A 72,089-nucleotide genomic window follows, 5' to 3' on the forward strand; every position below is an offset into this window, starting at 1 on the left:
TCACCTGGCCAAAAGGTGGTGCCTGGGAACTGCTGTTTGGCCGCAACCCTGTTGTTGCTGTTTCACATCTATATACCACCAAGATGCAGATCGTACTGAACTCCATCATCTTTATCAGTATATCTATTTCTCAGACCAGACAAATCTGAGGATACCAGAGACTGAAGCCATAGACGGACAAGATAGATTATTTTACAAACCTGAAAAATGCCCCAGGTTTGCAGAAAAATCTGAAATCTTAAAAAAATACATTAGGGGGAGGGTTAAAGAACCCCAAATGATAAAAGGTGTGCTTGGATTTTTAAGAAACGGATGCCTTCAGTGGCCATTGCTAAGCTCAATAGTTTTGCCAGTATTCCAGGCTGGTTTCTGGGGGTTGTTTGGCCTTTGAGGGAGAATTAGGGGCCAGACATGGGTGATTTGATTCCATGCAACTTGAATGATTCACCCAGGCCTAGCAGCCACCGCACAAAAGCCAATGTGGTGTAGTGGTTAGAGTTTCAGACTAGGATCTCGAATCCCCATTCTGCTGTGGAAACTCACTGGGAGAACTTGGCCCACTCGCACATTTTCAGTCTAACTTATTTCATAGGCGGGGCGAATTGGCCATTGGCCATTAAGAGCACTGGGACACTTCACAAGGGGTGATGGCCTCCCTCCCTCCAGGCCATGCCAGGCCTGTGACAGAAGGGCTGAGCCTGCCCTGCCCGAGGCCCACGTGAGGTGGATCTGGGGGAAGTGTTGCTTGGCCTGCACTAGGGATCCCAAACACCTGGGGGGATCCCCCGCCCCCGCTCTCTCACCCCGGCCCCACTTACCTAACTGGCAGGGGGGCACGCACCTTCCCTGCAGGCTCCCCCGTGGCACTGCACACTCCCATACACAGCAGCCACTGGGATTGGGCCCATTTTGGCCTGGATTGGGGCTGCTGCGGAGCACGGGAGTGCTCCTGTGCTCTGCAGCACCTGAAAACAGGCCCAATTCGTGGCAAAACAGGCTCATTTTCAGGCACTGCAGAGCGCAGAAGAGCTCCTGTGCTCCACAGAGCCCCCAAATGGGCCCGTTTTGGCACGAATCAGGCCCGTTTTGAGCCCCTGTGGAGCACATCGCTCCTGTGCTCTACAGCACCCGAAAACGGGCCCATTCCACTGTGGATCGGGCTCATTTTCAGGCGCTGTGGAGCATAGAAGTGCTCCTGCTCTCCACAGCGCCTCAAAAACAGGTCCGATCCCCACTGAAATGGGCCCGTTTTGAGGCACTGCAAGAGCGCAGGAGCGATGATTGGTCAGTCTTGTTGCTACCCCCGATGGCGGCAGGCAATCTGTGCATTTGTGTACATTTTGCGCAGAGAGTGCAAAGAGTTTGTCTATACTGAAACTCTTTGGTTGTGCGTACATGTCACTATAGAGGGGATCGGTTGGCAATATTGATACCCATAATTCTCATCACCGACAGTCTTCTAACGTCATTTCCTTTCACGGTGTTTCCTGAGTCTCAGATGGAAGCGAGTGTTTAATCTGTGAAGTAGTGTGGTGTTTTACTGATGAAAGTTTGGCCTATAACCTCATTGAGTGGCAGTATTTCAATATGAGTAGGAAAATTACTATTTTACATCATCACAGCCAGCAAAGTGTAAAATGAATGATGACTCTGTAAAAACAAATGCAACAACGGTGTTGTGTGATACAGTGTCTGCTGTAGACCACGTGGAGAGTAAGCATGTTCTTGGTAATTTTGTCCATTGACTGTATTTATTTTTTTCCGATTTGAACTATAAAATGGTGATTTTCTTGAGTCAAACTTTGAGTATCCCTACACATTTTTTTAGAAAAAAAGCACTGGGCACCATCAACATTCAGCTGCTGAGGCAAGTGGCAGCACTAAAGGCAAGTGGGAAATGAGGAACAAAAGCCCCCAGTGCCCCCTTCTATTGCTGATGTTACAGAGCTGCAGGTAGGTAAGGGAGTAGCATCTACCCCCCCCCCCCGGTGCCTGTGGCATGTGCTGGGGAAGCCACTATGGGAAGCAGATAGCTGGCAGTGCTTAAGTGAGTAAGTATGGGATCACCCCTCCCAATGAGTATCACAGGTCCCCATGTTTCTCCATACCATATTCTCCAGACACGGCCCCAGACAATCTGGCCAGAGCTTTGGAGGCTGTGACGGCATGGTTGAAACAGAGCAGGCTGAAATTGAACCCAGTGAAGACGGAGGTCCTGCAGCTGGGACCGAGGCTGCCAGATGTTGGGATCCAGCTCCCTGCCCTGGATGGGACACCACTGGCAACTTTGCCAGTGGTAAAGAGTCTGGGTGTGCTCCTGGATGCTTCCCTATCGATGGAGTCCCAGGTCACGGTGGTTGCCAAGTCTGCATTTTTCCATCTTCGTCAGATCAGGCAACTTGCCCCCTACCTGACGCCCCAGGACCTGGCTACAGTGATCCATGCAACGGTCACCTCCAGGCTAGATTACTGTAACTCACTCTATGCTGGGCTACCCCTGGGCCTGATCTGGAAACTACAACTGGTTCAGAATGCGGCGGCACGGGTCCTGACTGGTATACCTTACCAGTCACACATCACACCTGTCCTGCGCCAGCTGCACTGGCTTCCGGTTGAATTCCGAATCAGGTTCAAAGTGTTGGTTCTTACCTTTAAAGCCCTGAGCGGGTTGGAACCGGCATATCTTCAGGACCGCCTCTCCCTGTACGTTCCCCGGAGATCGCTTCGATCAGCGAATAAATATTTACTTGTGGTCCCCAGCCCTAAGGAAGCCCGCCTCGCTTCAACCAGGGCCAGGGCCTTTTCAGTCCTGGCCCCAGCCTGGTGGAACGCTCTGTCAATGGAAACCCGGGCCCAGCGGGACATATTATCATTCCGCCGGGCCTGTAAGACAGAGCTGTTCCGCCAGGCGTTCGGTGATTGAAGGGGGCGGTGCCATGTCGGCCTCCCACCTTTGGGGTGGGGGAGGGTTCTCCCCACCACTGAACCTTGTTAATTTGTTTTATTATTTGTATATTGATTTTAGTTTTTGTTTTTATCGATTTTAACTGTTCACCGCCCAGAGCCCCTGGGGATGGGCGGTATATAAATTGAAAAAATAAATAAATAAAATAAATAAATCATCTGGGTTTTTGGAGATCCTGAGCAGATGCCTGGACAAGGGCGTAAGATGGATGAGGACCAGTAAACTGAAGCTCAGGAAAGACTGAGTTGTTATTGATCAATGAAGAAACTGCTCAGGGACCATGGAGTCAACCTGTCCTGGAGGGCACTACAAGTGTTTCTTGGGGATGCTTCTGGATTCCTGGCCTGTGGTTTGAGGCTCAGGTCTTCCACAGTATGTAGCACCTTTTATCAGTTTTGGTTGATACTTCAGCTATTCCCATTCTTTGAAAAGCAAGATCTGGCTATGGTGATCCAGGCTCTGATCCATGTTAGACTACTGTAATGTACTTTATGCGGGGCTGCCTTTGGAACTGTTTGGAAACTTCAGTCAGTTAAAAATTTAGTGGCCAGACTACTGTTTTGAGCTGGATACATATCAAGACTTTGCATCCTGTTGTGGTGTAGTCTCTGAGTCAGAGTAAGTATGTCTTTCCTTAAAATACAGCATATGGGTATTTTTACTCTATTCCCAGTTTGTCTATGACATGTTCCCCCTTCCACAGAGATTTCTAATGCTCACCCCCAATAGTCCTTCTCATTTATCCTCTGGGCTTGTCCCTCTTCCTGTTAGGAATTCCAAGCATGAAACCTCCAATTGCCATGAAAGACTATGCCACTGTTAAGTGAATAACATTGCCATAAAAAGTCAACTTCTTAATACATGAGCCTAAGGCAGGCAAGAGCAAAGTAAGCTGGGAAGCCTCTCTCCACATCTATGGAAAGATGACAGGAATCTTCACTTCTGGATGTCAGTTTAAAGCAATTTCGTCCTAATCCGATTATTGGCTAATTCAGTGGCCGTCTGCATTACAGTGGGGCTGGCTTAATGGGGGCTAAAGCAGGAGGGTTAACCCTCTCAATGTTGTCTAATTATCCTCCTGGGGAGACAGCCTGAATGCTAAGGCAAACAGCCCTTTCCAAGCTGAACTAATACCAGTTCAAAGAGTTTGATCAATGAGACAGGGGGCTTTAGGCTGATCTGCCCCATGGCCCTGGCCACCGAGACTTGTATTCATCAAGACCTTCATATGAGCTGTCATGCCTTTGTCGTCATCTTCATCTTATAAGAAGAAGCTTAGAAGGACTCCCTCAGATTAGGGAACAACTCAAAGAAGAAACATAGGCGCAGACAAGTGACTTTTTTATCCCTGCATTTTTATGTTTTTTTTGGGGGGGGGGGGGAAGTAATATTTATATAACTTATCTCACCACAGTTACAGATCCCACTCTCTACCTTTCTTTGTTAAAACAAGCAATAATTCAGCTTTTCAGAATAAGACCTGAAAATGGAATGTCTGCTCTCCCCCTTAAATTATGCTCCCTATACAATCATACTGATGATTTGTTTGTAATTTAAAATGAGTGGTTTTGCAACTGTGTAGTTGGACAACTTTTAGTCTTATTTCTGACACAGCAGCCGTTGTAGACAGACTCTCATAGTTTACTGCATTGCTGGGCTTTCGTATGTCCCACAGTCTGCATGGGCAAGCAATGCAACATTTAAAATTAATTACATTTCAAGTGTACTTCTTTTATTTTATTTATTTATTTATTTATTTATTTATTTCGAATTTGTATTCCGCCCTCCCTGCGAACAGGCTCAGTGCAGATAACAACATATTAAAAATACAATTAAAATACAATTAAAATTCATGTTAATTAAAAACAACACATTCACAGGGAGGGTTTTATACACCCCTTTTTTCCAGGCCGGTGGAGGCCCAGCCTCAGCCATATGCCTGGCGGAACAATTCTGTCTTGCAGGCCTGGCAAAAAGATAGTAGGTCCTGCCGGGCCCTGATTTCAGCAGACAGAGTGTTCCACCAGGTGGGAGCCAGGACCGAAAAGGCCCTGGCTCTAGTCGAGGCTAGGTGGGCCTCTTTGGGGCCAGGGACCACCAACAGCTGTTTGTCCCCTGATTGGAGTATCTTCTGAGGAATATATGGGGAGAGACGGTCCCGTAGATACGCTGGTCCCAGTCCGCACAGGGCCTTATAGGTAAATACCAGAACTTTGAATCTGCTCCGGTACTCCACTGCGCTTTTGTGCTTATGGAATCAGTGGCTTTCCTCTTATGGTTGCATTCATTTGTTTGTTCATTCGTTCATTTATAGGCCCCCTTTCTCACTGAGATCCAATGTGGATTACACAGTGCAAGTAAAATAAAATATAATCGAGAGCTAGGATATTAATTGAGTGAAGGACAATAATGAACAACAGGACATTCTGTGAAACAGATACAATAAAGTATGGTAGCAGAAAATTTGAAAATAAGCAGAAAGCTGAGCACATGGTGGTGCATGCTCAAAACCTCTGGACTGAAATACAATTCCCAGGTGACATGCTGAGAAAGTACAAAATATTTATGATCCTAATTTTGAGCACCAAGTCAGGACAACTAAGGAAAGTACCTCTTTTGTAAGTTAATACTATTTTCTGTCAAATAGGTTAGGCAAAAGGCGGATAGCAGAAGGGTAAAGGGACATATGTGATGCAGATATGCAAAACATTTGCAATTTAGAATATTTTCAAGTGTTTATTTAAAAGCCACTTTTTCAATTGTTACAGGGAGGTTGTGATCAAATTGTAATCGGAACAGATTGGATAAAATGTACATCTCCTCTAAGTGGAGGGTTTATTATTTTTAATTTCAGGTTAGTAGCCCTGTTGGCCTGCAGTAGAAGAGCAAAATTTGAATCCAACAGCACTCTTCAGATCAACAAGATTTCCAGGGTATATTATTAGTATTAGTGTTGTTATTATTATTGCTCTTAGTATTCCATTGTCAAATTTCAAGATTACTGCAGGGACTAATACCCACATTTAGTAGCACTGCTGCTTGGATCAACGCTTCTATATCCAAATCTCAGATTAAATTTGGTACCTTGCAAATTTCAACTTCCAATTAAAAACACACACAATTTTCTATCATTCATTGGAAATATTTGAACATATATCGGCAGCATCTGATCAATGAATACATGAAATCACCTTATACTGAGTCAGATCGTTGGTCTATCAAGATTAGTATTGTCCACTCTGCCGGTAGTGGCTTTCTGGGGTCTCAAGCAGAGGTCTTTCATATCACACAGTACCTCCTTTGAACTGAAGATGAGATTAAACCTGGGACCTGGGATGCTCTGCCTTGGAGCCATGGCCTTTCCCCTTAGAGTTTTGTTGAACCCTCCAGTGTTCAAATAGGATGAGGAGAAGCGTGTGCTGTATCTGCATGGATCTTTGTACATCCCTTCTTCTCCACAGAGTTCGCAATTCCAGACCTCCACAGGTGCTGTGCAGCAATATAGTCTGCCTCAATATTTTTTTGGAGAATTAGATTTGAAATACCACCACTTGTTTTCTTTCCCTCTGTCACAGTCTATCCCTCACACCAGTGTAACTATTGAGCAGATTACAAAATCATTCCAACTCTCTCAAAGAGGAATTTTTCACACTTTGATGCTGCTGCTATTGCTGCTCAAGGACAGGAAATTACATCACTGCCGAGGGATATCTGTTTTTATCAAGGTTTAAGGTTAAGTGAAGAGAAGCATTTCTGGGACATCGAGCTTCCTGCCTAATCCAAAGCATCTTTAGGAAGCACAGATATAAACATGAGAGGATTTTGTAAGATAAAGATAATTTCCAAGGAAATGGGAATAGCCCTCCCTTTGGCGACACATCTCTGATGAACTAAACAGGTATACGGTGTAGCACAAAGACTATGTGAAGCTGTTTCTAGTAAGAGGGTGTTCAGGTTTTTTTGTTCTAATTATATTTGCTTTTTTTAAAAACATTTTCATTCAATTCATTCTCATATTCATGTTTTTTGGTTTTGTTCCATTAGTTTCAATGGGGAAAAGGTTTAATGCCGCAATATCAGGATTAACTTGTTTGTTTTCAGTGTAATTGGGATGGACTTTTTCAGAGACTGCATCCCTCATCTAAAGGACTCCCATCAAATTTCAGGATATCAGTTTTGCAGGCAATTAAAATTCTTGCTTGCATAGGCAGAAGCAGACATTTGGTATCCCCATAAAGTCCCAGACAAAGAATGTGACAGAATGAGCACAAGGATGTATTTGGCATCCCAAGAAAGGGAAGCTGGATTATTCAGCAAAAAGAGGGAAGAATTTGACTCCATCAAAAGGCTGTCAGTGTGGCTACCAGTATGCATTTGGCACTCCAAGTAAAGCAGGCAGCATGGAATAATGAGCAGATAGGCATGTATTTTGCAAGTATAGGAAGGTGTTTGGTGCCTCATAAAAGGCAGGTAGCACTGTAGAACCACTACTCCTAGCTTGGTCTTAGGCAAAACTTCCTGTATTGTGTTCATTGGCCAAATAATAAGTGTGTTTAGTGTGTTTAGTATGAGTGTTTAGTGGAAACAGTGGGAAAAGAGCACTTTGAGGAAAGCACATTCTTATGATAAACCCACTTTCACTCCTCCACTGTGAGACTGATTTTCCCGCCAAAATTAAAGTTTGCTTGCTGTGGCTGAGCAGCCTCAAATACTGTGTCTCTGTTTATAGCTTAAAGTTCTTTTTGTTCCACCTGGATAAGCAGTTATATTTTTGGCTTTTTAGCCCAGCCAAGGTCTTGATAGGGGGAAGAGCACAAGCCCTCTTCCTTCTGTATATGGAATGGCAATGGAGGCTGAGTAACTGTTTAAAGAAACAAAAACTTAAACAAACAAACAGAGAAAGAATATAGGCAGTCAAGGAATGAAAGGGCTGAGGTAAAATTTGCTGGTAGAACAGAATTCTTTAAAGGTAAACGGCATAACAGTTTGCTTGCAGCTTAGTTTTAGTGTTCTTAGTTTTTATTAATGAGAAGTGTTTTGCTTACTCCTTGGGTTACAGTAACAAAGTTTCTCCACAGAGTTCCCCTTTTAAACTTAGGTTGCCAGATGGTAGTTCAACACAGTTTTCCTTTTACACCAATCCTCTGTGGAGCTCCTCCCGAGAGCCAAACCCCATTTTCTAGACACTGGGCAGGAGTTATTCTTCCTTTCCTAAGAAGAAATAACCCTTTCCTTTGGCTGGAATGGGAGTGTACACTACTAGGGCTGTGCGCTTTGGGTTTCCGATTTAGGTTTTTAACCCGAATCAGACCTGATTTGGAAAGATTCAGGATTCTGAAATTGGCCCCAGCATAGCTGAGCTGATTTGGGAATCTCGAAGCAAAGCTTCCTGAAGCAGCGGGCGTTTGAAAGCAACACGAACTTGCCACTTGCAAGTGGTAAGAAAAGTGTTGCTTTAAACTAGCTTCCTGCCCTGTGGCATTTTTCAGCTGATGGGCTAAAAAAGGTAGCGGAGTGGGAAGCTTGAAAGCAGTGCTTTGAGCTTTGGTGTGCTCTATTAAGATTCTTGAATCTTTATGGAGCATACCAAAGTGTTTAAACACCCGAATTCAGATTATCCCAAACTGTTTTCTGCTTCAGGTAAAGCCAAAGCAGGAAACCCAAATATTTTGGGGGTGCGCACCCCTATCCACTACTACCCAATTCCCTCTGAGCTAAAAACACCCCTCCCCCCAGTTCTATTGTGGCTGTGTAAATAGGTTTTATACTGGGAATTCTTCTCCCTCAAACCAAGTCAGTTACAGTACAGCAACTGATATCCTTTCCCTCACTTCAGAGTGGTAACTAACCTTCTTCATCAGACACTCACACATGTCCTATTCAAATCCCAACTTCCAACTGAACTGTAAAATCCTGTGAGCAACCCTTGCCTTCTGAAGGTGGGGTTTTGACCAGCAATCAGAGGGAAGGGGGAAGCTGGCCAATCCAGTTCTTATTTTAGGCTACTGTCAGCGCCTTCCCCTCCAGCCTTCTGAGAGCTGCATGGTGGAAACCTCTCTGTAAATTTGTTCCATCACAGTTGTCTGCAGGTGTTCTGTATCATTCACAAAAACCAGGAGCTCAACTGCCATGTATATCAGGGTATGATATGTGCAGTCACCATCTCATGTAAATAGGGCAGTGTGTGGATTTCCTGTAGAGGTATAGCTTCCATTCCTGCAAACCAGAATCTCACTCCCAATATGTTTGGCTGGCAGGTTTGTGTGAATGAAATATTTGCAGAGGGCTTAAGTCAAACAAAATGAAATTAACAAACAGCTATACACTAGCACTAACCCAAAAGGAAATGGGAATAGAAGAAAAGAAAAACTTACATAGCAGCTGAACAGCCAGATCATCTCACACAGGAGTACAAGAAGAAAAAAAGCTCAAGGAACAGCTCCTCTCTTAATTTTTTGAGGGACGGGGTTTCCCCCTTTTGGGGGAAAACACTTTGAACACTTGAGGAAGAGAGAAACTTTGAGTGGAAGGAAAAATTGGGGAGAAAAACTTGGTGGGGCATTTTGGTGGGAGGTGGAAAGGTATAGAGAAAGGGAGTACACTGGGAATGGTAATCTTTCATGTTTCATTGGCCCAAGGACTCTGTATGGGGACTCAGTATGTGGACTCAGTCCATAGATTGGAGGTCCAAGAGGAAGGAAGGCATTTTCCCTGAAAACTCTGAATTTACATAACTGTTTTCTCTGGTGTATAGAAACTTGGTCATTTTAGCTCTCCCAGTAATCCATGGGAATCTAGGGAAAGATCTCTAAGAGACCATTCCCAGGACAGCAGAAGCTGTGAGCAGGTCGCTGCTGGTTCAGTGTGCTTATTTTTGACTCAGTAAATCTCACGCGTTCTGGACACCCAAGAGATAGAGGGATATAGGTTTGCATAAATATATCCCAAAACACTATCTTCTACTATTTAGGCTCAATTTCCCTTCATGGTAATGGGCTTACAGCAGCCAAGTTCCTGGCCCACAGCAACATGGTTAAGTGTATCAATTTCTCATCTTCTATGTCTTGGGCCCTGCCAAATGCCCTCCTTCTCAGGCTGTTCTGGCTCTGTTTTTCCTCCCTCCCTAAGAAGGGCAACAAGATCAGCACAGCAGTCTACCAGACATCCATTTTCTCCCCATACTAGAGTCCTTCTAGCTGTTATGGACTGGGACTGGTATGGGAAAGAAGGAGTTTGTTTAACGTTGGGTGGGGAAGGCATGGGTGTGGAGAATGAGGCTAGAGGAGAGGGTGGCAGGAAGGAAGGCAGGGTGAGTGATCACTGAAGAGCTTTCTAGATTATATGATGGAAATAAGAGATGGCAGGGATGCAAAAAAAAAATGAAGTGGTGGGTTGATTCTGGGAACTCATCATGTATAATCTGTCATGGAAAAATGTAGAAATAATGATATAATTTACCAGGCTACAAGTTTATTCAATTTATTAAAACATATTTTGAAGGAATAACAAAATCAGATTCATTAAGGTGGTTTACAGTAGGTGGGAAGTTGTATTTTTGGACTGCTTGTTAAAAAACCCTCTTGAAAATGTCAACATATAAGTAATAAAATGCTATTATTTCTTTTGCTGCAAGATCTGTTTCACTGGGCTGATTGGAAAGATTCCCTGGCAGCTGCATCATTTCTGTCCCTCTCTTTGAGTCTGAACTTTGCTTGAACTCACTAAGCCAGCCAGGCACCAAAATAAAGAACATTAATGAATAATAATGAATGTTGTTATTTTTTCCTATTGTTATATTTATTTGTCATAATGATATATTTTTTTAAATCTTTAATAAGAAAATACACCTCCTTATTTTCTAGACAATATTCTAGTAGGTAAGGTGCCTGAATTTGTGTGGATGGATTCCAAAGCTATAATAATAATAATAATAATAATAATAATAATAATAATAATAATAATAATAATAATAATAATAATAATAATAATAATAATAGCAGCAACCAATATCTGTATCAGAGATAGAGAAATGTCTGTAGGTGGTGGATAGTGGAAGTGGAAGTTCTTCCTTACATGTGATCATAGCTTTCTGAAAGCGTGATCAGGAATTTGCCTATAGGTTGCATGAAATTTTTATGAAGAACTTTCCCTGTAGGAATTCTGTTAACTTGTTTTTTTCATGTTACACAGCTCTCTGTTTAGGATTTGTTCAAAGGATGTTTCAAGCTAAGTTATAATGAACAAACTGTAAGGGGATTCCTCACATTTTGGAGTAGCTTCAGCTGGTCAGCAGCATATTAATTTTGAATCCAGGGTACTGCATGCTTGAGCCACATTAAAGACCATGGTAAGGTTGTATATTGTGGGGGAAACAGTTTCCCAGATGAGCTGGTTGTCTTTGAGATTTTCCTGTAATCCCTGGGTTATTGGCTCAATGATGAGTTACCTCCTAGGGTCTGATTATACTGTGAAAAATCTGAAACATGAGTTGCCAATGTACAGCAGAGGTTTTTCAAGATGCAGTTTACCTCAAGGGCATTTAATTAATATTGTTCTTATTCAGGTTCTGACAAGGCTCAAAAGAATCTTGGATACATTAGATACAGTGCTCAGTATTTATTGAGAGTGCACCTTGTAAAATACATTATAATCAATGCCAGCTCAAATTTCTAATTTTACCTCTGGTAAAATTTTCTCTCCAAGTCTATAAGAAGAACTATATGAGTAATTTTATAAGCAATGTTTTTCATGTATTTAAATATTCACAGAAGGGGGCTTTTTCTGTTCAGAAACTGAAGAGAACAAGGACATGGCAAAAAAACATTCCCAGTTATCTCCCCTTTTGGGTAGTAATAGTTCTGAGTGAAAAGGATGTTCAGCGTAACTGAAGGTGCTGTTACTTTATGCCTCTGGAGGAATCACCTTCCTTTATAAAGGCATGTAGCAATGCTAATGAATAACAGTGATTTCTTTTGGAAGCTTAACCTGATAAATGTGAATTAACACATTCTAACATTTTTAGAGTGCTGAGTAATTTGAAACAAGAAACATGTACCTCTGACAAGCAGAACTAGCCACTTTGGGATGAAAATTAAGAAGTTTTGCTATGGGTGCAATGCAGCTCTTGTAAAGTCATTTTCCTGTGTCTCATTGGGATTAATGAAGTTGCTCTTGAAAAAGGTTCCAATAGAAATGGAAAATGCCAAAACCTCTGCAGAGACTTGAGACTTTAAGAAGTAGAGAGTCCCCCCCACACACACACACTTTTTAAAAAGAGTTTGGCTGCATACAAATTTTTCAACTTTTTTTGTCTTTGTAAATAAATACGTTTTGGACTAATAATAACACATAGGTATTATGGTATCATGGATATGATTTTTTTCCTTTGTGCTGAGGCTGTCATTCACATTCTTCTGAGGTCATAGCTAAAGCCCAGTTTAAATATTACTGTTCTAAGTGCTGAAGGACAACTATCCAATGGATTTCAAAGTACTGGAAGTCTGACTTTTGCATGGAAATTTTGTTCAGCTGGACTAATCATAGCAAAACAAGCTGGACAACCTGAAAGCAGTTTGGTGTTCACTCAAGGAACAAGTGGTGAAGTGGTTGGACTGCAAATTAGCACTCTGCTGGTTCGAATCCCACTACTACCAAAAGAGCTTAGCAGGTGGTCTTGGGTAAGCCACTCCTCTCAGCCTCAGCTCGCCAGCTGTATTGTGAGGATAACTGTAACACTGACTTTGTTCACCGCTCTGAGTGAGGCACTAATTTGTCTAGAAGAGTGGTTTATATTATAAGCACAGTTATCATCGTCATCATTATAGCATGTAATCGTGTGAGGTCAGAAGCAATTTCCAAAGAAATTCATAGTCACCCAGCAGTTTTATTTTACTGAACTGAGAATCAAACAGGAAACAAACTACAAAGTAGGTCATGGTCTCCTCTAATTCTGGGAGCACCCAATGACATTGATGAGAGGTAGGTTCAGGACAGACTAAAGGAAATACTTCACTCAATGAGTAATTATGTGGCATTCATCAGGTATCAGGTGGAGGGAGGTTTGGCTCTCCTGAAAAGCTTGTTGGTCTTTAAGATGCCACTGGATTCAAATCCTACTGCCATGGAAGATAGATCCATCGACAGCTACTAGCCATGGTGAGGTAAGGGAATCTCCATATACAGAGGCAGCAAACCTCTGAATTCCAGTTCTGGTAGGCAGCACCAGGGGAATGCCTGTTTTGTTGGCCCTCCAAGGCAACTGGTTGGCCACTGTGAAACATTATGTTGGAGTACAGGGACCATTAATTGGATCCAGCAGATCTTTGGTTATGTTCTTATGCTCTTACTATATCATATCTCTTCCTCCTAATATATGAACACCTCTAGAGGAACTAGAGCCCTGTGGGAATAGATTGGTAAGCTGCAGTACTGCAGCCCAAGCTCTGCTCACACAACCTGGATTCGATCCTGGTGGAAGCTGGGTTCCGGTAGCCGGCTTAAGGTTGACTCGGCCTTCCATCCTTCCGAGGTCGGTAAAATGAGTACCCAGTTTCCTGGGGGTAAAGTGTAGATGACTGGGGAAGGCAATGGCAAACTGCCCCATAACAAAAAGTCTGCCAAAAAAACATCATGATGCAACGTCCCCCATGGGTCAGTAATGAATCGGTGCTTGCACCTTTACCAACCTAGAGGGACTACAATAAGAAAAAGACAGACAACATGTAATATAGGGGCTAGTGTCAGTTGGAATTAACCATAATAGTTAAGCAGAGCTTAACAATTAAGCAGAACTAAGGAGCATTGCGGTGAGACATTTTCTGCTTGACAGACTGTAGTCAATAATATACCTAGAGTTCTGAATTGAAGGTTTAACTGTCTCTTAAACACATTTAGTACCTCAACAACAATAGGAGGCAGTGGGCTTTTGAAACAAATGGGGGATGAATGGTAATTGCAGTAACAAAATGAACCCTCCTGTGTACTGAGTGTACATTATTTGCAAGTCTCCATTTGGAGGTATGTGTAACATAAAATCGAACTTACTGAAATAATAAGAACAGAAAAAAGGCACATGGGCATTGAGGCCACTGGGGAAAGGTTTCCCCTGCCTGAGCCACCCTGCATGAGATGCAAGATTCCTCATCTTGCCTTGCACGTGGCCACCAGGCACAAAGTGAGAGGGGCTTCACCCAGAACCACCCCTGAACAGACCAGACTCATGCAGAGTGGCCCTGGGCATGTTCACCCGTAGCGCTCACTACCAGCCAGTCCTTCTTCCATTGGGGCAGTGAAGTGAGGGTACTGGGAATGGGTGCAGCACTTTTCTCAGGCTGTTTTGCCTTCCCAGTCCACCCCTGGCAGCCACAAAGTTTGGGGGAGTAGGTACTGAGCATAACACAAACCTGTATATAAAGTCACATATACATGCTGCTTGTCTGTGTCATGCTTTATGAATTTATGAGCACGTGCAAAACAGATACCCTATAAACACTAAACATTCCAAATCAGCTTCCACAAAATATAAAATCCCGCTCATAGTTTGCAATAGTTAGATCGTCACTGTAGTTTCGAATAAACCATCACTGACATATAGTTCATATGCTCAAGTTAATCTCCAAAAAGTTTAGAGTGCTTATACAGAGTTGGAAGTGCTGAAGGGAAGCAAAGTTACATCCAAGCCCTTCAATGATTATAGAAGGGTATAACTTTGCTTAGGATTTGTAATACATGAAAAAAATTAAAAAGGGATTGCACTACAGGGCAGTCTCTTCAGCAATTCAATCTCTGCAAGGAATCCCAAACAGGCACTCAAATATTTCTAGAGATGAACTTGTCCTATTAACTGGATTCCAATTTACCTAAAGCTACTAAAACTATATTAAAGCTATATAAAGGTGGATATCTCTTCTCAACCACATAGTATGTTTACAAAAGGCCCTGACCTTCTAGTTCTATGGTCATAAGAGGGTACCCCTTTTAGAATCAACTTTTCACCCATCAAAGTCATCAGAAGAGTTTCATACTTCTGTCTTGAGGGACAGGTGTAAGAATTGCTCTATGAATCTTAAACAACTTTAACTTCAGGTAGAATGTCAGGCAAGCCCACAGTTCACATGGAAAGATCAGGAAAGTGGAGAATAACAAGATTTTCAGGCCATTCTGCTAGAGTACCACATCCTTGTAAGTAAGCAATGAGTTTTACAAATGAAGACTCGCTAATCTTATGCAGGTGTTGCAGGTTTCATTTTACTGGGCAGCAACTGAAATTTAGTTTTGCCAATCTGCTTTTTCTCCTATTCTAGAGCTTGATTTAAAATGCATAAGAAATGAGAGGGCAAACAGCCTTCAGCAAAAATGCCTTCTAACCCTAATATTCATGAGCTCTCAGCTTTTGATTTAGGATAAGAATTTTTTTTTAAAAAAAACCCTCTCTAAACTGAGACCAGGTGCACAAATCACATAAGCCACATTGCGCTCCCAATTGTTATCAGCAAATGAACCCATCGAGGGTGGGTTCCAGCCATGCTGCTTCCTCACTTCTAGTGTAGAGTGCAGCTGAATCAACAAAGGGGGAATTGGCTAGGAAATCGCTTAAAGGCCCATATGATACCTCTGACATGCAGGGATTGTGTCTGGCATTTATGCATTAAACCATTCTTAATTGCTGAACTGAAGCAATTCCGATTAAAATAAAAGGAGAGATGGTGAAGAGCATGTGGTTTGTCTAACCACTGTCCAACCTCATCAAAGACTATGGGTAGGCAAGAAAAGTATCAGGCTTCTGAACAGGGAAGCAACAGGGGCTTTACATCATGTTTAAAGCAACCAAATGGCACAGTGGTGCATATCATAAAGAAAGATCAATGGGCCCAAGATTCTTGGAGCATGTTTCAGGAAAACCAGTCAGCCTAATAAACGCTTCCCCATGAGCATTGCTGTCTCTCATATTCATCCTCCCTATGATTTCCTCCACTCTAGACTCACATGGCTCTCAGTTTTAATAAGAATCAAACCGGCTGATGCCAAAAGGCACAGAAAGAAATTGTAGAAACTACTTCAAAATGCACTAACTTTCATCCCAGTGGTAAATGAAAGGTAAAAGAGGACAATAGAGTCCCAATCCTATGCAGTTGAACCTCTGTAATATATTTACTGTTAATCATATAACAGTAAATGTAATATATGTAATAATATAATTTACTGTTAATCATGTAAGTCACTCAGCAAAATTTGCCAAAGCTGGATTCGCCTCGAAGTATATTCTCTTCAGTAACAAACACAGTAAGTAAAACTAGTAGATACAACAAACATCAGATTCATTCAACATAACTTGCTACTACTTTGTGAAACAACTGCAGATTCACTTAGACGCATTCGAATATATAACGGTGTTTAAAATTAATGACAATACAGCAAACAAGCGGGGGACACACAAAGACTTGTGGAGGGCATCTCATTTTCCTCTCTCCAACTATTTCCTCTTTCCGTTTCGTGAAAAACCTCATAGTCTTTCCTCTTTCCCCGCTTCCTTCTTTCCTTTCTACCCACAAGACAACCTACCTTCATTTATTACTTTGTCTTTCATTTTCCCTCCTTTCCTCCTCCTGAGAGCTTCTCCCCAGGAAAGTTCTGGCTGAGTTGTGTGGTGCCAGCTAAGCTGGACCATTGAGCGGTGGGGAACCTCTCACTTCCCCCTGTATCCTGCTCCCCACACGATTTCCTATTTCCCTCTTCTTAACAGCCCCCATATCCTCACCTTCCCCTCCTTCCTTGTTTGCTTCCTGTTCACCAACCAATGTACCATTTATTTGTGTCCCCCCACCCCATCTTCAGCTACCTTTATACTAGGGGGTCTGCCCCTGCTAGTTCTGCTTACCATCCCATAGCTCACTACACTTGCAATATTTAACAGTAGTTTGAATACTGAATGAATATTTCTGCCTCATGATAAAAAAGTTGCAGCAGGATCAAGAAGCAGCAGCACCAAGATTAATTATTTTTTGTTGGCAAGCTGTAGGCAAAATTAGATTTATAACAAATGTCATACTGCACCATTCTCCCCAGTGGGGCTCCAAAGCAGCACACATCATTTCCCTCTCCTCCATTCCATTTTCACAGCAATAATCCAGTGAAGGATATGGTTGCCAGGTCTCTATACCCTCCCGACAAGAGGGGGGTGGGGCTGGCACTCTGTGCCAGGCCGATTCGGTCCATTTGGCTCCAAATGAAGCATGGAAGCACTCCTGTGGCCTGCTCGACAACGTCACTTCTGGGAGTGACATTGTCATGCCCCCTGGAAGGGTGTGCACCACTTGAGTTTCTGGGGTGCCTGCCAGTGGTGGGTGACCTCCAGGGGCTTGCCATCTCCCACCAATCACTGGCAGATTGGTGGGCAAGGGAGCACTGGGGATGGGAATTTGCCCACCCCCAGTGGGCACCTGGGAACCCTATAAATAAGAGTGAGATGATGTGGCTAGCATTCACCCAGCTCCAGTGGCACTTGAATCTGGGTCTCTTAAATCCTAGTTAGAGACTCTATACCACACTGGCTGTGATAGCTTAGGGAGGTTATTAATCCTCCTTTGGTTTTTAAAGGAGGGGATATGTTTCATCCTCTTGTGTGTGCTGGCTTTCTCCTCAGTGGGGACCCAGAGAGGCTTCCATCATTCTCCTCTCCTATCTTCACAACAACCTCATGAGGTAGGTCTGGGTGTGATGGACCCAAAGTCAGCCAGCAAATGTCTGTTGCAGAGTGGGGATTCTAACCTAGACCTTCTTGATCCTAATCTGACATTGTAACCACTACAACACATACACTCTAATAGGTTAAGATCTGCGCAGCCTACCTTTGCTGTCTTCTTGTGAATAAATCTTCCATTGCAAATATCAGAGGGGTGTTTGGAAGCTAAACTGTGCCAAGATCATCCAATTCTCTTCATTTTTGGCGCTGCAAGTACCACCATCATGTTGAATCTAGGGGCCAATTTTAATACTCCAATCTTAATTTTCTGCTGAATTATGGCTGCCAAAATCAGAGTACCTTAGAATCCATTGGAAATAACAAGGGTGGTGGTAGTTTGTCCAAATAACTTGAACAAGGATGTTCTGATCCCCTTCAGTTTTGGCACTACAACTTCCCTCATCACCCTGAAGCCAGTGGCCAATTGTTAAATACCTAGATTCATTTTCTGAAGAACTGCTTCTGTCTAGATAACCATAGCTTCCCATGCTGAAAGTGGTAGTGGTGTGGGATTGTGTGGAGATTACATGGACCAGGATATTCCAATTCCCTTCCTCTTTGTTAGCTTTTTTTCTGATGAGTTATGCTTCCCACAAACAACCTTAGCTTCCATTGCAGTTTGATGCACGGGGGGTGGGGTGGGGGAGTTATCTGCTTTTGCAATCCATTTTGCAGATAACCCAGGTCAGGATGTTCAAAATCTCTTCATTTTTGGTACTGCAGGTGTAGTGAGATATGGGGCAAATCCACATTACTCATTCTAAGTCGCATGTTCCCCACATTCCCCACGCAATCCCGAGTGCCGGTCACATTACCTCATTAAACAGATGCATTTCATTCGCATTTCTCCCGAATATGTGGTCACAGGTTTTCAACGGGAGTTTCACGGTGGCTGTGAACGGGCCAATGCAAAATTTACGCGGTTTTTTAAAAAACCACCCTCCTTCCTGTCTCTCCAGCCGTTCCGAGAGTTCCTATTGGCTGATTCAACTTGCAAGTGCTCCGTAGTCAGCAAAAGACTGTTTTTGACTTCATAGCATTGGATTTATTGATTATGCTGTTTCTGAATCAAATCTGGTAGTTTGAAAAATCATTTTGGGGTGAATCCATCCTCAGGACAGACTCGCGAAACTTCCTTTTTAACTGTTTTTTATTTTTTTATTTTATATTACTGTAATATCAAAATTACGAAATATCGAAATAATGACACTCCAAGGAAGTGAAACTTCAGTAACATTCAGGCACTGAATTGTCCTGCATAGGAAATGCCCACAAAAGCTTCCCATATGCTTCCAAATTTCTAAAAAAGAAACGGGAGAGAGCCATCAGTGCTGTCAGTGGGGGAAAGAGAGGCATCATTATCTTCAATGATGTTTCTTTATAAGGCAAGATCGAAATAATGGAAAAGTGCGCTAAAATTTTTTTAAAAAAATGGGCGGGAAAAAAAGGTCCCGCCCAAAAAAGCGGTTTTCGAGCGGCCGTGTGACCGGAGGGACGCGCGAGAAAGACGGATTGGAAGCAGGAATGTGAATGAAGAGGAAAAAATCACGGATTGGAGGCAAACAGAAGATATCCGATAAACATGCGGGTAATGGGTGAATGTGGATTTGACCATGCTTGAAAGAGACAACCTTAACTTTCAAAGTAAAAAGGGGGTGGGGGAGGGGTGGAGTTATAGAGATTACATGGGGAAGTACATTCTGATGTCCTTCTTGTTTGGCACTTTAACTCCCACCCTCATTCAGAATCCATTAGCCAATTTTGAACTTTAATTTTGGATTAGTTATGCCTGCCACAGACAACTTTATTTTCCTCTTCTGTTGCAAATAACAGGAGTGAGGGAGTTTGGAAATAACCTGGGCCAGGGTGCCCTGATTTTCTTCAGTTTTGGCACTGCAACTCCCACCATCATCATGAACTTGTTGGCCAGTTTCCCCATCATCATTCTGAAGCTAGTGGCCAATTTTGAGGCTCCTACCTTTAGTATCAAAGGAGTGAAGCCTGCCAGAGGCAACACTAGCTTCCTATGAAGAAGTAAGGGTGTTGGGGAAGGGTTGCTGGGTATCTGGTATAGAGATGGGCATAAACCTAAATATGACCCCAAAAACCCCACGAACCAGGCCTGTTCGGAGTTCGCAAACCAGGGTTCGTGGAAGCTCCTTTTCACGAACTGTATACTGGTTTGTTGGGTTGTATTTTGGCAGTTTAAAGGGCCCTGCCACCGGCAGGTCCCTTTAAACTATCAGCTGGCCGGCGGTGAGGGGGGATCCCCCCCTGCCGCTTGCCAGCTGATAGTTTAAAGGGACCTGCCACTTGCAAGGCAGGAAAGGGCCCTTTAAACTGTTAAATACCCCTTTCCCTGCCGCTGTTAAGGCTGGAGAGGGGCATTTAAACCCCACGAACCATGAACCATGAACTGGTTCATAACTGGTCCAGTTCTGTGGTTCGTGGTTCATGAAACCCACGAACCACAAACCTCCTGGTTCATTTTTTAAAATTCTGTGCCCATCTCTAGTCTGGTATTGACCTGAACAGTCCAGTATTCACTTGGACTGTCCAGGGGAGGAGGAACGGATCAAAATACCAGACACCTGGCAACAGCCTATGAAGGAAAGAGGTGCCCAGGGCCTTGGTCTGCCACTCCACCTCTCAGCAAGCCTGGCCTGGGCAAGGGAAAGAGGCGGCAGCACAGCCTGGGCTGAGCCTTGCTCTGCTGCTCCAGCCCTCAGAGAGGCCATGTCTTCAAAAGCCACCCAGGTAGGTGGGGCAGCGGATGGAATTGATGTCATCATTCAGGGCCTGGGAGTATGTGTGCGCAGAGCATGTTCACAAAGTCATATAAACAAGTTGGTTTTATTTTCAATACTATCTGGCAAACTTATGTTGGAGATTCCTAGAGATTGCTCTATCCAGGATGTTCTGATTCCCTTCCATTTGTCAGCAACTCATACAATCATCCTGAAGCCAGTGATCAATTTTGAGGCACCTAGCTTTATTTTTGAGGTGTTATGCTTGCCACAAATAGGCATAAATAAAGACCCTTTTATTATTATAGATATATTTACTTCATTTATACTCCATCTTTTCCACAATGGAGATGCAAACCAGCTTAAATAATTTCTTCTCCTTCTTATCCTCATAACAACCCTGTGAAGTAAGACTTAGAGGTTACCCCTTGAGCTTCCATAATGAGAAGCCTCCTTATTCTCTCCCCAGTCTAGAGATGGGCACAAACCGGGGGAAAAAATGAACCATGGTTCATCAAATTTCACAAACCACGAACTTTCACAAACCTGCCCCCCCCAGTTCGAGAACCGGTTCATTTGGTTCATGAAAATGTCAAATCCTGGTCAGAAAATTGTCACTTCCAGTTCAGCAGAAGGTCACTTCCGGGTCAGCAGAAGGTCTACAGGAAGTCCATCCCCTGTTGCCTAGGAAACTGATTGATTGGCTCCAGGCTGTCTGCAATGATGAACCAAAAAATGAACCAAACGGACCACCCTAAAGAAATGGTATCTGACGAACTGCTGGTTTGTCATGAATTTTGGTTTGTGTTTTGGTTCGTGCCCATCTCTACCCGTCTATCCCTTAAGCCCAAATACAGTAGACCCCACTAGCAGCATCAAAAGTCATATTCTCTTGTTCGATTTAAGAATTCACTCCTTTTAATAAGGGAGCCAGTGTGCTACAATGGCTTGAGAGTTGGATTGTACCTGGAGAGATCTAATTTCTTTGTCACAAGTGACCTTGGGACAGTCATTTGCTCTCAGCCTAACATGTTCCAGAGCTGTTGGGATGATGAAATGGAGGAAGTGAAAACCAGATATGCCACCTTAAACTCCTTGGTGGAAGGGTAGGATAAAAGTATACTAAATAAATGTCATTTTTATTTATTTATTTATTTTATTTATATCATATTTGTATTCCGCCCTCCCCACGAGCAGGCTCAGGGCAGATAACAACATTAAGAACATTTAAAACATTCCATATTAAAACATTTAAAAACATCATACAAAAATATCATACAAAAATAGCAGCACTCTTTTTCCTGATGGTGACATGAATATAGCAGCAGCTTAAAAACAGTGGTGGGCAGCTTTCACAGGGAGGGGGATAGATGTTGTATCCTCCAGCCAGCAGAGGCCCAGCCTCAGCCATAAGCCTGGCAGAACAACTCTGTCTTACAGGCCCGGCGGAAAGATAGTAGATCCTTGTTTATCATTAATAAACAAGAGGGGCACATGGGCTCCTCTCTATTTGTTCTGCTGGCTGGTAGCATTTGGAACTAGGCTGTAATGCTTCATTTTATCTTTTCTTTATTTTATCTTTTATCATTTTATCATTTATTTCATTTTGTCTTTTATTTATTTATCTGTAATGCTTTATTTTATCTTTTATTGTGTATTGTTATTTTAATTTATCGTACCCCTATATAATGTTGTAACCTGCTCTGAGTCTGCTCATGAGGAGGGTGGGCAAGAAATCTAATAAATTAAATCAAATTTCTGGTGGATTTTTTGGGTTTACTAATATCCATGGTTTTAAATAACCTAAGGGGGCTCCATAAGACAACATGACCAAGACAGCAACTGAGCTGTACCAGTCTATATCTTTCATAGCAGCTAAGAAGACAAAAATAGCTTTTTCTTTAGCCAGTGAGGTTCATTAGAAAAGTTTAAAAATCCTATTTTAAACATATTTTCCTTTCTAATGGCTGGACATTAGAGGGTTGATTTGTTCCTCAAAACTGTTCCAGAGCTGCTCTCCATAGCTGAACTGAGGCTTGTGTGCTAGATATTTTGGCAGGAAGAGGAACTCTGAGTGCTATTAGAAAACTCTTAAATGTGGTCTATTATGCAAGTGGCAAGGCAACCTAAAATTCAGCCTGTGGACAATCAGGCTCTTGTAATTATCCTACCTGATTTCAAATGCACATCTAAATGAGAATCTCCCAAATGAGGAAAAGAAAACAACAGAGAATTTACAGTGTCAAGTAGCCTGGTAATTGTATTAACAGCCCTTTATAAACAAAATCAGGCTCCCAGCTGGCGCTGAGTCCCATAAAAAGCACACCATTAATTTTATGAGGAGAAGTAACCATTTTAGTATTCCAAAGGATTTGGAGTCTGTAAAGATAAGGTGATGGGTCTTCTCTTGCAGCTGTGATAGCCACATCTGGAAAACAGGTCGATGATTCATGCACTGAACCACCGATACCTCAGGGCACCTAAAGAAACTGTGTTCCAGTTTACATTGATGTAACTGTGACTTAATTGGCTTAATCCAAATTCTCCAGTAGAACTAGCTTGTGGACTGAGCTTAAAACAGCTATTAACCCTGCATTCCTTCCACATGTGCTTACCTCTATAAAATAGGCCCACTTTCCAAGCAAAATAAAATGCAATATATATTTCTTCTCTGGCTGGCACCATTACCATGTCTGCGCACAATCTCATTGTATTGCTTTGATCAATGGAGGCAAATCTCTCCATTTTTTAAAAAAGAGAAGTTATTTGAAAGCCTTTTACCAATAGAATGTCATCATTATCCAGTGTTGGGCTTTGGCATTCTTCACTGGTAAGTGGTCTTCTGTTCCATAACCACTGCTAATATACTGTGAAATTTGCTGTTTATATGATCCCAGATGATTTGTTAGGTTTTACTGAACAGAAGAGGGCTGAAGTATTTCCCCCCCTACCCACTTTTTAATTTAACTAGAAGCAAGTTCTTTAGAAGCTACGGTTTTTCACACCATCGGGGCTTACTGACAGCTTTACGAGTGCCTCCAGAGAAGGGCCTGGCCTGCTTTTTGCTATGCCACTCAGTCTGATGTTGAACAAATGAGCAGTTTTTTAATTAGAGCCTTAGTTTTGCTCCAACATTCCTGGGGTACAAAGCAGCAGATTGGCCTTCTTATAGTTAATCGCTTTTCCAGACTCCAACCCTTGTCAAATGAGGTGGTCATTTGAGGAACCTGGTCACCTGGCTAACCACTAAGAAGTTGTATTTAACAAGTACAAATCTGCATGTTGGTTGTGTTCGAATATGAATCACAGTTTTGTGGGAGAGGCTGTAATTAATCAGTGTAATTCAGTGCACATCAAAACAAAATAACTAAAATGAAATAGACTTCTGAAATGTATTTTTTTTAAACTTCAATTGAGAGTCTGCAAATCTTGCTCCTCCCCTCCCCTCCTCTTCTCTCTTCCTTTTAATAGAAATATTTTACTGATAAATGTTTGTATTGAAGTCATTCACTTCTCCATACTGCAGCCCTCCTACCTCTGGCTGACTTTCTGACCAGTTTATGGGAGTTTTAAAGTTTTAAATTTGCAGTTATATTTAAACTCCTCATCATCATTATGGTCAGGGGCAGCCAATTCCTTCCTCTTTTAAAAGAGCAGTTTCAATTTTATTTCTTTATAATAAATATTTAAAAATCCCAATAATGCCCTCTAACTGCAATATATTTTGCTTGCTGAATTTGCTCCATACTATGCTTGTGAGTTTTAAGTTTAAGTTTTAATTGTCCCTAATTTGTACACAAAGGCTGGGAATTTTTTAAAAGGAGAAAACAACAATGTGGTGATGCAAAAAAAAAAGAAAAAGAAAAAGTCATGGGCCGTTTTCACACTGCTTACCAGCCACGGAACATCGCACCAAGCTCCCGGAACAACAGCGTCTTCCTAGTGCGATTTTGCACGAGAACAGCAGTCGTGCCAGGAAATCACGCCAGGAAGACAGTTGATGTTCCGTGGCCAGTAAGCAGTGTGAAAACGGCCATGAAGTGCTATGGCCCTTTAGAAACCAATGGGTTTCTTGAGGCACTTGTTCCTATAGATTGCCAAGAATTGTATCTCCCCTGCTTCAGTTTATATCCTATGAAATGCTTTAAAAGCATTAAAAAGGTTAACTTGCATTTAAAAGCAAGTTAACTTTTCTAAAACAAAAACAATTTCCTTATTTCACACCTTTTATTGCTAGCTCATATCTTAGGTCTTGAGGCAGTTCACAATAGAATAAAACAAAATAACTAACAACCGAATTCAGGTCAAAACAGCAATAAAGACAGCAACATAGCACAGAAACCAATAAACAAAGCAATATATCACTAAGGGCCTCAGAAAACAAGAACAATCTTCACATAACGCTCAGAGCTCGAAACTCTGAGGCAAATCGACACACATGAAGGGAGTTCCATAGACCATGAGCCACATCCATTACTCATAGGTACTAATTCACAGCAGAAGGAGCAGGGTCTCCACGGAAAGAGGGTCTCCACTGACAATATTAACTGTTGCTCAGTTCATAGGAAAGTAGTCCTTGCAATGGTCATAGATCCAGAGGAGTTAGCCATGTTAGTCTGTGGCCATTTCCACACAAGCTGAATAATGCACTTTCAATGCACTTTAGCAATACTTTGGAAGTGGATTTTTTGTTCCGCACATGGAAAAGCACTTCCAAATGTCCACTAAAGAGTATTGAAAGTGGATTATCCAACGTGTGTGGAAACAGCCTGTAGTCACAAAATAGTAAAGAGTCCAGTAGCACCTTTAAGACGAACCTTTATTGTAGCATAAGCTTTCGAGAACCACGGTTCTCTTCGTCAGCTGCTGACGAAGAGAACCGTGGTTCTCGAAAGCTTATGCTACAATAAAGTTGGTTCGTCTTAAAGGTGCTACTGGACTCTTTACAAGTCCTTGAAAGATAGTTTGGTCTGTTTAGGCTTTAAAGATGGTAATAGCAGGTGCCACAATCATTATCCAGAGCCTCCACTTCACTTCAGAAGGTTGTGGCACGCGGAGCAGGATCTCTGCTGAACACATTAATAGGTGGACAAGTTCATAGGGGAGAAAGTGGTCCTTCAAAGATTGCCTGATCTGATATTGTTTAGGCTTTAAAGTAACAGGCAGGCAGTGAAGTCTTTTCAATACTGTTGCCATACATTTTCAATAACCTGTTCCAGTCAGTAGGCCTGCAGCAACATTCTGAATTAAATGAATTTTCCAAAGAGACCTCAAAAGCAATATAACATAGATAGGGTTGCCAGGTACCCACCAGTGGCAGGCAAACTCCTGGTGAGGTGGCAAGCTGCCTGTTAATTTCCACCCACTGGCAGACATCCTGGGCAAACAGGCACATGCACATCCATGCCACAATAGCATCCCTTCTGGAAGTGACATTGTCACATGGGCAAGTGGAAGCATGAGGTGACACAGTAAGTGTTGCAACCTCCCCCCTCCAGATTTCTCGACAGTTGCTAGGGTGACCTGGCAACCCTAAATAAATCACACTGCAGTAACATATTCTGGATATGATCATAGATAAACGGTGGCCAAATCATGTCTTTCTAGAAAAAGTACGTAAAGATAGTTAACTAAACTTATTTATATTTATATAGAAGATGCGTGTACCCTGGTTTCCTCCACAATGGTAACTTACAGCAGTTTCTTCTCTCTTCCTCCGTTTTATCCTAACAACAACCCTGTGACACAGGTTGGGAGTTTTCCTCATCTTTTCTGTGATTTTTCCTGAACCCACTTTGCTGCTGACTGCTGTGTGGGTAGGAAAGTGGATCTTCCTGGTCCTGCCCATATAGCAGCCATTTTTCCTCCCCAAGTTCCTGTGTCAGCCACCGCCTCACCCCCAAGTTTCTTTTTTACAAAATGGTAATTGACATCAATATAATGATGTATGTAAGTTACAGATGTAATCCTACAGGGGGCGGGGGTTGAGATGGGGAGTATCTTGTCCCTGAGAGGGAGCTGGTAAGTAGAGATGGGCATAAACAGCAATACGAACTAAAAAACCCCACGAACAGCCCAATCTGCTGTTCGCGAACAAGTTGTTCGTGAGGCCCTGTTCTAAATGAACAGGTGGTCATTGCAAGCCTCGTTCATTGCTGTTGTTGCTGTTCATCAAGCCAGACAGTCTGGCACCTGCAATCAATTGTCTTGGCAACTCAGACAGGGATTGTCTGAACTCCTGCTATTGTCCTAGAAACCCCAATCTAAGCACAATTTAGCTTGATAGGCAGACCTTACTTCCAAGTGTGGACTGGAGCTCCAAATTTGTTATAAGAGGAAAAGACCAGGGGGGAGGGGGGCTCCCAGCTCTGGCTTTCAGGGAGAGACAGCTGCTGTTAGAGAGACAGGGTGAGTGCATTGGAGCTTGAATTTTCTTTGTGTGTGGTGGGATATGGTCTACCCCTTCAGGTTCCAGGGCTGCTGCCAGGCTCTGGGACCAAGCCAATATTTACTATTGGTACCTTTCCTGCTGCCTGCTGAGGTAGGGTTTCTGGGAGTGGTGCGGTAGGGATCTACCCCTTCAAGTTCCAGGGCTGCTGCCAGGCTCTGGGACCAAGCTATTATTTACTATTGGTACCTTTCCTGCTGCCTGCTCAGGTAGGGTTTCTGGAAGTGGTGCGGTAGGGATCTACCCCTTCAAGTTCCAGGGCTGCTGCCAGGCTCTGGGACCAAGCTATTATTTACTATTGGTATATTTCCTGCTGCCTGCTCAGGTAGAGTTTCTGGGAGTGGTGTAGTAGGGATCTTGATGGCTGGAGGCCCCCACAAACAACAAACAATGAACATGTTTGTGACAAGATCATGTTCGACAGTGTTCATTGTTCGTGGTTCGTGGATGGTAATGAACAACAAATACCATGTTTGTTATTTTTCCTGTTCATACCCATGCCTACTGGTAAGTATCAAATATATTGTTGCTTGCTTTTCATATCTGTTTCAGGTTTGCCAGACATAGTCCACAACCTTCTCACAATAAGATTCTAGTTAGATAAGTCTTCTAAGGGACTACATCATTGACGAAATCACTATGTGGCAACTATCAGTATTTGTGCAAGATGTTTAACCTTATACGATGCAGACATTTTTCTCTTTGACTCAGAAATTCACTTGCCATACAGAATCTATAACAGCAGAAGACCAATCCATCAAGGGAGAGAATTTCACCATCACTTTCTCTGAAAACCAACTGCTGGAAATGCCTGGTGGAACAGCTCGTTCCTAAATGTCTGTGCTGTTCATATACTTTCTCTATAGCATATGGTGCTTTTCTAGAGTGCTAGCCTAAATGGATTGTTGGTTTGCCCACATAGGGAAGTTAAGATGTCCCTAAGAGGAGATAAAACTTGAATGCAAGATCCAGTCTTTAATAACCTTTAAATCAAATTATAGATCCCAATAAACTTGGGTTCCATTCAAATTCAGATTGACAATGTGAAGCCTCCAAGTTTCTTGGCATTGGCTACCCCTGCTTTTCTCTGCATTATTTTTTTTTCTTCCAAAAAGGAAACATTTACCTCAAGGCACAAATAGCAGACAGAGTCTGCAGTAACATTCCACTCCAAACGGAAGCTAATTGATGTAGTTTCCAAACACTGGGCCTAATTCTGTAGTTATGATTCAGCCTCTTCAGTAATTGCTGCGTGTGAAATAAGAGGGCCTTCTCATTTCACTCCCCGAATAATATTAACACAAAAGGGGGATTTTCTGTTCTATTTTTGTTTAGGCAACACAGCTGATGATTGTGTAAACACTTCTTGGCATAGATTTCCCAGTTTACCAGGGTCAGAGTTCCCCTCGGTAACACACCTCCCCAGCTGAAGCGCTACTTTTGTTAACCTCATGCATCTGCTAATTAGTGGGTCACTTGCTGGTCAGAGGTGTGCTTATGCTATGCTTCCTGGTGCTCTGTTGTGTTATTATGGCAACTGTAAATGCCACATGTAACAGACTTTGAGAATGTGTTTGGAAGACGAGTGATATAATTAGGGTACATTATCCCCAAATGGAGTATGGCAGCTGACATTCAAGATATAGTAATAAGGTAAAATGTTTTCCTTCCCAGAAACAAATTGGTCATCAAGCACAAAATTTAGACTCTCCCTTCCTTTTGCAAGAGAACAAAATACACAGATGAAACTGAACCGTAATGGCACACATTGCAATGCTTGGGTGAACCCAAATGGGCTGCCACATAGAGGCAGCTGCCATGCAGAGCAATTTAAAGACCCCCCCCTCCAATGGCAGCTGTTTGCTTTCATTGGCCCTTCCTTCATTTCTCTTTGACAGACATAAAAGCAATCATTAACAGATCTCCACATCTGGAAATATGGAGTTAAGTGCAGAGCAGTATTTGGGGCTTCTGTTACTAAAAGGATGGCCCCATCCTAAAACCCCCAAATTAGTCCATTGCTGCTGGTGGTGCAGTTCAGGCACTTCTAGGCAGTATCTTATGCTCTCTCAGCAGAGGGGAAATAAATAAAAGAAAGATCCCTCACCAAGGTGCAGAATGTATAGCAATTGCACCAGAGGCCTTTGCAATCCTACCTACAACCACCAATAATGGCACAGTGTGTCGTTTCTCTCCACCCCTGTGACAGGCACACAGGGAAGCAGCCATGTACCACATGCTGACATGGTGACATCAGCCCACTGCCGCCCTCACTCAGAATGCACCGAAAGAGGGAAAGAGCAAAAGGACCAGTAGGAGCCCTGGAATGAACATGCATCAGGGAGCACAAAGGAAGCAAGCAGGAGTCCCCAGGCACAAACACAGGGAAGGAAACATGACCATCCAAGCCATATCAACCCTGTGCCTCTACAGCTCAAACGGTAGGAGCAATCCTGATAGAATTCCCAAGACCCTTCCTGCATAAGGGCTTAGATCATGGGGGAGGGACACCATCTGTTTATCAGGCAAGAGAGATGTGGACGTTAGGGCAGCAACAAGGAATACCCATCGGTACATTAAAGGAAAACTTGCCGGCCAACTCACTCACTGATAGCTTACTGGGAAAATGCACCCGTGTGGCAGGCAGGAGTCATGGGTTCAGATCCCTCTGAAGGAGATCTGGGAAGAAGGCGCAACGCTCACCTTTTAGCTTGCAACAGGCCAAACAGTATCAAACAGAAGGAAAAGGCTGGACTAGAACTTGTAACGCACACATTTGGGAACAATTAATGGAGCACAAAGGAGCAAGACATAGAATAGCATACTAAAATTTCCCCAGGAGTCCTGATGTCAACACCAACAATATGGACCAGAGCTAGAAAGTTTACAGCAGAAAGTGAAATGTATTGGAAATATACAGGCACAGCATACCCTAGTTCCACACTTTGCATGGGAATAGCAACCTGACAGTGCTGGAAGGAGTCCCAGGCACAGCTAAGGTTTCATCAAACACAATCACTGGTTTACTCATGCTGATTGGCTGCTCCGCCAACCAATCATGTGAGTTGGCAAGCTCCCTTGCACTACTTCCTTGTGGAGAGAATGGATTAATTGCTGCCACTGGCTCCTCACCCCCAGCCCCCACAACTGCAGAGGAAACCATCAATGATCTGAGAAAATGTTCAACCTGAGGGGCCTATCCCACATTACAAGAGCATGCCAACTCACTGGCCGACTCATGCTAACAAGAAGTCATGAGATTTGTTTTCAAATAATGTTTTGCTTAGGGTTGCTGATGTGCAAGAGAAGCCCAGAGAGAACCTTTGCCTGAGGTCCCATGGTGGCTGTCAATAACCCTGTAGTCACAGATGTCTGTCAATCTAGACACTAGAATTCAGGTCTGATTTGACACTGCCTATGCAAACTTTACAAGGCCTTCTCTTTGCTTGCAATATGGTTACTGGGAGTACATTTTTGTCAAACACTGCTTGTACTCATGATGGAGGCCAGCAGTGAAGGCAAGAGGGGAGCCGATACACTCTGTCACACCCACTGATGATGTCTTCATCGGGCATGATAGTGTATATCATCTGTCCTATCGCCTTCTCCTCAGCCCTACCTGCTGCCTTCTTTGCTGACCACTTTGTGAAGAAAATGGCAGAGAAGGCAACAGGTGGGACTTCAGAGAAGGCGAGAGGGCAGACAATATACTCTGTTATGCCTTCTCTGCAGTCCCACTTGTTGCCTTCTCTGCCAGCTTCTTTGCAAAGAGGCCAGTCCAAAAGAGGTGCTGGTACACTGTACTGGTGTATACCTGCACAAAAAAAGCCCTAATTACTGGAATGTCCAAAGATCTGTGCTCAAATCTTTAGTATTTCCCTTTGTTACACATTCAGAGATACACTTGGATGAAAGAACACTATGCTCCACTGCTTGAGAATGACTGTATCCTACAAGGGCAACAGAGAAATCTGGGGTTAAAAAAGGTAGAGAGAAAGCAAAGACGAATTCATATCTTTTAGAGGAAGAACGCATATGTTAAATGGGAGAGTTGAAAAGTGAATACTTGACTACTTTCAGGAAGACCCCTGAGGTAATAAATTCAGGCCATGAATCCTGTTTGGGTTGTGAACCAAATTGCAAAAGGATACAGACTCTGTATCCCCCTCCCCACCAATATCCTGCTATTAACAAAATCCATTTCAAAGCAGAGAAAAACCTACTCAAACTTTTTTTTTTAAAAAATGAACTGTTCAGTCCAGAGTTTTCCAAACCACAGCAGGCTCTAAAATCTGCAAATATGCCCCATGCAGAAGATAAAATAATAGATTATCGTGGTCAAAGGAGGACTGTTATAGGCTGGAGCCTCCTAAGCAACTCAATCGGACACTGAACTGATTAAGATACTGTGCTTTTCCTCTACAGAATTATGCTATAAAGGAATATACATATCTTGATATTAGGTAAACTTGCATAATTGCCATAGAGCTGGTTCACTGCTATTTTCTTGCCCCTAACTTGCTGCTCAAAAGGATTGCTGGAATAAAGCGAGAAGAGAGACACTTTATTCCCAATGAATGCAGAAACAGATGCAATCTCCAAGTCAGGGGATGACCACTCTATCTTCCATGCTGTGCTAGGATATATTTGTTTATTTTATTTAAAATATTTATATTTCCTATATAGGTCAAGACTGCTTACAGAGATTACCATAGGTCACATAAACAATATATCAAAAATCACAAAGCTCTCAAGGAAACCCAAAACCACCTTAATTACCTGCCAACAAACACAATACATTTCCAGCTTAAAATCAGCATCTTATGAAAAAACTCACTGAAAAGAACAATCTTGCAGGGCTTACAGAAGGCTTACAGGGCTTAAAGAAGGCAGAATATATCCCACTTGAAGGGAGGGGGGAACTTATGTAAGGAGAATAATTGGTACAGAGATTTACAGTGCCACTGTAAGTGGAATGCCTCCCTGAGTGGAGTTGAAGTCAATAGACTGAGAAGGGTGTATCCATTTTAAAGTCAAGGAAGTGGAATGCTTCCCCCTTCCTCTAAGCTCCCCCTTCCATTTTTAAATTCTTGTTTGCCAGAAGACAAGGATCAATGTATGCATGAATGGAAAACTCACCAAATTATTATTCTCTAATGGTAGTGACCAAAGTCACGCTGAAGTAAAAAATCGGGCAATTCTATAATGAACTACAATGGTAAGGGTATAAAAAGTCAAAATGAGCAAACCTGCAAGAGACCCGGGGCAAAAGAATCTAGCAGTATCTGCTAGATACTGCCTCTCGCATGCTGTTTCTTTATTAGTTATTTAATTTATTTAAAGCGGTGAGACGTCGCCTTCCGTTCAAAATTCTGGAGGCTTGGAGAAAAGAGAATCATTATTTTGAGGTTATAGTGGGTACCTGGTATCTATTATAAAATGTTCCGCCCACCCTACCTCAGTTCTACAGTCTGTTATAGACAAATAGCAGTTATATATTTGCATTGCACCTGTTGCCTTCACTTCTGTCTCCTATGATAGTATAAAACCAGCAAGAACATTTGACAATGAAAAAGACCGACTTTCACCCTGCTCTTTAGTTGCATTCCAAACAAACCTTTCCTGCCCTTTATCCTAGATGGAAAATGAGCTCTTCATTTTCTGAAAAAATAATATACGTGTTTGCTTAGCAAAAACAACAGTTTAAAAATGGTCCAGATCGTCTAAGAAAGGGCTTTAAGAGTTACACCAGCCGCTGCAGTTGTTGCACACCCAACTGCAAAAGGCACAGCACATATCATAAAATCTAAAATATGTCAATTATCTTCCCAACAGTTACATGTGAATTTCATTAGCTGGTTAAACGGTACCTATTACTATATCTAGCCAGCTGGAGGGATTTCCAGTAGGAAACGTGATACATAAAAAAGCTTACAAATCTCAAATTCCTAAAGGCTGTGTGGAATTCATGCTGATTAAATGTGATAAGGGGAGCCCTGAACTCATCCCCTGGCTCTGTATGATTATATCTTTCACAAATAGAGAAAAGGGCACCTTTGAAAATGCGCTGAGTTGGTATTCCATTTCTTGTGATATCTTCTTCCTGGCTTGACTCACAGAGGTAGAGAGAGGGAGAGAAAGAGGGAGAGCAGGCAGGCTGGCTATGGAGATGTGCAAAGCAATTGGCACTTCTATTGATTTGAAGACTTTGGTGCTGTATATGATTGATGTTGAAATGCCATAAACTGTAATTTGTTTCTGAAGTTGATGGATTCATTCCCAGAAAAGAAAAAAGGTATGCTAGAAAATGTTGAGTTTGAAAGTAAAGATGTGCAAATTTCATGCATGCTGAAATGATACCTTAAAAACAAATAATACCTTTAAAAAATTTTCATGGTCAAAGGCTGAACACAAAGGTGTCCTCAGCTAGATTTTCTCTTACAGCTTTACCAAGGATCTTTCTATCTGATCTTAATAGGAGGCAAAAAAATAATGATGGAAGACTAGACACACCATGTTAATGAATCAACTGGAATAATCAGGAAATGATGAAAAGTCATCACTGGAATGTTAGCATATAATTTATTATAAGAATAAGACAAAACCATATGAAAATGTGACACAAGAAGCTGTGATCTCTGAAGACAGTACGTGTCTCTCGAGTGGCCTGATATTTCTTTTTTGATGTTTTAATGTTTATTGAAAATCCTAAGAAATAGTTAACTTAATTTTTGAAAGGAGACAAAGATGCTTGGTGCATAACTAGGGTTGTCAATTCTGGCACTGGAAACTTGTGGAGACATGGAGTTCCCACAATAATCTGGGAGTGTTCAAGTTTTTTGATTAAACTTGTTTTTTGTCAGTCTGCTTTATTTGTTTATAAATTTTCTATTTCACCCCTCTAGGGAAACTGCCAGGGGTGGTTTACAAAATAAACTACTAGTCTTTGGCTGCAGACCTGGATTTATTCATTTATAGATGTTGGTCACATTCTCTCCAAAAAATGTTTAAGGAAATTTACAAAGCAGTGACATCAAAGGGTTCCAGTGTACCTAACTCTGTGCTGAATTCTGGCCTTTGATTGAGAGGTTTCCTCTGACCAATCACATAACACTCTTATAGAGATTGCTTTCTGTTTCCCCAAGCTCAGACTTTCCTGAGATGATGTCATAACGGAACAAACTAAAAGCTTTGCTGAAGTTTTGATATATTATCCCAAATACATCCCTATTGCTCTGGGTGGGAAGAAAGTTGCTTTGCAATGTTCATTCTTAATAATGCCCAGGAAAATGGTAAGATCTATATCAGTCTAGGCTCCTCCAGGCTGGCCTTCCTGTGTCTAGAGCAGTGGTTCTCAACCTGGGGCCATATGGCCCCCCCCTAGGGGGCCACAGGATATTCCAAGGGGGCCACAGGTAAAAAATGCATAAATGGGGGGCCATGGCACTAGGAGGCCACAGAGGGAAGTGAGAAGTGAAGAAAACAGAGAAGTGTCCGAGAAAAGAAAACAGAAAAGACAGTGTGTGGGGTGCTGTTTCTTCATGCAAGTGTAACCCTGAGTCCACTAGGGGGAGCTAAAGAGCAGGGGTATTCCATATAAGGAAGAAAAAGCGCAATTTACAAACAAGACATTGGAATAGCTACCTTCAAGTACAACACATTTATTGGCATTTAAAATAGCTACCTTTATACCAGTGGGACAGGGGGGCCACAGGAAGGAAACAAGGTCAGAAGGGGAGCATGGTCAGAAAAAGGTTGAGAAACACTGGTCTAGAGTATCTAGCTGCATATACAGTACTCCTTGCACATTGCCACACAGTTGCATCTATCTGAAATGTCAGAACCTGTTTAACCTGAGTAACACCATGTTTAATCCTGTAGTGTTTAGTCTTCTTTCCCTCTAGGCACCACCACCTGCAAAGGGCTGATTCCATGGGAAAGGATACTGTCTTATCTGTCGTCTCGACCTTGGCCAGCTCTGAGAAGTTTGCTGTGTGAACTCGGGGGGGGGGGGAGGCTGGGCTCAGGGAGTGTGAGATGTAACAACTTTCGTTCTATGATTCATTCCTAACAACGCTTTGCTCAGCCAGGAAGACCTCTAATCCTGGAATATGTACATCTGGGCTTGAATGCTGTCTTCCACAATAAACCTTTTGAAAACAAAAGGCCTTGTCTTCTTGCAGAAGGGAGTGAGGCAGACTATCATTCTGGAATGCCATAGTCTGACATGAAAAACTGCAGCAGCAAAGCAATAAAGAATGGGGAAATTCAAAGCCATGGACTTCTCTCTGCTCTCAATTGGTCAATTAAAACACGCAGAAAATTATGCCAGTAGTATTCTGCAAGAAAGGAAATCATGTTATGCAGAATAATGACTAAGATGGGAAAGGGAATTCTGTTGCAAGCAGGGTCAATAGTCACCTCTAGGCCTTCTTCCCTTCCAGTTTTCTTTTTGCAGCTCATTCCACAGTCTTGTAATCCCTTCCTGATAAAATTAATAGTGGGAACTAGCTTCAATTTCTCTCTTATGACCTGTGTCCCTCCACCCACTCATACTATTAAGTGTAACCCAGTCTTTAATTGCGGGATGGTTTAACTAATTGATTTGTTTCCCAGGTGCTTCCTCATTTTTTACCCTCTGATGCTTCTTGCAAGAGCAACCAAACTTCCAACCCTGCCTGCTAGTCCACCTGCTGCCCCATAGTTGTTTTCTCAACTTCCCACAATGAGTCCTATTTGGCTGTTTAAGAGGATATTTAACTCAACCGTTCAGCAAATATATTTGGGCTCCGTTTCAGTGCTTACAAATTCCAAGCGGGAGCAATATCAAGCCTAACAAAATTGCCTTTGTCTGCCTCCCTCTGTCTGAAATGGTGGCATCTTTAACAGAACTATTCAAAAATGCCTCCTAGGACCCCAAAGGAAGCTCATCTTGGATGCAGCATCTGGTAGTGTTTTCACTAAGGTCCCCAACAGCCAATCTTACTGAGGCTAAAGGAAATCCCATTACATCTACAGTGGTGAGTTCAGTAAATGGAGAGAGAGAATTCTACCCTTAAAATATCCTCCATGAATTTAGCAGTTCTCTGCAGATATTGGTCATGGGACTTTACTCCCAGTCACTAAGGAATTTTGTGCCCTTGTCAACAATTTCCTTCTGCAGTTTGATTCCATAGCATTCTCTTTTTCTTTACACAGATGGTTGGGGTTTTCTGGTTTCCAAGGAGGGAATATTGCTGCCTGGCCTGAAAAAACTCAACATAGTCACACTTGCTGCTGTATGAAATGTGTTTGGGTGAATTGATTCATTTGTTTATTTAAAACATTTATATGCTACCTCATCAGAGCTCTGCTTTAGGCAGCTCACAACAGAAATGATTCCCAACTTTTCAGATGGTCTCCCATGTTGCAGTGTTGCTCTCTTACATCTTAGGGCCAAGCTACAAGTGATGAATGACACTTGAACGGCAAGTGTATTTCTCCCTGTCCACTTGCCGTTCAAGTGTCATTCATCACTTGTAGCTTGGCCCTTAGAGTCTAGGAACTGACAGCTGTTCCCAAGTTTTGCTTTCTCATTTTTATACTGTTTCTTTATTTGGCTCTTTGATTGCTGGGACAAAATAGAGAGCCAGAAAAACCTAACTATTGTATAGCCAATAGGAAAAGAAAAGCAGCAGCATAGTACAGCATGTATAGAAAATTACAAACCGGGTTTTTTTTCAGGGGGAACGCGGTGGAACGGAGTTCCGGCACCTCTTGAAAATACTCAGCAATAGTGCTTGAAAATAATATTATTTCAAAGAAACCCGTGTGTTTCTTCCTCATTTCCCTCTTGAGAGTTCCGCCACCTCTTTTCCCAGAAAAAAAACCCTGATTACAAATATTAACAAATCACAAAACTCTGAATAGATTCCCATTTTGGTTATTCATCAGATTAGTCAAAGAAGCTTTCAGGTGAAAAACACTCAAAAGCAGGGATGTATACTGAGAAAATTTCTTTCAGCTTTGAATCCAGAGTTTCTGAACAAATTATGTACTGTTACTGTTTTTTTCTGGTTAGGATATTGCTGGTTCATATCCAATTTGTTTCTTCTTCTTCTTCTTCTTCTTCTTCTTCTTCTTCTTCTTCTTCTTCTTCTTCTTCTTCTTCTTCTTTGTTATCATGAGTTTGGGCCTCCTGCACAGTAAGAACTGAAATGAAACACAGAAACCTTTCAGTTGGGAGGGTGCTGTTACAACTTGGGCCGTTTCCTCACGGTCTAAAAACAGTGTAAACGGATGGTGTCAAAAATTGCATGAGGAACCTGGCAGCCTTCCATGAGTATCGCACTATTTTTAGACCTTGAGGAAACGGCCCTGGTTTCCCAGATTTGGTTCGCCATTCTGGAAGCCGCTTTAACAAAACAAATTATGGGTATATTTCTGGCTCATTTGTTTCATTTTGCCCACCTCTACTCAAAAGTGTGGCATATCAGGCTAGGTAGCAGCTGTATCTCCATGGAAAATTACCGTCTAAACTATTTAAGAGCTATCATTATTTTTTGGACTAACCCCAATCATCATATTTGGTGTAGTGGTTAAGAGTGTGGGACTCTAATCTGGAGAGCCGGGTTTGATTCCCCACTCCTCCACTTGAAGCCAGCTGGGTGACCTTGGGTCAGACACAGCTTCTAGGAGCTCTCTCAGCCCCACCCGCCTCACAGGGTGTTTTGTTGTGGGGATAATAATGACATACTTTGTAAACTGCTCTGAGTGGGTGTTAAGTCATCCTGAACGGTGGTATATAAATCGAATGTTGTTGTGGTGGTGGTGGTGGTGGTGGTGATGATGATGATGATGATGATGTCCCAAGTTTAGCTTTCCCATTTTTATAGTTCCATGTCCTTTGGCTTGTTTCTTGTTGGGCCAGGTCTGCATGGATTATTAGGGGGAGGGAATGCACTCTGCGGCTGAACTGATTATTGCAATGTCTAGTGTGTCCATGTTCAGCCCACTCTTGGGTCCTGCCCTGCAGACAAAGGTGTTCAAGTGAGGAGATGTTCTCACTTGACAGAAGTGGAGTGCGTGGGTGGGTTGATGGGGGATACAATACGGGTGCTCTGACTCACATTTCTCCTTCTTGCAGCATGACTTCCCTTTTGCAATTCTAGCAAGAGGGAGAGGAGAAAACACTGATGGAAGCTTCCTCTACTACTTAAAAAGGAAGGTGAATGTGAATGAAGGATGTTCACTGAACATGGCTGCTGAAGGCAAAAAACAGCACAGGACTTGGGTTCACATAAGCAGCAGAGCCAGCTCTCGGCCTGCTATTGCTGGAATAAGGCCAAAGCACTCTATGTTTCCATGGGTCTTACCACTGGGTCAGGGGCCCTTCTGCTATTTTAAAGTACCTGGGATTAACTCTAATCTGAACGATGGGAGAGGCATTTGGGAAGGCATAATGTTCATTTAAGGACAGAGTATCTGCTTCTCTTTTCCAAGACAACAATATGGGACAAAAATAAAGCAGCAAAAGGAAATAAGAATTCCATTATCATTATAGACATTATACATAATTCTTTTGGGTTAGTAAATGCAAGTTTACTGGACCGGTGGTCCCATAGTTCCTTTTGGTAATGATGAAGCTGCATGTCTCCAGGTGGTTCAGCAATCTCATCAGCTTCTCAGCGGGCTGTCTTTGGGCGAGGGGCAGGGGGTGGTCAGAGGCCCAAATTCTAATTGACTGTAAAATGAAAATAAAAATTGCCTTTGACACGGGGAAAGCACAGACATTAGAATGACCCTGCCTTGCTGCAGTGAATAGCTTTCCCTCCTCTCAACAACGACGACAAAAATTGTTCATGTGGGCTTGGTGAAGAAGTAAAACAAACCCAAGCAGACGTGGCATGGTTGTGTTCTTCTGTAATTATGTATCTTTAAAAGAAACTCAATTTGTCAAGTGCCTCACTTGTTTCTTCACAGCACATCTTATTTTCAAAGGTTTCAAGACCTTGCTTATTTGATAAGTTCTTCTGTGCTCACAGCGCCTGCTGCTTCACAAATATTCACATCTGAGACAAGCGGCTGTTTCTGAAAGCGAGAAATTGATGGCATGAGCATGGTAGGATCACAATGAATGGCAAAAGAAAAGGAAGTGCGTAATTTTCATATAAAAACATCATTATTGAATCTGCTAACTTATTATGGGGCAATAGCTATGATGACCAAGCATTATGAGAGGGATTAGACAAATCTGTGGACTATATAAAACTAAAAGCCAGTGTTCCCAGCTCTGGGTTGGGGAATTCCTGGGGATTTGTGGGTGGAGTCTTGGAGAGGGTGGGGTTTGGGGGTGGGGAGTGCAGCAGGGTATAATGCCATAGTGTCCATCCTCCAAAACAGCTATTTTTCTCCAGGTGAACTGATCACCATTGTTTGACGATCAGATATAATTTTGGGAGATCTCCAGGCAAGGAGGGCAGATCACAGGGAAGGCTATTTGCCTGTGTGAGTATTCCAGGGCATTTGGTTGCCACTACAAGGAACAGAATGCTGGATTATATGGACCATCTTCCATCTTCTGGGCATGGAGTAAGGGTCATTGGGGGTGTGTGGGAGGTATTTGTGAATTTCTTGCATTGTGCAGGGGGTTGGACTAGATGACCCTAGAGGTCCCTTCCAACTCTATGATTCTATGACCTTTGCACTGATCCAATAGGATTGCTCCTAGGATTACCATAACATTTCTTTCCTGTTTTCCCCCCAAAATGTGAGCTGTTGTTCCTCAGCCTCATAGAAAACAAACAAATCTTGCAAATGTTAGCCTGGTAGGGAATTTCTGGACTTCATGCTGTACGGAAAATATAGATACGGATCTATCAGAAAGAGTTTCAACTAACTTTTAAATCAAATAAAAGCCCTCTTGGCATTCTTATACTAGCAGCAGATTTTTCCAGCCCAATGGAAACAGATTGCTAAACAGGCTTTTATAAAGGCATCAAGAGTAGACAATTAAATTGCAAAGCATACTGGATCCTGTTGCCCCCACAGATGAAATCCTGGTGCCTCAAGTCTGACAGAAGTAATTTGTAACATAAATGAGAGCTGCCTGAGAGTCAAGATGAAATGTGTTTAATGTCCTTTTGCCAGATCGTTACTGGATCCACACTGCCGTGATTCCAGATTGCAAGTTTAATTGTGCAAGCACCTCATGAACTTATCTTGTGCGTAGCTCTCCTGGCCTCATTTGAAGGGTCAGGGCATTAAAACTGCAATTTGCAGATTCACAGCTTCTAAGCACAAGCTGCCTTTTCTGTTGGCGATATCTTTACAGCTGGCATGAGCACCTGGCTGACCCTTTGCTCTGGACCACCCGACCCTGACACCTGCTGATCAAAAGGCGATGAGATGGCAAGTAGCCCATTGAACTGTAGTATTGGGCCATCATATATTGCCTTACAAACAGGGCGATGTGTAACAACCTTGCAGAGCCATCTTCTGAAATTGATAACAGGGATGTGGAAGCATCATGTTTGAACGGAGAGAAAAATAGAAAGAATAAATGATTTCTCCAAGTAAGGCAAGTGTCAAAATTATGTTGTTTGCAATAAGAGAAAGGACTGGGCCATAGCAGAAAGGATTAGGGCAAGAACAGGAGGGAAAGACAAGCTGCAGGAATTGGGTTATTGAGAGCCAAAGTGGTGTAGTGGTTAGTGTTGGGCTTGGACTGAGGAAATCAGTGGCAGCTCTTGGACTAGGGCACAGAGAGTATCTGAGCCTCTACTGATTACTCACACTACAGGAACCTTGTCCAGGCACTTTCTGTCTTCTGCCCAAAATACACAAGCCTGGTAATCCAGGAGGACTTCCTACTGTCTTTGGCACAGGCACCATGACTGAAGGCGTGTTTTCTTCTGACCCTATGCCATTAGTGTCCCCAGTTATGTATGCAACACCACAGGTTTTCTAAGAAAAATACCGTCTATTGGCAATCTTCCAGACAACACCATTTTGGAAACAATTGATTCTGTATGGAGATGCTTTTTGAATGCGGCTTATGAAGAAGCTTTGCGAAACAGGATGTTTTAGTTGCTAGCGCACCTGTTGCCAACTCTCCCGGATCACTGCTTCCCGTCAGATGAAACTTTTGTTCTCTACTACGGTTGTCTGCCTGCAAAAGAAAGCATGAGAAAGAATTACAACAGGAAATGGACTTTATTGAAATGAACTGTGAAACTTACCTGGTTTGGGGGCATTGGTTGATTGAATATTTGCTACTTGGGGTATTAATTGATTGGATGTGAAGAGTTTATAGTTATTAGACATAGCATAAGATTGCACTTTTTGCACCTTGCACTTTAAAAAATATAAAAATCAAGTTAAAAATTATAAAATTATATTACTGTTAACCTTAGCATTTGTTAGGTCTCATAGGACTGTGGTCCACGGTTGTTTACTGCTATCATCCCAAACACACCAAACAATCCATTGTCCACAACTAAGCTCTACACTACAGCTGCAGTGGCCAAATTCTGCTCTTTAGCTATCAGAAAACGTAAACTTCTCTTAGTGGAAAAAACATCATAATTTTTTTTCTATTTTCATTATTGTTATTCCATTTTCACTCTTACCCCTTTATGCCTGTGGTTTTCCTGTATTGATAATATTGATTTATTGCTTGTAATCGTATTGTTTTATATCTCTGGCTTTTGCTGTAATAAATTGGATTTGGATTTGGACTACAGCTGCATCTGTTCCAATGCCTTTGACAGAGACTCTCACCTACAACAGAGATTTCTGGACTTGCAATCCCAACTGGATATAGCAAGACAACAAATCAACAAAGTGAGAATAATACCAAGACATGACCTGCTACAAGATAAGCCCAAATGGAACAACAAGAGAACACCATTGGTGGTCACATATAGCTCCCTGCTTAAATCAGTTCAATGCATCATTAATGACCTGCAACCTATGCTGGACAATAATACTACTCTCTCAGAGGCTTGGGGAGGCAAACCTTTTCTTGCCCACAGACAGCCTCCCAACTAGGGGTGTGCAACAAAAAAGATTTGGGTTTCCCGCTTCAGATTTTCCAAAAATGGGGAAAAGAGTCAGAAATAAGCTATTTCCCAAGCAGCAAGCCACTTTGGAAATCACTTATTAACACACTTTGGTATGCTTCGTAAAGATTCGGCGTACATCAACAAAGTTCCCACCCCAACGCTTATTTCACCCGATGGGAGGGGGACAAGGGGTTTTCCTCCTCCTCCTCCTATCTGGTGAGGGGAAGGGGGAGATTCCCTCTTCCCCTCCCATAGAGTGAAATAAGCACTCGGGCGGTAAGTTTCCCTTGCCAATTGCTTCAGCTGATGGGTGGGGGAGCCTTCTCCTCCACCGGTCAGCTCAAGCAAGCCATGCAGTGGTTGAAAGTGTCCCTTTGGTGGCACTTTAAATTCAACCCTCGTGGCTGGCTTCAGCTGACTGGTGGGGGAGCCTCCTCTTCCATGGTCAGCTGAAGCCAGCCACGGGGTTTGGAAGCAGTCCTTTCAGGGTGCTTTAAATTCAACCCCCCCCCAGGCTGGCTTCAGCTGACCTGCGAGGGAGCCTCCTCCTCTGTTGGTCAGCTGAAGCAAGCAGTGGTGGGTTTGAAAGTATCTCTTTCCAACCCGAAGCTTTCCAAAGTGATCCAAATCACTTTGGAAAGATTTGATTTGGTATTTCTGAATTGGGCCAGCAATGCTGGGTCCAGTTCAGGAATCCCAAATCTTTCCAATTCAGGATGATTTGGGTTTTTTCCCCAAATCAGAATCCCAAATCACACATTCCTACTCCCAACCTTAAATGACTCCTCACTCCAAGCTATTCACACCCCAACATGAACACAGACTCTCGGGCCTGAAATAAAACAAGATGCCAACTCTGTCCCCATATTCACTCTAACAAGACAATCACTGGACCTAACGACACCAGCTGTACCATCTCAGACTCATTCACTTGTTCATCTTCCAAAATTATATATACCTTGAAGTTTCAGCAATGCTCTTCAGCTCTCTAAACTGGACAAACAGGTCAGTCCCTTCGCAGAAGAATGAATAAATAAATAATAAATCTGATGTCAAACCCCACAACATTTAAAAACCAGTGGGAGAACATTTCAATCTGCCATGACATTCCATCTCTGACCTTAGAGTGGCAGTTCTCAAAAAGAAAAATTTCAAAGGAAAATCACAATGCAAGATTGATGTTGAGGTTATTTGCAAATTTGGAGCAATGGATCCCTGAGGGTTGAATTGGGACATAGGATTTTTCTCACATTGCAGATGCTAATTTTATGTACTTCGCACTTCCGTACTATCAACCTACTATCAACCTAATTACAACATGTATTATAGCTAGCTTCTTGACAATCTAAGTTGCAATACTCCTCCCACCCTCTACTGAATTTTAAAGACTCCTGCCTTTTTCCGCTCCATGTGTCTGACAAAGGGCTCTTTGACTTTCGAAATCTCACACCCTGGAAATCTAGTTGGTCTCTAAGGCGCTACTGGACCCTAAATTTGTTCTACCACTGTGTACCACTGAAGCTGGAGGGGAAGGGGGTGCCCTTATCAATTCGTGGCAGGAGGTGGCAATAAGATTGCCATCCAAATTCCTGGTAGTTTAGGGGTAGTGTCTGGGGAAAGTGAAGTATGAGGAGGAGATGAAGTTCAGTGGGGATATAATGCCGTAGAGTCCAGCCTCCAATTCTGCCATTTCTTCCTGAGAAACTGAACTCTGTAGTCCACAGATTGTCCGTTTGCGAACAAGCAATTCATGAGACTCCATTCTAAACGAACAAGTGGTGTTGCAAGCCTCGTTGCAAGCCTCGTTGTCAAGCCAGACAATCTGGGGCCTTTCAATCAATTCCTCTGGCAACGGCAGGGACTGAACTCTGTCTGAACTCCTTCTGGCTTTCCTTCCGGCTTTAACCCTTCAAAGTACTTCCAGCAGAGAGTCTCGTTTTTGCCACTGTGAAGAGAAAATGACAACAAAAGGAAGGACCCATGGATCATGCCTTTCCCGGGGTGCAATCTCTCTGAAACTTGGGGGGTCTTCGGAGGACAGTGAGGACTATGTCCCCTGCAAATTTGGTGGGTATTGGAGATTGGGAAGATCAGTTTGTAACCCTTCAAAGTAGCTACCTTCCAACAGGCAGTTCCACTTTTGCCACTGTGAACAGAAAATGACAGCAAAGGGAGGGGGGACACATGGATCATGCCTTTCCTGGGCTGCAATCTCTCTGAAACTTGTGGGGGGGTGTCTTTGGAGGACAGTGAAGACTATGTCCCCTGCAAATTTGGTGGATATTGGACATTGGGAAGGTCAGTTTGTGGGGTGTTTAAAGGGCCTTGCTCCTTCCACATGGCAGGAAAGGGCCCTTTAAACTATCAGCTGGCAGCCGGCAGGAGGAATTCCCCCTGCCACCTGCCAGCTGATAGTTTAAAGGGATCTTTAAGGGGCCACAAATAACGAACATGTTTGTGAACAGGGTCATGCTTGTTACTGTTTGTTGTTTGTTGTTTGTGGATAGCAATGAACTTGTTGTTCATTGCTTGTTCGTTTTTCACACAGCTTGTTCACAGCTTGTTCGTTTTTTCCCCCGTTTGTACTCATGTCTACTCCTGGCACCTCAATCTTTTCCATAAAAAAAGTTTGTGAATGTAAATTCCTGTTTTCATTGTAATTGGCATGATGTTGTCCTGCAGCTATTCCAAAAGTACGATCATTTAACAAAATGAACAAACAGCCATTTAAATTGGCACTTCCCCTTGAACCAAGGGCTACAGAATAGAGAGCTCATGTTCAGCTGTGGCACAACAGCCAAAAACCCAGAAAAACATGAGATTGATGGCTCTCAAGACACCCCAGACAGACCTTTTTGATTTTTATTTACTGCAGTTTTGATCTACACTGAACCACTCCCATGGAAACAGCCCAAGATTCTAAGATTCTACAATTTTTTATTTTTCTCATTTATACACTAGCATAGGAATAATTTCCGAGCATTTTTTTTTCTTGGTACAATCAGACATGTCTTGTGGGAATCAATAAACAGTTGATGAAAGCCCCTGTTATTTAATGCATTCAGTAACTCTAATCGGTTCATTAGAAATTTAATCACTTTCATGTCACCAGCTGTTGTGATGGAGAAAAGAGCTGTGGCTAATTATTAGCTATTTTAGAAAAGCTAATATTGAATTTCTAATATGCCCCGCGTGGCCTTGACTCCATGCAGTTTGTTCAGCCACAAGCATGTGTTCTGGCTTTGGGAAGGGCCAGGAATTCCAAGTGCAAAAGCTTTGGGATGGAGCTCAGAAATTGCAGCCAAAGCCTTTGCATTTTGCAAGAGATACACATGGACATATTACTGGCATCTGGTTGGCTTCCCTAACAAAATGTCCCAATAGTCAACTAAAGAGTTACTAGATAATAGGAAGCCAATAGTAACTTCTTATTCCATCTGGTGTGCATTGCCAAGATGTCCCTGTTGCTCCTGCCAAGAAATATGGTCTGGCAAGATGAGATGGGTGCTGTTTATACAAAAACGAATCAAAGAGGATATAATATATAAAACATTAGAAAATAATAGAAGGAGTCATATTGGGTGAGATCCCTGTGTCTGCCTGGCATTCGCTAGCACCAAATGTTCAGAGGACATGTACAAGTAATCAAGTGATTTTTCTCACATATTATTCAGAGACATCTTCTAAATATCTGAGAGGGTTGTAGTGCAGGGCAGAACAGTCAATTGTCCTGAAGCAAGATGAACTGGCAAGCAACAGGTCTAGCCATAGAGAAATCCATACTACCAGCAACTGAAATATTACATGCTATCAAAATCAAGCATCATGGCTGAAAATAGTCTGTGATTCTAGCATGACTCTGGAGTTTGTAGGGAATGATAACTTTCTTAAAGAATCAAAACATGGTTATTTCTCTATTTCAGCTCTGACCTGGCAAATTGATGGAAATGTTCTGGGAGATATGGGTGGGGTCAAAGCTGTCACTTTATCAGCTATACAACTGGAACCTGGTTCTCATAGTGAAGGCTCCCATCTATACCTAGAGATGACTTTTGGAAGATGATTTTTTAATAAATATACTTAGCCACAGTATCTTTTTAAAATGGCACATTCCAGGATCTATCTAGTGCAGATCATGTGCCCTGCCATTGATCCGTATTTATTAATTAAAATATTTATTCCTCACTTTCCCCTTGCACTCAAAGTGGCTTAAAATTCCAAATTAAAACCCATTAACACCTCACCTCAAGAAAATGCCTGCAGCTTAGATTTCTTTAAAAGCCCTAGCAAACAAAAGCACATCCTAAGGACTTCTATGATCATTTCTCTCTCGTCTCCTCAAGGAACTTGTTCCACAAGGTGGGAGCCACAAGTAAGATAGACAGGATTGTAGTAGATGGCCTTCACTATGTGAATAAGCTTGTTCTATACTACTGCAAAGACCCAAAGCAGGAATCTATGGTAATATGGATAAAATGACTTGATTCATGTAGTAAGCTACAACTAATGAGTATATTTAACATTTTGCTCACATAGTGTAAATTAAAGCAGCCTCCACATGGCAGTAAATTGGCTGTAGTGCTCTCTCTACACAAGTAATAAAGTTTCTTCATGTCACATGGTATTTTGTAACTGGTTTCTTTGCCTATTTCTTTAGAATTACATAGTGAAGAGAACACCCAATTGTGTTTTCCTTGATTGTGTTTGATTATACCTTGTGCTTTCTCTCATACTTGTTCTCTATAATCTAGAGCCAAACTACATGAGACGCCTGACACGTGTTCTTCACATGTTGGGTCCATTAAGGTTCCCTGGGTAGTGTACTCTTACAACTTGATGCGATTCTCCACCAGGGAAGAGCAATGGATGTCCTCTGTCCCTTGCAAAAGACTCTGTTTGGGTTTTACCTCCAGGAGCTCGAGGGCAGGGGTGGGGTGAATGTAACAGGAGGCAGGAAATCCAGGGTGGCTTTTTGCAAGAGAGAGAGGAAGAGAGAGAATCCATACTCTTCTCCTTAGCAGAGAATCACATCCCAGATTCTCTTTCTCTCTTGCAACCCCCCCCCCCCCGTTAATCTTGCAGGATAATGGTGAAATCACATCAGTTTGAATTCTGTTGGGATCAATGTGCACTTAGCTATTGGAGGGGATTTTTTTACTGTATTGAAATGTACTTGATACTGATTGTACCAGGGGTGGCCAAACTGTAGCTCAGGAGCCACAAGCGGCTCTTCTAGACATATTGTGTAGCTCCTGGAGGTCTCTGAGTATCGCCATGACCATACATTTTAGTTTAGTTTAGTTTATTTCCCTCCCTCCCTTTCCTCCTTTCTTTCCATGTCTTTCCCTTCCTTTTCCTTTTTTCCTTCCTTTCTTCTTTCTTTCCATGTCTTTCATATTTTCAATAAAAATGTTGGGGTTGCCAGGTCTGACTCAGAAAATATCTGGGGACTTTGAGGGTAAAGCCTAGCAATGATGTGATGTCACTTTTGTGATGTCACTTCCAAGTCAAAGGTCAGGTGATGGCTCTCCCCAAGCTCCACCGCTTCTGATGATGTCACTTCCAGCATAATGCACAACCCCCCCTTCCTGTGATGTCATTTTCAGGACACCCCCCCAAACCCACCTCCTCATCTGAAGTCACTTCAATGCATCATGTCTTGTGGCTCTCAAACATCTTACGTTTATTCTATGTGGCTCTTACATTAAGCAAGTTTGGCCACCCCTGGATTGTACTAATCTCATAGTATGTAATCCGCCTTGAGTCTCAGTGAGAAAGGCAGACTATAAATGACATAAATAAATGTAGAGGGAAATCAAGATTGTTAGTTCTATAGGGTCAGTAAAGTCAGCCAGGAGAGAGCTTTTAAAATGTAAAAATAAACCAGAGTTACGACATATCGTTGCTTACAAAATAGTAATGTCTTTTAATGTTCTGCTGTAGAGTTTCTTTCCAATGTGTTTGACTTGTTAATTTTTTGCACTATTCTGGCTGGTAAATGAAGCAAAACCACTTGCGAAATGTGCAAGAATCATTGGTATATTTTACTGTACCTTCAAGAATGAGGATAAGAGGTAATATGGTACTGCCTAATAATGAGCTGCTAAATTTGCAGCAATAGCTACAGTATTGGTATCGCTGTAGAGCCAGGCAGTGGTTTATAGATACATTTTCCAGGTTTGTATATTATAAAGCTGTTATGATTTCCCTCTTTGCCTTGCTGCAAATGTCAGTGTGGCTATCATAACATTTCATACAGCAGCATTAAAAGGTAAAGCATGGGACGATCAGGCACACAGCCATACAAAGCATATGTTAGGATTCTGTATGATTGCTCTCTTTTCTTAACCTTCTTTTGGAACCTGTTTGCTTGGAGATATCAGAGATAAAGATCATCAAAGCTCGAAGGCCATCTATCTGCACAAAGGTTCATTAATTTTGATCAGCATAGATGGCAAGAAAGTGACCCATTTGTTCAAGTAAATTAAGCATCAACATTTATGCTTTGATGGGAAAAATTTCACTGCAGCTGTGTATTATAATATAGGTGATGGCGGTGGGTCTCCTCTCCTTCCACTCTGCATTCCAGGGGTAAACCAGGCTGGCAGATTGCTGGGGAAAAGAGAGGTACCCATTCAAGGTGCGCTTACCAGCAGGGGGGCTGTTCATTTGACAAGCTGAGCCATTTTCTTTCAAGGACCCACAATTAACATGACAATCCCCAACACACCATCTTGGAAGCAAATCAATCAGCAGTGGCTCTAGAAGAACAATTCCCCACAGCCCTCTGAGTTCACTGATAGCAAGGTCAAGCACCAAAGATCAAAAGCCCCATTGACTGAAGCCCCAGTCCTTTGCCTTGTGTATATGAGTGACAGAATCTGTTTACCTGGAGTTGTTTCCTAATCCCCAAAGCTAGCATTGTTTACACCTGCTTCAAATACTGCTAAATCAAAGTAAAGCTGAAATTAAAGCTAGCTTGAACAATTATTGTTTTACTTTTTCTTTTCATATAAGAATAGGTGGATTCAAGGGAGTGAAGAGTGTTTGGGGGTAGGGAGGGGACAGAGCTGTATTAAATGTAGAGCCTGTTGGCACTTGAGATCCATCACTCTTAGTAAGTAGGGACCGGCAAAATTTAAGCAGTTTTAAATCCCATTATTTCCATGGGAGAGAGGGAAGCACATGCTTGTCTTTTCCACTGGAAAAAAAAATCAATGGGTCTTAAAAGTGTTGGATCACACTCAGTCTTAAAAGTGTTGGATCACACAAAAGCCTGGATCACACTCAATGTTTTTCTTTAATCATGACCCCTTTATGACCTATAGATACAGCTAGTCCACATATCCTAACATCCTCCATATGGAACAGCCCCAGGTATGCAGCTTCATGGAAGAAGTAATGTATGAGTTGGTGTAACCCTGTTGACAGGCACTGCTTCCCGGTGGTGATTCGTGTGAGTGCAGCAGTACATTTTTCAGTCTCCCTGTCGCAAGGCTCGCCCCTGGAAAGCAATGCTTGTCAGTGTGACTGTGCCGGCTTATACATTCCTTTGTCCACATGGCTGCTTCATGTGGAAGATTTATTTTAGAGCATATGAACACGTTGATAGTTTCAGTCAGGGCTACTTCTGATGTTAGATTTCTTGTTTTCATTTTGGGAATATATGTGTAAGAAGTCGCAAAAAGTGACGTAAGTTTATACTTTTCTTTGTAATATCAGAAAAGCTAGATGCATAGATAAAACCTCCCTCAGTTCACAGGGCCAGAAAGATTCACAATTCACATTCAAATCTAATATTTATGACATTATGAACATCAAACAGTTTTGCAGGATCCGACCAAAAGCTACATTCCCGATTCTCTTAGCACTGTCCTATAACAAATTGCTGTAGAGGAGAGATTTTTAAAAATAATAATAATAAGTGTATGGACCTTCCCAAGGATACCTTTGTGGCATCCTGTCTCTTCTTTCAATTTCTTCCTGAAGCGCGCGCACACACACATGCACACATGGGTGCATGTGCATACACACAACCCACCATCTTTCTCATTATATCTTTGGTTTAACCTTCTAGATCCACACACTCAACACACAGCCCATGCACATGCAACTGTATTTGCTAATGAAACATCCCTCACCTTTCTCACACTCCTCTCTTCTTTCTGTTGTATGTTACCCTTTCCATTCTTTCCTATGCCCCCCTCTTGTTTCTCCCCATAATTAATTTTTTTTTATTGTAAGCTGGTTGGGGGGACAATGCAGCCAAATTAACTACCCATTTTGTGGTGCCCACAAACATAAAAAGACAACTTTAAAAGGATTTAGCTTTTCAAAAGTTGAATGCTTAACAATGGACAGCCATTTTGGAAACCTTTGTTCATGATGGCAAATGCTGCTATATATTTTCCAGGTTTGCTTTAACCCCAAGCTCTGAGCAGTGGCAGTTTGTTTGGATGAATTACTTTCTAATTTCTGCCTTTCCTGCTTTTTAGACATGCCTTTAAATTACAGTTTAAGAGCCTGTGCTGGAGGTGCCATCTTGAGTAATTTATGAAGACTCGCAGTATTTTCTGAAGGCATGACTTAGCGGTCAAGCTGCAGTTCAGGATACGTGACCCCTAGCTAAATCCTTTACGTACAGATAGAATTTGCTCATCTTCCCAGAACGACAGACAATAGGGTAAAGAAAAGCCATTCAGAGTGTTAGAAGAATAAAATATGGAAGGCTTCAACCACTGCTCAGTATTATAGGATCTTGATGTGAGGGACTAAAAAAGTGGCAGATGTTGCTCTTCTTCAGTTTAAGGCTCAGAATAACTAGCTCCCAAGCTTTCTCAAGTCTATGCAGGTATGAGAGAGAGCTCCTGTTTATTAATTGCATGATAGTAATGAAACCTTAGCTACTGTGATCTTTGGCATCAGTAAGTCTCTTTCAGTTTCTTAAAAAAAAAAAAAAGCCCTGTCTTTATTTGTTAGTAATTCCAGCTGGTATGTGCTGCTAATCCCTGAAACCTCTGGAATGTGCCCTTGTAAAACAGGTAAAACCATGGTAAAATATTTGTGTAAATCAGAGGCGTCGGCATTTCCCAGTGTTTTTCATGCTCTTTATGAATCCTCCAGAACTTCTAAATAATACCATTTTCTTCATCCCTAATGATATTCTATTTAAAAAACCCTCTTATCACTACTGTACATTTTTTGTCAGCCATTTAAGTCAGAATATCTCATTTTATTTCTGCAGCTATCTGAAGGTTTAGTAAGGCACATGAATGCAACATGTACAGAACACAGACAGTGGTCCACAGCTGATCCCACACACATTGGATAATGCACTTTCAATGCACATTATCAGTCGTTTAAGGTGGATTTTTTGTTCCGCACACACAAAAATCTGTTCCAAATGGTCTATAAAGAGGATTGGAAGTGCATTATCCAACGTGTGCGGAATCACTCTACGTGTAGCAAAATTTGCATTTAGTAAGGAAAACAGCCATAGACAAAACATTTGTGTTGATTTATGTGAGCAAAAGGATCACCAAGTAATAAAAAGGCTTTAGGTTGCATTGTATATATTTTAAAAGTCAGGATATAATTTTAAAGTAATTTGTTTAATTGAATATTTGGATTTAAGAGAAGGAACATTTTCAGCAAAGGAATAAATAAGTTTTGTGTCACTTAAAGCCATAATTAATCATATCAGGCAGAAGGATTAATACAGAAGATGTAATAACACTAATTAGGGGCCATTACAGAGGCATACTCCAGGAATCCCCTCTCCCCATTTTGGGCTGTGAGCTCATTAAAAACTCTCTGTCTCTTGAAATACCTTGACATGAAAGGTGATGATGAATCTGGCTATAAAGACTGAAAATAATTCAAAGGCTGCTGTCAGAAAAATTGGACAGTGACACATTCTCAACTTGTTAGAATGTACTTATCTCTATTTATTGTATTCAATTAGCACATAATGGACACAGATTGGAAACAGAAGCATTCAGCTGAGTAGGCATTCATTTGGCAGTATTTTTTTTTATTAAAACAAGGTTTTAAAAATATGCACCAGGAACAGGTGAAAATTATTGAGCTGACACATTATTTTGGACTCTAAGGGTGAAGACAGATGTGTCTGTGAAAAGGAGTGTGGGGGGCTGTTGGCTGTTATGCTTCATCCCCCCTCCCCCAGTTTCTGCAAAGAAATATTTATAGCCATAGATCAAACAATATGAACCTAACCGTTCACTCTGGTAATCTTTGGAGGCACTGCTTCAGGTCCGCCCCCCCCCCCCCGCCGTCTCAGGTTAGACATGGCAACAAGAGAAAGGGCCTTCTCTTGGGCCTTCTCTTGGCACCAAAACTCTGCAACTCCATCTCCAGGAAGATTTGTCTGTCCCCATCTATTGCATATGAAGACTTTTTTGTTTTGTCCAGCATACTCCCAGTAACTGTTATTGGCCTTCCTCCCTGTTCTTTATGTTGTGCGTGTGTGTGTGTGAGTTTATTGATTTTTTTAAATACTATTTTAAATGTTGTTTTGAATTCAAATTGTTTTAAAATGTTTTGAATTGTTTAATAGTTTTAATGTTTGCTGCCTTGGGGACCCTATTTTGGGGAGAAAGTGGCAAATGTTTTAAATGAATAAAAAATAAAATCCTGATTGCCTCTTTCTATTTCTTTGTTCATCAGATGGACTGTCCACTTTTTAAAATACTTTTTGTGTTTGGCAGGTTGATCTATACAAATATTTGTTCAGGACTTTTTAACAACTTTAATATTTAATTTAAGAACCAGTGAGGTGTAGTGGCTAGAGTGACAGACTAGGATCTGAGCAACTGAGGTTTGATTCCCTGCTCTGCCATGGAAGCTTGCTGGGTGACCTTGGGCTAGTCACATACTCTCGACCGAATCTACTTTCCAGGGTTTGTTGTGAGAAAAAATGGAGGAGAGGAGAATGATGTAAGATACTTTGGTCCCCACTAGGGAGAAAGATCCAGAGGAGTTAGCCGGGTTAGTCTGATGAAGAGAGCTGTGGCTCTTGAAAGCTTCTTCAACAATAAAGTTGGTTGGTCTTAAAGGTGCTACTGGACTCTACTATTTCACTGGGGAGAAAAGCAATGCTTCCACGCCGGGTTTGGCGGGCCAGCCGTAAGGCCAACAGAGCCCTTGAGAGAGCCCTAGCGCAGAGCCTGGGGACTTACTTGCCACACCTCTTGATTCAGGCTGAGCGGGCTGAGCTTTACAGGGGTGATGGGGCCCACCTCTCGGGGGTGGGCAACAACATATTCTTGAATGATCTATGGCAAGGCCTCAGGTTGGCCATAAGCCATCTGTGGGGCACAAGGGTCTAAGCAGAGGCTTGGCCCTTGGCGTTGGCAGGTTAGGATGGCAAAATGAGCAGGCCAGTGACCCCCTCGGCACATCCTCATTGGTGAGGAATTGGGGTCTGTCTGGAGCAGCTGGTGGGCTGTACAGTAGCCAGTGACGAGGGCAGACTGCCACATGGCTCCCCTGTATAAGTAAGGCCCTCCTGCTGTACGGCGAGGTGCTGCAGACTTGGAGGGGGAATCATTTGCCTGGCCACCGGGTACAGCCATTAATCGGATGGCTCACCCCTGGGGCAGTGGGGGCTCGCCTAGACAGGTCAAGGCGGAGGTCCGAGGTGACCCCAGCACTTGACCTGTACCGCTAGTTAGCTAGATCCTTTGCCGTAATGACAAGTTATGTTGTAATCAATAAAGTGGCCCAATTTTAATCCCAAGCTTTGTGTCTGCCTTTCATTTCAACTGGGGGGGCAAAGGCCATTTTTACAAGTCTTAACTGTCGCACAAAATTGTGCAAAACTCATGGAACGACAGCATCCTCATGGCATGATTTCCTGACATGAATCCATTTTGTGGTGCAATGATGTCAGAAATCACGCCTCGAAATGGAGTCATGATGGGAAATTGCGCCATGAAGACGCTGTCGTTCCATGAGTTTTGTGTGATTTTGCATGACAGTTAAGACGTGTGAAAATGGCCTTTCTTTCCAGGCTGATTTTAAATGAAGTATAATTTTTTTAAAAATTTAAAAAAACTGTTTTTAAACATTTTAAATATCTGTTCATGAAAGGTAGGAAGTTGGCTTTCTGATGGAAAGACTATTGAGCCAATCAGCACTGTGCACTGCCTGGTTTGAAAAGAGGGGGTGGGTAAGCTTTGATATTGGCAAGAACCAGCCAAAGCAGAACCAGATTCCCCACAGAGTCTGATCTGGGGAAGAAGAGTATATGTGTATCTAAACAATGATGCTGCTGCAGTGTGCTCGCTGCTGAAGTTATGTCTGTCAGAGATTTCACTGCTAGTGGTGGTTTAGGATTCTCAGCAAAGACCAGGGGCCTGCAAGGTAAAATTGGAGAACAGCAGTGTATTAGAAGAATATTGTTCTGGTTACTTTTTGTATCTTAAAATGATCAGAAACAGTTAATGCAATTTGTCTTAAAATAGCATATAATCAACACCCAATTCCTTGGCTAGCACTGTATCTTAAACACAAATGCAATTATTAAGAAAAACATTCAATAACGAGGAAGAAGTGTTGCCAGATGACATGGATTAGGGGCATTTTTTTAAAAAAAGAGTAAACTTAGTTATCCATGCTAAATGCTGATTCGCACACCGTTTTTGATATGGTAATTAAATTCATAATAAGTTTATTTTCCATCATCAATTTTACACGGGAATGTTTCTCATGGTGAAGGTACCCCAAATATTGAAAGCTGGTATTTTACTGCATTAAAGAATGTTTGTATTCCCAAGCCTTTCTCTAGAGATAGTAAATAACATTTGTCTCTCCATGGGAGTGCATTCACAGGAGATATTCTCTCTGTGAAACTGATATGGATATACCATATTGTGAATGACTTCACCATATTACAGAACAAATCAACCTTGAAGGTCCATGCAATGAGTGTTCTGCAGAAACTGGGGGCCCTTGTTGATGTTTCAATGATATGAAATCCTTGAAAAATGGATTACAAAGTTTGGAAATGGGCAAATGAAAGTTGGATGTTCTAGAATGAAGCAGAGAAATTAATGTCGGTTTTTGGAACATTCATGGCTGGAATAATTGCCTTTTATACCTATCTTCGATAGCTGGAGTTTTGCCATAATTCATAAGGGGCTTGTGTGACCCATTGGGGATGTTGAAGTGGGCTTCAGCTTATCGGGATCCCGTCAGGTCTAAAATCTATCTAATAGGGGAACTTGAGCAAAGAGTCTTGATGCTGTCTAGAGGGTTAGGCCATGGGCATGGCAATGGTACAAACTGCCTTAGGCCTAGGAATTTATCAGAGCATTGAGACACAAGACCCAGCTGTAGCTATGAAGCTGCAAACGGGCCCCTTCCCACTGTTTCATTAGAAAAATTCATGGAGGATATGTCCATCTGTGGCTACTAGCTATGATAACTAAAAGGCAGTTCTATATTGAGAGGGAATAAGGGTGGAACTACATGAGACAAATGGCACGTGAATGGCACATGAATGCACTTACCCAAGTTTCCCCATTGCTCTCCTGCCCACTCGCACAGTGTGGCCACACTGCATGCATCCCTGTGTTCATTCTGGCTTGGCCTGGCATGGGTTTCTTCAGCATTCCTCCGTGACGTGGGATGCTATCCCATCATGCATCTCCACTTTGCCAAGCATCCCTTTCCCCTCTTATTCCCCACTTCTCCTCATCGGGAAGCAGAAGTGGACAAAAGCGGCCACTTTACAGTGTCGAATCAATGATGCTTCCCACCGACATTTGCCACTGTGATTACACATATAGCCCATAAGTGCATGGACTAGGGCTACAGGACATGTGCTCACCTCGGGGAAGATGGACACAGGCAGGTCGGAACAGGACATGATTATATTCACTCATATAGACATGTGTAATTCGTCTCTTGTGGTTTGGCCCCAAGCCTCTGAATCCTATTGGTCGTTTTTATCTCATTCCTCTCTGGTCGCTGACTGTAATAAAGAAAGAAAGAAAGAATTTTGTATACTAAACACAGTTACAGAAATAATTATTAGTCATTATGTAGTCATCATGATTGCTATTGAATAGCTAATCTGTAACCTTACTTGGAATCTTACTTACTTGGAATTGAATCCAAATAAAATGAACAGAGCATTGGTGGGATGTGATGTCAGTAGAAAGCTTAGGCGTCTTGTGTCCTACTTGTTGGCTATCCAGGGCAACTGTTTGGCCACTGTATGAAATAGAATGGTGGACTAGATGCCTCGCTGGTGTGATCCAGCAGGGCCCTCTTATCTTTCCACTTTGCATTACCTATAGGAGGGTGTAACCGCCTATGGTGGGTGACCTAAATAAGTAATCTGAATGCTGAAGCAGGTTTTGGGGTGTTAGAGGATTGCATTCTCATCCTGTAATGTTGCGAGTTCTCCTTTCTTCTCTTGAAGAAAAGTAAGCCAAAGATAAGGTTGCCAACTCTTGTGTTGGGAAATTCCTAAAGATTGGAGTTAGAACCTTGGGAGGGATCTCAGAACGGCATAATGTCATAGAGTTCACCCTCCAAGCAGCCATTTTATCCAGGGGAACTGACATCTGTAGTCTGGAGATCAATTGTAATTCCAGGAGATTTCCAGGCCACACCTGGAGGCTGGCAACCCTAGCCTAAGATGCTAGACTTGGAGTATGACAGGGTGGGGCATTAGGCCATAAGTCTGGATTCAACTGCTGTGTGTCAGTGACACTGCCTAAATCATCCATTGTCTCCATAAACAAATCTATCAAGAAGAAGAAAGACAGACCAGTACCTTGACCTCTTCATATTACCAGTGTGAGTGTGTATCTGACAGGCAATGTTATATTTTCTTCTAGGTGTGCTCCCCTTGGGAAGGAGAATTCTGCTGCTTCCTGCAACACATAGCTCATGCCTTTGGAACATTTCTCCATCTTCCTCTCACAAACTGCTCTCAGACTGTAAATCATATTTTAAAACACATTAGTATAATGTTTCTGAAGGTGATGTTAAGTGAGCTTTCGGGATCCTATCTGCTGCTAAATCTTGTCTGAATTCCCCTGCTTCAGAAGAATTTACAGCATATTTCACCATAACAGACAGCCATTTCCATATCTGAGACTTGCTTTTTTTGTTTCTCTTTTAAAGCCCTTCTATAATCTTGATGGCTGATGGATGGCTTCTGGGAATGAAGCTATTGATATTTGTTGCAGTTTGTTCTCTTCTTCTCTCATCTCAGAAAAAAAGAATGGAAAGGAATGACACTTTATGAAGAAGCAGAAGGTAATAGCTATTCCTGTTATAACAGACTAAGCTTCTCTCTTCTTTGATTCTTAAAAGGAGGGGGGGAGAGGCTTTGCCAAGAAAGAGAAAATAAAGGGGTGGGGGAAGAGGCTTTGCCAAGAAAGAGAAAATAAGTTTATCTGACCCCACATATTGTTTTAGAAAGCAGCCAAATAATCTCTGTTGTAGGAAGGCATAATTTTCTTTTTTTCAGTATACAGAGTGTACTTGGTTGACATATTCACAGTGGTTCAGGGGATATTCAGATGTTGCAGAGATGTTTGTGTGTCAGAATATGGTACAGTGAATACAGTCTGGCCCTCAAAGCCTTGATCAGGCATGAATTCACTGTACGATGTTGGGCAAGTTACTACCTTTCCACTTCCATTCTTTGCCTGACTTAAGGAAATTGGGGGAGTAAGCTCACTGGAATGGGGTTGGTGGCCAAAGGTACCCTCAGTTGGTGTCTCGACTCTCGAGGTAGAGAAAAGCTGAATGTAGATGAAAAAGCTGAAGATTAATGCTGATTAGATGGAAATACTTTTGGTTGGTGGTAAAACTGAACCAGGATGCTTTGAAAATAGTTCAGAAATTTCAGTGGGTGAAGAATATTTACCCAGCTTGCCATATCACCCGCATTTTACACTACTTGAACAAGCTTGGCAATTTGTTTCCAGGCATGATTTTAACTAGTGTTGGCCTTTGAAGGCCTAAATGGTCTTCTAACAGGACGTCTGAGAGTGCTTGCACCCCTATGAAACTGGTCATAGTTTAAGATCAGCTAGCAACGTCCACCTTCGCATGTCTGTCTTGAAGGAGATGAGGTTGGTAGGCACACAGGAAAGGGGATTTCTCAGCCATAGCCCCGATGCTGAGGAAGCCTGGAAGTCTCTTGAAGGTTTGCCAACTACAGGTTGTGAAATTCCTGGAGATTTGGGGGCAGGGTTTGGGGATGGGAGGGACTTTAGTGGGGAATAATGCCTTAGAGCTCACACTCCCAAGCAGCCTTTTTCTCCAGGGGAACTTATCTATGTAATCTGGAGACCAGTTGCAATTCTAGGAGGATGTCAACCCTAGCTCTAGATTTCATTTTCTCTTTTGTTTTCCAGTTCTGGGGTTTATTGACGTTGTTGCTTTAAGTTTTATTTGCTGAACCGGGTAACTCTTCTCTGCTTATTTTACTGTGCTTTGCTTATTTTATGTAAGATGTTTTACAGTTTAAGCCTTAAAGCAAACAACTAATCTCAAACATTTAATTTATTTTAATGTTTTAACTTTTTAAATTCAACTTGGGAACATTAGTAGAACAGCAGGGCTAGAAATAGAATCAGTCTTCACTAGTGTCCCTTCTGACTTCTCAAATTATTTGTTTGTTTATTTATTCAATTTCTAACCCCCCCCCCACCCCGTAAGTGGGCTCAGGGCAGGTTACAACAAAATATAAATTACATTTTAAACTGGAATAACCACATAATCAACACAATCATATATTACAATAAAATACAGTTCTTGAGATAGTGGTCCATATAGGGTTGCCAGGTCCCATGAGTCCCCCAGTGGGAGACTGGGAACCTGGTACTCACCTGCCGCTCTCCTCAGCATCCCTTCTCTCTCACACATCATCACGTGGGTCAAAGGGCAGCCCGGAGTGCACTCCCGCACTCGCCAGAGGGCTGAATCACGCCCCCCCCCACAGGTCCAATTTGGTTGCAAGGTGCAGGAGCATGCCGTGGCAGGATCGGGGGCATGCCGCACCATGGGGGACACCCCGGGGAATGTGCCTCCCTGCTGGCCAGGTAAGTGGGGTCGGGGAGGAGGAGGTGGGATCAGAGGATCCCCCACCCCAGGTGGGGGATTGGCAGCCCTAGGTCCATACCAACCTACAATGATGCATGGGGGGGAGGGAAGAGGAAAGAACAGCCATCTTGATCAGGCTATGATTCATGTGGGGAGGTTGAGATGACTATACAGCCCCCCCCCCCGCCCCACTGACAGGAAACCGGTAGGGAAGCTCACTAGATGGATTCAAGACTGGCCTCAACCATAAGCCTGGTGAAATGTATGCTGCATCCTCCGTACAAACCATTGTGTAACTACCAAGTGAACCTATTGCTTTTCCTGAAGTTTTAAATACTGCTGTGTTTCGTAATCACAAGCTGGGTGGCACGCATATTCCACTTAGGGATGGATAGATTTCTCCCTTTCTTCCCCCTTTGGTTTGTTTACTCTGGTTTGCATTCTTTTCTACCTGCTTTTCAGATTAACTAATTTCTACAACTAATTTCTAAAAATTTCTAAAATTATTTTCTCAGTTTGTTTGCTGCAGTTCATGTCTCCCCCCCGCATACAGTTCCAGCACATATGTGTGTTTTTAAAGCATAGCACAAAAAGGAATGCTGATGTGAGATTTCAAAGGGCTAACTTTTTGAGCTTTGATTTAATTGACGTATGTTTTCTCCTGTGCATATTTCTTATATCACAATGAAAAATGAAACTATTGTAAAGTTTCCTTTGTGTGCTGGGCTGAAAACTGCAGTAAGCTGTGAATGACCATTGCTATCTGAGCAAATACTGGAAATCAAAAGTGAAATAATTATGGACAGTTGTTGTTTCAGAAACAAGTTCAGGTACCTGGAAACCTTCAGCTCTATGAAGAAATGTGGATGGGAGGAATAAGCATTCCTAGTTCCCACTGATGTTTTCCTAACATCTACAGTATAAAGTACAGAGCAGGCACATGTATGTTTAATCAGGGACATGCATTGGGGAGCCCTAATTGACCATAGCTCCTTGGTTTATTGTGTGGTAAGGGACCCACATATGCCCTTTATGCTTTATATGTTTACTTTATGCTTTATATGTTTACTTAGAAAAACACCAGTGGAGCAAGGGTTGCCATCTCCAGGTTAGGAAATTTCTGGAGACTTGGGGGGCAGAGCCTGGAGATGGTGAGGTTAGGGAGGGGAGGGCCCTCAGCAGGTTATAATGTCATACAGTGCATCTTCCAAAGCAGCCATTTTCTCCAAGGGAGCTGCTGTCTGTCATCTGGAGATTTACTGTCATACTGGGAGATTTCTAGGCCCCACTTGGAAGTTGGGAACCCTAAATGCAGCCCTGGTGACAGTGATTTTCTGCATTCAGCTGCACTTGCACAGGCCTGCCAAATGCCAACTGATATGATATAGCATACATAAATTCGCTCTGTCATTCATGGTAAACTTACAGATTCGATTCTTTTGAAATGGATAAAGAATGATCATGTACCAGTTACCGGACTGGGGCCAGACCACACATTATAAGGGAAATGTAAGATCTCTCTTCTTCAGGCAGACTGGGAGCCCACCAACCACATGTATTGGCAGTGTGCAGAATTAGTATGTGCAGTTGCTGTTTTGTGTGCATTGAACAATGTATGAAGTTGGACAATTCACATAAAATGGCCACCTCACTGATGGCAGATATCAGGTGTATCACAAGGATCATTGTCTCCCGACAGGTTTGGCCAGTGGGGTCCCAGTTCATGTGTAGGCAATGTCTGAAGAGGGCTCTAGTGTTCCTAGCCAGATGTTTCCCTTGTAAGGTCAATTCAGAGGTGAAAGCCATTTGGGGATGTGAATTGGCAGCTGGATGCAGGATGCTTAATTTTTCTCTTGTCCACAAATTCTCCCATACAAATGTCTCCTCTTCCCCAGCCATTTTTTGTTTCCTCCAAACTGGAAAGACACTTGACTGTAGGAAAAAAGGCAATCAAGAGCATTTGCAAGGAGAACTGGTAGGTTGTAGTTTTCTTCTTGTTTATCCACCAATGGTAAAATGAACGCACATACAAAGGAAACATGATTCACTATTTAATTATTGTATTTATTTGTTTAAGCCATTTATATCCCACCCCCTCAGCTGTCTCTCAAGGTGCCTTCTAATGTTCCAATATAAGTACATTGTGATAAACAAATATCAGTATCATAATAAATGCCATAATAAGATTATACATACCTGACTTGAGTGAGGCAATATAACTCAGGACAAATTCTTTTAACTATCTTCTCAGGTTTACTCTGCAATAGTCTCTACTGGCCTCTGTTGGATATATGCTCCTTAGCTAGACGAACAAGTAGTTCTTATGGACATTCCTACAACATCAAATGTATCGTGCAGCCTGACAGCCATGTCTTTCCAAACTTGTCCCACAGGATTCATAATAAAAGCCCAGTAGGCCCAACGGTGGTCAAGGGCTAGGGTAGCAGTTCAGTCCACATCTGGAAGTGGGCAAAACCCCAAGGCTCCTGGTATTACTTGCCTCCCTGCTGAAAATGATTGAGTTCGAATGAGTATTTGCTGCAGCCTTTGCAATCTGATCTCTAAGACTGCTTTAGCCCTTTAGATAGAATATGACCTTGAGATAGGGAGAACTCCTGACCTCTCTTTGACCCCAGCAGAGCCTCTTAAGCAAACAGGAGCTCTTTGTTTAAGGTTAGCTAGAGCCTGAGAAGGTTTATGGAGCAGCAGGGGTGGGGGTATACTTAACTTCCAGTCATCAAGTGACGTTACACATGTGAGACCGAAAGGATAATTCTTTTATTTCATCTTTGAATAAGTATTGATTAAACAGAAGGGGGGGGGCAAAATTCTACAAATATTGACCTATTGAAGTGTCACCAAGCTGTCAAGCATGATTTTCAAAGACATTTTAAATTGAGGAGCCATGCAACCTACACTCAGTTTTTGCAGGAAACATTCACTTGGATGGAAACAGGAATGACCAAAAAACAGCCTCTTGCATTCCATGGTTGATTCTTACTTTCCCTGAAAGGTTTGGTACTGGATATCAATATCTATCTTTTAATATCTATCTTTTAGATACTCACATGGTCATAATTCTATGACAGAATAAGGGAGCCTCCTTGAATTTACATGGTTACTATGATTACTATTTATTTCAAAAATACTTTTTGAAGTTGGTATTGGGAGCAAGGCACAAAATGTTCTCATTCATTTGATTTGAAACTTCGGCTGAATATACAGCAAAAGCTGTTTATCTTGGTTCCGCTTTCTGAATGCTTAGATGGCTGAAAGGATCTTTATCTAGCTGTGGGAGACCTCAAAGGTCTGCCACAGTATTCATCAAAGGCTATGCAACTGTTGGCTCCAAGACACAGCAGCGAACAATCTCACCTGTGAGTTAGGGTCCTGTATTTCTAATTTCAGCTTTATGGTTCATGAGAAAAGCAATGGGGGAAGTAATAGTTTAAGCTGCAGCTACAGGAACCCAAAGTGACCCCTTGATGATAAGCGTGCAACAAAATATTTGCGTAAGAGATAAACTGTGACTAAGCTGGTTCCTTTTTCATTTCCAGTCACAATAGAGACTGGCTGTTTAAAGCAAATGTCCCTTGTAAAAAAAGAAAAGAAAAAGAGCTGCAGTCAATGATGTAGTTAAGTACTCAGAGATTTAGGAGTAGTTTTTCTGCCTGTCACATGGCAAATTAATTCAATGGTTGAATATAGCACTATTACATAAAGTAGGCAACCAGCGTGTGTCAGGAAGCATATTTCATTCTAATAGCTCACAAGTGATTAGCACATCCTACTGGCAATAAATTAACATCTTCCTTTCACATGGCATGGGGGCAGTCATATTGGAGCTAAGGTTGACCTCCTAAGCCCATGATTTCCTGCCCCAGATATTTGCTACTTCAAAAGCTCTTGCCATAGACATTTTCTTTTCCAGGTACATTTCCCTATATACCAGTGAGAAAGAGTTGAAATTGAGCTCTATGGCAAGACACTGAAACCAAAGCAGTACTGGACCAAAAATGGACAGAAAAACATCATGTGGAAAAGCCCACCAGTTCTCCTTTTTTCATAAAGATCACAACCATAGGGCTGGGTCCAGGCACTGATGGCTGCAGATCTTTCCAGTGTTCTGCTCTGCCCTAATCATGGAAGAGGAAGTGCAGTTTTACTCTTTCCCCATCTCCACTGGAGCCTAGTGACCTGCATGACTATTATATATTGTCAAAGGCTTTCACGGCCGGAGAACAATGGTTGTTGTGGATTTTCCAGGCTGTATAGCCATGGTCTTGGCATTGTAGTTCCTGATGTTTCACCAGAAGCTGTGACTGGCATCTTCAGAGGTGTAGCCCCAAAAGACGGAGATCTCTCAGTGTCACAGTGTGGAGAAGATGTTGGCAGGTAATTTATATCTACTCAGGAAGGTGGGGTTGGCCTGAGTCATCCTGTAAGAGTTTCCCAGGGTGTGGAATGCTAATGGAGGGAGGCTTCACTGTATCCTGAGGAGGTTCTTTTGCATATGGATTGGTGCTTGATATGCTAATCTTCTCTGCAGGGCTATTGTAGGATGTAGAGTGTTTTGTTAGCCTGGTGTTTTTCAGGACTGGAAACCATACTCTATTCATTCTTAAAGTCTCTTCTTTCCTGTTGAAATTGTGCTTATGCTAATAAATTTCAATGACTTCCCTGTGCAATCTGATGAAGTAGTTGGAAGTATTGTCCAGTATTTTAGTGTCCTGGAATAGGATACTGTGTCTTGTTTGAGTTAGGCTATCATCAGCCACTGCTGATTTTTCCGGATGGCCAAGTCTGCAGTATCTTCCATGTTGTTTTATTCTTGTCTGGATGCTATGCTGTGTGGTCCCGATGTAAACTTGTCCACAGCTGCAGGGTATGCGGTATACTCCTGCAGAGGTGAGGGGGTCTCTACTGTCTTTTGCTGATCATAGCATCTGTTGTATTTTTCTGGTGGGTCTGAATACTGTTTGTAGGTTGTGTTTTTTCATAAGCTTTCCCATCTGATCAGTGATTCCTTTGATATATGGCAAAAACACTTTTCCTGTGGGAGACTGTTTTTCCTTAGTTGTTTGATTTATCCTTGGTTTAATTGCTCTTCTGATTTCATTTCTGGAGTAGCCATTTGCTTGAAGTGCGTGGTTTAGATGATTAGTTTCCTCGTTGAAGATGCCAGTCACACTCTGAAGATGCCAGTCACAGCTGCTATCAAAACGTCAGGAACTACAATGCCAAGACCACGGCTGTACAGCCCGGAAAATCCACAACAACCATCGCATGACTATTCTTTGACATGTGTCCTTCAACGTTGGGAATAAACATTGCTGGAGATGGAAAGGAATGCTGGAAGGAGAATGCAGGAAAGGTTAGTGGACCCTGCACCTATGTATTGCTGGATTCATATAACCCATATCTTTCCCCCATATTTCTTTCTACAAATTCCACAAATTGTTCCAGGCATCTCACCCCTCCTGTATACCATGAGGTGACTGTTGCCCCTAAACTTTCCCAAAGAATTGGTCTGAATCCTGCACCTTATTCTGGTGATTAGAAATACTGAAGACATACAGGTAATGATTTTACTACTTCTACCACACATTTTACCACATTGTTTATGCAATGTGTGGTAAAGCTCCTCTTACCACATGGCAAGATGATACAGAGAAGTTTGTTCATCAGGGCTGGTTAAACTTACAGCAACAACCCTTCTTCTTGTTCTGCTTAACTTCTGTTTTGAAGGGAAATAATACGGTGCTCTTTTGCATTAACATTCTTGAGCAATAAGACACATTCTTCTCCTGCATATGATTAGTATAGAATACAGGAATTAGCTGTATTTTGCAACTTTTATGTATTAAAGAGTTAGAAAAACTTGATGCAGTTGTTTTAAACAACAGTCTACCTTACCTATGCTGAATTAAGTGAGAACCTCACTACTTAATATTCATCTGAAATATTTTATTCTTGCAGGATATATAAGTCCATAAATGATTGACAAAGCATTTAGTATAATAGATTATGAATTATAACAAAATGACTTGTAATTTAGCAAATCCATTCAATGTATTTGAACATCCACCTTGAGTATTCTTGAAATGTGGATTATAAATATTATAAAATTAAATAAAATAATCATAACACAAAGCTGACTTCAAGCCCATAATGGTCACTTGCAAATAGTCAGTAGTTTATCTAGCAGAATGAGTGATTAAATCCATAACTTTGATTGTAACAACATTTATATACTTAGTAATATAAATGACAATGTCCCAAATTAATCTAGTTATTGGTTGTTGTGGATTTTCCAGGCTGTGTAGCCATGGTCTTGGCATTGTAGTTCCTGATGTTTTGCCAGCAGCTGTGGCTGGCATCTTCAGAGGTGTAGCACCAAAAGACAGAGATCTCTCAGTGTCACAGTGACACAGTGACACTGTGTCACTGAGAGATCTCTGTCTTTTGGTGCTATACCTCTGAAGATGCCAGCCACAGCTGCTGGCGAAACGTCAGGAACTACAATGCCAAGACCATGGCTATACAGCCCGGAAAATCCACAACCATCGTTCTCCGGCCGTGAAAGCCTTCGACAATATATTAATCTAGTTATTATTTTATTTTATTTTATTTATTTATCTATTTCAAATTTGTATTCCACCCTCCCCGCAAACGGGCTCAGGGTGGATAACAACATACATGGACAGCCTTCACAGGGAGGGTTAAGATTTATACACCCCTTTTTTCCAGGCCGGCGGAGGCCAAGCCTCAGCCATATGCCTTGCGGAACAACTCTGTCTTGCAGGCCTGTCTGGCGAAAAGATAGCGGGTCCTGCCGGGCCCTGATTTCAGCAGAAAGAGCGTTCCACCAGATGAGAGCCAGGACCAAAAAGGCCCTGGCTCTAGTTGAGGCTAGGCAGGCCTCCTTGGGGCCAGGGACCACCAACAGCTGTTTGTCCCCTGATTGGAGTGTCCTCTGGGGAATATATGGGGAGAGACGGTCCCATAGATACGCTGGTCCCAGTCCACACAGGGCCTTATAGGTCAATACCAGAACCTTGAATCTGATCCAGTACTCCACTGGCAACCAATGCAGCTCGCATAAGAACGGTGTTATATGCACCTTATTTGGCACTCTCGTAATAACACGCGCCGCTGCATTTTGTACCAGCTGTAATCTCTGGGTCAGGCTCAAGGGCAGCCCCACGTAGAGCGAGTTACAGTAATCACTGTGACATGCTATTCTCCTTTGATAAAGCAGAAATGTCCTGTTTTTATTTATTTATCCATCACAAGGCTGGCTATTTAGCAATCCTTCTGATTAATCTCTCTGCGGTTTAGTGGGAAAACACATCCTTTGAATGCAGAAAGTATCAGTTCTGGGCAAATCCAGAGAAAGAATCTCAGGTAACAGGTGTTAAGGAAGAAGTTTCTTTGCCAGAGAGTCATTGTCAGTTACGGTGGATTATACTGGGCTGGCTGGTCGATGTCTGAATTTTTGTGTGGCAATTTCACATCCCCCCCATCCATTCATACATGCACACATATGTCCAATGTGGCAAGTCTTAAACTTTTAGAATGTTTATGATATCTCTGAATGGTAAAAAATGTTGCAAACTTGCAATGTATTTCCCAGAGACTTGTTCATGATTTATTTATGTAATAAAGAAAAGAGAAGTGGATATATTTGATAGAAATCCAATTCCCATCTTCAGGGACAAAGGAGCTGCCTTGGCCCACTCTTCTCTTCCAAATAAGAAAGACATCAAGATATTTGGGCAGGGCATGCTAGGAGTCTGGCCTCCCATCTAATCAAGGAAAGGGAGCAGGTATGCTTTAGATGCTTGCTCTGCCCTTTCAATTACTCTTCAGTGGTAGATGTTCAAGCATGTGGTTTATTCTGGCATGGAATCAATGGGGCCAAAAATGATTTTTAACATTGGGTAGATCATGCCACAGGAGCATAGTGGAGGAGGGGAACTTATACTGGAGTTTTAAGCATATCATTTAAGAATATACCGAACAAGGCAGAAGCAGCAATTCCTCGACCTTCACAAATAATGTATTTGGAAATTGAAATTACTTTTCTTGCATTTCCCATTTTTTCTTGAGTCATGCATCTCATACACTTGCATTGATGATTTGTTTGCTAATTAAAACAAAAGTATATTTGTTTCTGTGACATTCATCATCATGTAGGCAGGCTTTTGGCTGGTGTTGGTACATGTTCAGATCTTACTGATTGCTGGAGTTGATGGAAATTGTGGAGGATTCTTTGGCAGGCCAATGATACAGTTTGCCAGGTCCTATGACTACAATTACCATAAGTCCCCACAGGAAGTTTTGTTGGGGCAGATTGGGAAGCAATTTACAGGAAAACTAGACTCTACTTTGAGCCATTATGTGTAGATGGTCACTTACCTCTAAAGATAAGATTTGAGGCTTGGGGAGAGGAGAAACTGGTGCCATGGAAGGAGGCATTATTGTAGGTACCTGGGTGTAGAGGCAGAGACACACAATAATGGACATCCCATCAAAGGCTGTTTTCGCACATCATTAACATTGCATAACATTATGCAACACTCATAGAATGCTAGCATCTTTATGCCACGATTTCTGACATCATCATGCCACGGAAACAGAATCATGACAGAGTGACGTCAGAAATCGCTCTATGAAGACGCCACTGTTCCATGAGTGTTGCACGATGTTGCGCAACATTAATGGCATGTGAAAATGGCCAAATGCTCACAAATGCCTGCTTGACTTTTTATTTGAGTGATGGACAACAATTCTTGCAAAAATGCAAGCAGTTTGGGGTTAAGGGGAGAGGAACCAGGTGTTACCCTGAAACACCTCTTCAGGCTACTGAATATCTGAACATTTGAAAAGTATACAAGGTATTTTATTGCATGTCTTAGAAATGGTATAATATTTTGAACTGTAAGCCTTGCTTTTTATTTCTCATTTTTTAAAGCAAATTTAGCCAAATTGTCCCCTGGAGTACACAGTACTGAATTCTGATGAATAAATATATAATCATAATCTATTCTTTTTTAATATTGAGCATTCACAGTAGTGGATTCTGAGGAACTGTATTCAGTGCTAATTTCAAATATAAATTTTTAGTCTACAGCAAGATCCCCGTTGTCTGAGCCTCGTGGGTGTTGTACTGTGTTTCTGATGATTTATTTATGTTTTACAAACTATTGTCAAGCATGATTTTTAGATCTACATTTATTTTTATCCCTCAAAGGCATGTTTGTTGAAGATAATTTAGTATAGTTACACAGTAGAATTATGCATCAGATAATGAAGAATGATGTACAAGTTAACAAACTTAACCTTACATTAGTTCATAATAATTATCTTCCAGAAAATTGCTGTTATTGTGCCGTTCTCTGATATACTGTATAGTATATGTTGTGATATGCTTGTTGCTTGACGGCGTGTTGCCAGAAGAAGGGGATAAGTTTTCTGAGAAAGTTACATACTGTATTTTCCCTGTCATGTTTTATTGGTAAGGGTGATAGGGGAGCTACATTTCTATACCATTATAAAATGAATTGGTTTCCAATGCATAAAGATATCTATAATCTTATATGCCTTAGTGGTTGATTCTTTTTGTTTCAGATTCCACCATTTTCTTTCAAAAATGAAATAGACTGATGAATGTTTGAAAATACAAATATATAACCAAGAAACAAACTAACCTATAAAAGAATTGAGAAGCTTCTTTTAGTTAATATGACCCCTCCATTTTCCAAAGGCCAGGAAACTGTGTGCTAAACAAATTTAGAAACCCATCTTTTTGTCGACTTGTTTCTTACCAATAAGCTTATTTGGCTTTCAGCATTGTTTTTATGCTAACACTTTCTCTTTCTTTGTTTTCATCCCTCTGTTCTTAGACCAAAGTCTTGAACAATAAAACTTAAAAACTTAAATCAAGCACATATCTAAATACACCTCCTTTTGATACTTCTCTGCAGCCTCTAGAAATTGAGCAACAGAATAAGTACATTTAGGATCAGAATTGTCTAAGTGGTATTATGCTAACACTGCTTCAAGAACCCCTTCAGGCCAAGAGCTGCTAGATGGAAAAAATGCTAGAGAGCTAGACAAATCGGTCTACAATGTTCACAGATTTGTGAGGATTTGAATTGGCTCAATGGTCACTCTTTCTTGAACTCTTAGATTTTGGGGCAATGAAAATTTATGTTCCTAAACAGGAATCCACTGAAAACACAAGCTGTGCTTAGTATTTGTTTGTTTATTTGTTTATATCATTTATAGTCCACCTTTCTCACTGAGACTCAAGGCAGATTACATAGTAGGACTCAAAAACATTGAGTAACAGCTTTATGCTCATACCTGAGATTTTTGTTTATGACAGAGTCACTCTTTTCTCCAGAACCTTTTAACCCCCATAAGTGTATTTATGGTCTGTATAAAAATAAGATCTACCAGCCCTCAGAAGCCATGTTTCCCTGTGTTTCTGAGTCACTCTTCTGGGCACTGTTCCTCTGAAGTTAAGTAATTCTGCTGCATTGGGAGTAACTGAATGATCTATTCACACCTGTGGCAGAAACAGGGCAGAATTACAGGTAGAGGTGGGCATGAAAAAAAATGAACATGATGTTCGTTGTTTGTTGTCATCCATGAACTCACGAACTCACGAACAACCACGAACATGGCCCTGTTCACGAACATGTTCATGGTTAGCTGTTCATGTGGACCAGCAGGCTCTCCTCCAGCCATCATCCAAGTCAAGATTCCTACTGCACCACTCCCAAAAACCTGACCTGAGCAGGCACCAGGAAAGGTACCAATAATAAATAATAGCTTGGCCCCAGAGCCTGGCTGCAGCCCTGGAACTTGAAGGGGTACACTACCACACCACTCTCAGAAACCCTACCTGAGCAGGCAGCAGAAAAGGTACCAATAATAAATAATAGCTTGGCCCCAGAGCCTGGCCACAGCCCTGGAACTTGAAGGGGTAGATCCCTACCACACCACTCTCAGAAACCCTACCTGAGCAGGCAGCAGGAAAGGTACCAATAGTAAATAATAGCTTGGCCCCAGAGCCTGGCAGCAGCCCTGGAACTTGAAGGGGTATATCCATATCCCACCACACACAAAGAAAATTCAAACTCCAATGCACTCTCCCTATCTCTCTATCAAAATTCCAACAGCAGCTGTCTCTCCCTCTCCACTGTCTGCAAAGACTAGCCAGAACTGGAAGCCCCTCTCCCCTGGTCTTTGCTCCCTTGTAACAAATTTGGAGCTCCACACTTGAAAGGAAGACCTGCCTATCAAGATAATTGGGCTTAGATTGGGGTTTCCAGGGCAACAGCAGGAGTTCAGACAGAGTTCAGACAATCCCTGCCTAAGTTGCCAAGGGAATTGATTGCAGGTGCCAGACTGTCTGGCTTGACGAACAGCAATGAACAGCAACCAACAAGGCTTGCAACGACTACCTGTTCATTTAGAATGGGGCTTCACGAACAGCTTGTTTGCGAACAGCAGATTCGGCTGTCCATGGCTTTTTTTTTTGTTCGTATTGCTGTTCGTGCCCATCTCTAATTACAGGCCCAGAGTGAAGCAAGGCCAAGGGGATGAATCAGTCATAACACGGCAGGGAGGCTCCTTTTTTGACTAGGATTTGGAGCTTTCAGGAGCCTTTAATTCTTTAATTAATTCATTTCCCAAGGCACACTACATGAGCAGTTCTCTCACACACTGATATATCCCAGCAGCACACTTTTTTGGTATTAGTTGTCTGTCTGTCTTATTTCTATCCTGCCATTCAGTAAAGGATCTCAGGGCAGTGTACAGATATCTGTGTTAGCTTCACAAAAATCTTGTGAGGCTGGTTAAGCCAGGAATGTGAGAGGCCTTAAGCTTAAGCGCCCAGTGCATAACAATCCAACTTAGGGCTGCCAACCCCCTCTGGGTACGAAGAATCCCACTCACCTGGCTGGTGGGGGGGGGCACTTGAGGGAAGCATAATCACAAAGTGCATATGCTTTCATGTTACACTGGAAAATTGCATCATTTTCCAGCATGTGTTGTGCCGGAGGGTGATTTGCTGAAAATATTCCCCCAAACAATAAGTTTGGGGTGATTTTTAGTAAATTGTCCTTGTCAAGGGTTCCATGCCCCTCTGCCTCAACCCAGCTAAGGGGAAGGCTAAGGCTGCCTGGGGGGCCTTTTTCAAACAGCACACAAATTACAAAATGGGCAAGAGGAGAAAGTCTCACTCTTGCCTAAGTATGCTGCCACCAGCTCCCCTATCTATCCTAAGGCTGAGGAGTCAGGGAGCAAAGCTCCTGAGCCTATTAGGGAATTAACCAAACAGAAGTCTGCCTTGCAAGGGTGGTTTGCAAGCAGAGGTCTCAACACAAAGTACTGTTATGGTAGGTGGTTCTCGAGCACACACAGGATGAGTTCAACAAAGATTTTATAGCTTTGAGGCTTCCAAGTCACAATAACCCACACAGGGTAAAAATATAATTATTTATTAATCAGAGTGCAAGGTTATCACAAAGCACAAGACAAAATGTGAGAACAAAACAAAAAAAGCTATAGCAGTTAGCTCTACATACCACAGTAATTCTTTAGGAGGCAAAGCAAGTTGGTTTCACAGATGTAGCAAACAAAGTCTCTGGTCAAGAGTCCACAAAATCAAGCTGCACAGCAATCTCAAAGTTGGGAGGCTCAATGTCCCTCGAACAAAACAAGCCGGAAGCAGACCAACGGGGCAAGGGCAGTTGTCTGTTGCTGACACCCTCCACAAGCTCAGACTTCATGTTTTTAGTAGCCAATTTATGCTAGTTGGGGCCAGAGTAGCTCAGGCCTGACAGCCAATCCAGTCACAACTTGCCAACGTCACCTGAGAAGTAGGTGTCTAGTGCAAAAGAGAAGTGTGTCAAGTCTGCAGCTCTTGGGACACGACCCAAATTCACGGGTGCAAATTTGATTGCCAATTAACTCACACACAAAAAAGTTCAGCTATGGAGGCTCGACACCAGCTAGAACAGCTTTTCTTATCTCA

This window comes from Eublepharis macularius, chromosome 4 (assembly GCF_028583425.1).
Source record: "Eublepharis macularius isolate TG4126 chromosome 4, MPM_Emac_v1.0, whole genome shotgun sequence".
Classification (NCBI taxonomy): Eukaryota; Metazoa; Chordata; class Lepidosauria; order Squamata; family Eublepharidae; genus Eublepharis; species Eublepharis macularius.